General features: G+C 44.6%; 1 long non-coding RNA gene and 1 pseudogene across 1 annotated transcript; one reads left to right on the forward strand and one right to left on the reverse strand.

The window, feature by feature from the left end:
- Positions 1-4,776: 4,776 nt before the first annotated feature.
- On the forward strand, positions 4,777-6,392 carry LOC146183055 (uncharacterized; annotated as a pseudogene).
- Positions 6,393-20,089: 13,697 nt separating this feature from the next.
- On the reverse strand, positions 20,090-36,859 carry LOC146183056 (uncharacterized). Its single transcript, XR_014708453.1, has 5 exons — positions 36,761-36,859; positions 34,972-35,060; positions 31,481-31,561; positions 27,267-27,339; positions 20,090-20,143 (listed from the first exon to the last, which is right to left on the reverse strand). It is a non-coding gene; the product is annotated as an uncharacterized LOC146183056 (long non-coding RNA).
- Positions 36,860-72,089: the final 35,230 nt, after the last annotated feature.

Raw genomic sequence — 72,089 nt, forward strand, 5'->3', positions numbered from 1 at the left:
CTCGACGATCTGGGATCGCCGGACTTGGCAGCTCGTGACTCCGGGAGGCAGAGCGGCCATCGCAGACTCTTGGTTGGGTGAGTGCTGGAGAGACTACGTATTGCCAGACGAGCTAGAACTGGGTTCGATTCGGGCAATATTTCATTAATCACCACTGGGTGTGCGATTAGTTGAATACTGTGTAGTCGGCTCTCGTCAACCATGGATATTAAGAACTTAAGTAAGGATGAACTGCTGCTTTTGACAGCTGAACTTGGTTTAGAGATAAGCCAAAGTAGGAGAAAGCCAGAAGTTCGCCTCGCTATTGAGGAGGTGGGTGGGAAAAGATATGCCGAATCGAAAAAGAGAAAGCTGATGAACGTGAGAAGCAGAAGGAGAAAGAAAAATAGGGAGGCTGAGTTGGAAGCTGAGAGAGTAAAAGAATGGAACTCGAGATTGAAAAGACAAGGCTCGAGCGGGCAAGGATAGAACGCGGGGAAAGTGCCGTCACACCTCAGGGAGGTAACGTAAAGATGACGAACTTGCTTCAGCCGTTCAAAGTTGGCGATGACATCGCTCTCTATCTCATCAATTTTGAGAGGATGTGCGAGAGGCACAACATTAGCCGTGACATGTGGCCGGAAAAGTTAATGGCATTGCTTCCCGGAGAACCTTCGCAGGTCGCAGCACGCTTGAGTGCTAGCGAAGCGGGTGACAATGATTTGGTGAGATCAAGCCTGCTCGCGAAGTACAGGCTCTCAACGGAAGAGTTCCGGAGGAGATTTCGCACGTCTCAAAAAAAACAACATGAAAGCTTCTTGGAATTCGCCTGTACATTAAATGACAATTTAACGCAGTGGGTGAAAGGTTCAAAGGAAGCGGAATTCAAAAGGCTGAAAGAGTTGATCTGCCTTGAACAATGTTTTGAGACTTTACCTGAAAATGTTCGTTTGTGGGTCAGAGACAGGCAAGAGGATCTCTCCGTGGAAAAGCGGCGCAGCTTGCAGATGAATATGTGGCAAGCCGCAGCTTTAAGCCAGCTAAGGCTGGGCAGGATTTCAGAAATGAGAATCAAGGTCAGAAACTCTACCATCGAGAGCAGCAGAAGCCTCGTGTAGAACCCCGCGTCAGAGAACGTGGTTCACTGAACCCGGTACTTCACGCAGAGCTGATGAATCAGGTAGTAAGGAGAGTAGTGATCATGCGGCAGAATTTGAAAAAAGGAGGCCCTTGGCATGTTACAACCGTAAAGAGCCAGGGCATTTCACGCGAAACTGCACGAAAGAGAGGCAGGTGTTCGCCTCAGTGAGAGACCACCCGAGTAACAACGAACTCCTGAAACCGTACACTAAGAAGTGCGCAGTAAATGGTCAGCTGTGTAGAGTTCTCAGGGATTCGGCCGCAACCATGGACGTAGTCCCCCCTAGATTTGTTGCAAAAGATGGCTATGTGTCGGAGTGTGCGTGGATACGTCAGGCAGTAAGTGAAGATTCCGTTTGTCTGCCAGTGGCTAATGTTAAAATTGAGGGACCATTTGGCATACTAAACACAGTAGCGGCTGTGTCGAAGGGTCTGCCCGAAGGCTACCCTTACCTTTTTTCAAACAGCTCGGAATCATTGCTAAATGAAAAGGGTTGTGGCTTCGCTGAAACCGAAGCCCAAGTGATGGCTTTAACTCAGGCTAAAGCGCGACAACTTTCTCAGAAGTTGATCTACCAAGATCGAGAGAGCTCAACTGATGCCAGCAAATTAGTTTATCCTGAGGTAGTAATAGAACAGGATAAAAAGAGACTTGAAAGGTCGGAACAAAGTGAGGCTGACCAAGCGCACAAGTCACAGAGCAGTCAGCGTCCGAATGAGATGGAAAGTGAGTTAAACACTTGTTTTGTCGCTCCTACTGCATGAAGCCTTGATCAGTTACTTGAGGCAAACAAAGAGCAGCTGAGGTCAGAGTAGAAGGCTGACCCGACTCAAAAGGTATGTAGTGGTGATTTGACTGAAGGAGTCTCGTCACAGAACTTTTTCTTCTGGGAGAAGAACGATCGTTTGTACAGGCATTATGAAGGCAAACGAGGAAGGAAATTTGATCAGTTGTTAGTACCTGACAGGTATCGCAGGGAATTGCTGCATCTTTGCCACTGCAATTCTTGGGCTGGAGACCTTGGCATAAATGAAATGAAAGCAAGGTTGCTTCAGGAGTTCTACTGGCTGGGATGTTTCAGAGAAGTTGAGGATTTGGTCCGAACGTGCGAGACTTGCCAGAAAGTGAGAAAATCCACAGTTAAGTGGAAGGCTCCAAGGGGAAGGGTATCGATTAGTTCCGAGCCTTTCCACCGAGTTGTTTTGGGCGTTGTTGGACCGTTTCTGAGAACAAAACCAGGAAAATCCGATTTGGTAACCCATGATATCGAATTGATATTCGAGAGTCCTTTCAAGTTTAAGCCATACCTGTCGTCTGCGAGGACACTAGAAGTTGTGAGGAAAGAGATCAGCAGAATGCTGGAACTCGGGGTGATTAAGGAGGGAAGCAGCGATTACTGCTCTCCATGTCTGCTCGTTGAAGTTCCCGGGAAGGAGCCACGGCCTGGCATGGATTATCGAAGGTGCAAAATCTACCCGTTGCTCAAAATCGAGGAAGATGTGGAGCTTCGAAGCGGGGCTATGTACACATCCATGTCTGAATTGGTGAGATACTATTGGCAGGTGCTTTTAACTGAAAGAGCCAGCTGCTACGCAGCATTCATCATACTTTTCGGGGTTTTTCATCCCGTTACAATGTGTTTTGGTTTGAAAAATGCCCCATCTTTTTCTAGACTGATGGATAGGGTACTCGAAGGTCTCAGTGACTTCGCCTTGCCTTATCTAGATGATGTGGTGGTAATTTTGAGAGACTGAGAGTCGCACATGGAACACGTAAGACAAGTGTTTGAAAGATTTAGGGCCGCAGGATTGACGCTTAAAGCAGAAAAGTGCCAGTTAGGACGAGAAGGTGTCACTTACTTGGGACACGAAATAGGACGAGGAAAGCGTGAGCCCCTGAAAACTAAAGTGGCGGCTATCAGTGACTTTCCCAGGCCGACAACCAAAAAGGGCGTGCGATATTTCCTCGGTATGACTGGTTACTACCAGCGTTACATCCCTAATTATTCAGAAGTGGCCAGTCCACTTACAGATAGTCTGTGGAATCAGGAGGCTGGCGCTGTAAACTGGACGCGAGCCAGAGAGGAATCGTTTCAAAAGTTGAAGGAAGCTTTGACTTCGCGGCCAGTGTTGGTCTCGCCAGATTTTTCTCGACCCTTTATTATCCAGTGCGATGCCAGCAACCGCGGCCTAGGTGTCGTAATTTCCCAGATTGACAAAAACAACGAGGAGCATCCCGTGCTGTACCTCAGTCGGAAATTGACACCGCGAGAGGAAGGGTACAGCACGTCGGAAAACGAATGCCTATGCATGGTAGGGGCCATTGAGAAGCTCTCTTGCTACATCCAAGGTACAAAATTCACAGTTGAGACTGATCATTGTCCTTTGTCCTGGCTGAAGTAAATGTCGGGCAAGAATGGCCAACTCCTGAGATGGAGCCTCATACTGCATGAGCATAACTTCGACGTAAAATGCAAAAAGGGAAGCGAGAACGGAAATGCAGATAGTTTGAGCAGAGGTTTCTATGCTACGAGGCGTTAAAAAACAGAAAAAAAGCCTCAGAACTCTCGTTTAGTTTTGTGTTGTATTTTTCGGCAAGTATTCGGCCGAGGGCCGAATACTTGGTCGGTGAGAACCAGCATGGGGCAAAAAAATTCTGTAAACGACGTCTGGCAGTCGTTCGTTGCTTGGGCACCACCGACCAGGGGTTTCCGCGAATATGTGCGTGCAAAGTGAGCGCGATTGTGCTTTGTGTTCGCCTTCTCCCGACCCTGCATCTGGGGACGCAGCCGATCGGCGAAGGACTTCATCCGGGGGAGGAGTCTGTTACGTTACGAGTAGCTGGTGGCTGTTAACACTCGAATACTTGAACATTGTGCTGCGAGCGCGCCAGCAGACCCTCCGCGCCACGGGGTGCCAGCGAGGGCGCGGTGCTCTCATTACGAAGGAAAGCGTCCTGCTCGGACTTGACATGTTTATGAGGGTCGCGAAGAGCGACCGTCACCTTCCCCTCTCCGCGCATTGGAACTCTGGGGTGGCCCCGGCTCGGCCACCCACGGACAATCGCTTCCTAGAACCACGGCTGGGTCACGTGACCACGATGTGCGGAGTGCGGCCAGCAGCGGTGAAGAGGAGTCTTCCTCCAGCAGCAGACGAGAACGGCTGCTCGGGGAGCCCGCTACCTTTTAAGGGCCTGGGGACCTCTTCGTTTCTTTGGGTCGCTTTTATTAGATAGTTTTAGATGACCGTTTTCAAGTTCCGCTCGGCTCACGGTAGCACGCTAAGCGCGAGCGGAGCACAGACGCCGAAATCGCTTTTAGTAATTTAGTTGCACGCTAAACACACCTCTCTCAGCGGAAGACTAGCGTAGTGCCCTCTGTGCAACAAGGTTGGAATCACAAGATCTGGTAAACTACTGAGTTTCATTACTTTTATTTATAGTGTAAGATATACCCATTACTGTACTATTTTCTATACAGGTGAAAAGTATTTCGGCAGCAAAAATTTTGTTAACAAATATTGATATGCTTCGATACTTTGACTCGTCTTTTCAACATGCACAACTAGCCGACCGCAGCACTAGCCGAGGTCGCACTTTATTTTTTTTTCACGACGTTGTAGTAGAGTTCACAGTGGGCCTTCTACATTGCGAAGACGATGCCTAGGCAACGAAGCATCCTTGAAGGTCCATTTCTACTGTCCGCTCTGAACGGGACTGAAATTGAAGATCTTCTGTGCCTAGAAGTGTTCGCCGCGGAACGAAGGGGCCCGCTTTCTTCTCATGGCTTGTTCACCATCGAAGAAACGGACGATGGCGTTTTTTGCACGCTCTTTCGTTTGAAAAGGACCATGTGCGGAGGCTTCGAAATGCCCTGCTGCTGCCAGACACTTTATATTCGGCACAGGCGGTTCCGGTGCCCGGCGACGAGGCGCTCTGCATAACTTTGCGCAGACTCGCCTACCCGAACAGGCTGTGTGATTTGGAGCGCACGTTCGGGAGGCACTACTCCGTCCTCTCCAGTATTTCGAATAAAGTCCTCGTGCACATAGAGGACAACTTCAGGCATTTGCTGGACGACATGAATAACCATTCATGGCTTGACCTTGCGGTTCTAGAAACGTTCTCTCAGGTAGCACTTGTACGCTAGTTTGGTTTCTTGAGAATGTTCATGACAGGTCCTTTGTTTGCTTTTCAGGCGATCCATTCTAAAGAGGCGCGTTTGCAAAACTGCTGGGCTTTTATTGATGGCACGGCAAGGGCGATCTACCGTCCATCGCGAGACCAGAAGCTTTTTTTTTCTGGTCATAGCGTACACACGCTTTAAAGTATCAAGCCATCATGTGTCCTAATGGCATAATTTGCCAGCTTGACGGCTCCTATCCTGGTAGCAAGCATGACGCTGATGAGTTGAAGGCAACGCATTAAATATCACTGCAGTCCGGTCAACTAATGTCTCAACATTAGTTGTTTAAGTTAACTGTTGAAAGTGTTCAGATATTTATAGGTGCTTTAGGTTATATGTAACCAAGGTGCTCCCGGTTACTACTTACCAATCTTGCTAAACAAACCATCTTAGTTTATTTTTTTTATTCCACAAGTTTGCCATAACGCTTAAGTTCAGGAAGTTCTTCGTTTATTAATAATATGAGATAGAATATGAACATTTCTAAATCAATGCCTTGCTTAATACCTCATTTTGTTGAATATTTTTGGGATATTGTAAAACTATGATAAAATATGAAAACTTTGAACTATCTTGTTTACTACTTCTGCATTATTTTTTTCTTTTACAGGGATCCTTAGGGTCTCCCGTACCTACGAAAAGCTGGAAAAGTTGGTCCAAGGGAGTCCCTACTGTATATACGGGGACCCAGCATACCCCTTGAGGCCGCTTTTAATGAAGCCTTATGGAACAACCCGTGCGGCACCTCAACAGTTGGCTTTCAATAAGGCCATGAGTTCTGTGAGGCAGTCAGCTGAGTGGGGGTTCGGAAAGATAGCCAGCAACTTTGCCTTCCTAGATTTTCGGAAAAATCAAAAACTTTTCAAGCAGAGACTAGAGTGCATGTATAGAGTCAGCACACTATTTGCCAATTGTCACACTTGCTTGTATGGCTCCCAAGTTTCGAGTTACTTTGGACTAGAACCTCCAGTTCTGGAGCATTACCTCACTGTCCGTGGCTAAAATAGTCAAGTGGAAGTGCTTTTAGAAAGCAGCAGAGGTTATAAATCTTAGATTTGTGAAACCAGCTTTTTTACTTTTACATTTATGGTTCAGTGGGCACTTTTTCATAGGCAGGAGTGCAGATCCATGCTTTCTTTATTGTATAAGCACACTTTGTCACTTTCAACATTTTATCCCTTTTCAGTGCTTTCAGTCTTGCAGAGCTTTTCATTGCTAAATATATATATATATATATATATATATATATATATATGTTTTTTAAGAATGAAGCACTGCTTAGAAACACAGAAGGCAAGAAACACATGCACTGATTTCCAAGTTGGAAGTGCACATGATAAAGTTTTTTCCTGTCACTGTTGCACTAGACACTACCACAACGTCTAGCAAACATACATGTAGATTTATTGCATAAAATTAGATCATCGAGTTATTTTCAATTGCAGCCATTAATCTTTTTTCCTGCTCATCAAGCATCTTCTGCACCTGCTGCAGAAGATGCTCTCTCTCTCTCTTTCCCTACAGGCAACCTCTTCTGCATGCCTTGCCTCTTGAAGGCTTATTTTTCTTTCCTCAATGGCAAGGCGTTTTTTCTCCAGTGCAAGACGCACGTCTTCTTGCTCAAGCTTTTTTTTCATTTTCAATTTCTCTGAGCTTGATATCATATTCTTTTTCTTCGCGCCTTGTCAGAAGCTCCATGCCAAGGAACTGAAGTCCACGGAACCCTAAAATTGACAAAAATAATGAGAAAAGAGAAAACCAGTTAGGCACTCATTCGAGGAATTGCACACATATTAAATACAGTCATGACTGATGGCATTCAAGGCACCCTTCATGTATGGATAGCATCAACTCTACACTCTACAGACCACATTTTTCTAAGCTGGCTCCTGTCATAGCACAAAAATGGGTTAGTATCGTTAGAACTGTTTAAGGGTAGCCAACTCTTTCCAACTTTTTAAGGGTAGCCGAAGGAAACATGTTTGATGGACAGTACGTTTAGTTTATTGGGAGCATGGCCTGGGAAGGAATTGCATGAGGGAGCAGACAGCTTTCTTGAATTCTGTCCCAGTTCCTTGTACAAACCCCTCAAGGGCATGTGCTATGTCTATTGTGGTCATTATAATTATTTGCTTCAGCACGAAAAAGGGTTGAATTCGTCATGTTGATACTGCTGCAGCGAGTCATATAGAAGGAAAGTAGCTTGACGGTGTCTTGTTTTAGCCTCCTTGTGGGTACATGCAAAGTCCTATGTCGTCAACAAGATGACTGCGTCTTTGCAGTTGACAACAAGGCTTCACGTGGGATGGAATTCCATATTGAAGGAAATTCACACGATGGTGATCTGCTGTAGTGTTCGTGTGGACAAAAGCCACGTCTATGTCGTCCGCAATGTGATTGTGTGAAAGAGTGTGAACATGTAGCTTTGAAAATGGTGATTACTTTGATGGTGATTCACTGCAGCTGTGGCAGTGCACATCGGAGAGGGAGTTTCATATCTCCAGGGATTACTGCAGTGATCTGTTTTAGCGTCCATGTGGACACAAGCCACGTCTATGTTGTCAACAGTGTGATTGTGTGAAAGTGTGTGAACATGTAGCTTTAAACATGGCGATTCTTTGACGGTGATTTAGTGCAGCTGTGGCAGTGTGCATGGGAGAGACAGTCTCGTGTCTCCAGTGATTACTGCAGCAGTTCTGTGGCTAAGTAACCTCATGTAACTTTCCTGACCTTTCTGTTGTGTGGTGCACTTCGGTTAGCTTACTCATATCATTCAGCAGTTGTGTTCTACTTTCCATAAAGTGTATTTCACCCTGAACTTATCACTCTCACCAGAACATCACCTTTTCATGCTCACTAAGAATTTTGACTCTTATACTAGTGAGCTTACTCGAGCGAAGTTTAAAAGATTTGAGTTTAAAAATTTCTTGTTCTGAGTGAGAATGGTTGTAAGCAAGTGTTGCGTCTATGTTGTGTGCACTTTAACTGGCCATTTGTCATAACATTTGCACTAGGAGGCGAATGTCATGAGTGCATCTTTGGCTGTTTCTTGAAAACTGTGTGAAAACGTAACCTTGTGATGATTCAGAGTGCCGCTACAAGCACCATAAATATGGTGTGTGCTAGTTTTTAAGCCATACATGCCTTGCGATTTATGCTGACTGTTGTGACTGTTCATCAGGAAAATAAAGACAAAGAAATTGGATAGGGCAACTGCTGTTCGTTAACTGTTGAGAATACCTTTAAATTTTGTGTCTGTCTGAAATTGATGCAACAGCTCTGCAATACCAACTTAATTTATACTGCTGCTGCTCTGCTATGGGCTGCGGTGAAATCGTTAAGACAGAACCGTGCCTAAAACCTACAATCATGTTGGTTGGGATTTTGTTGCAGGAATGATATCAGGTTCGAAGGCGTGCTCTGCCAGCAAAAAAAAAAAATGAAAGTGGCTTTTGAAATATAGCGTTAGTATTTTCATCCTATGCAAGGCACTAGATGATTGGCCTCATTACGGCACCAGCTGCTAGAAGAAATAGAGCCTTTGTGAAAAGTTTGGAGCATAGGAGTTTGCTACTCAACAGTGTTGCATGTATTTTTGCAATTTGCTAGTGTACCATGTTTTTGTAAAAAAGGGAAGACGTTCCTTCTGGATCCCAAACTATTAGCATATTTACAGTTGCCACGAAAGGCTCATGGTGCATCTTAATCCCTTGCTGTCTTTACTTTTAAAGAAGTATGTATGTCCCCTGCTGCGCAAGCATAACTTGTACTCTTGTCAGACTGCACTGCAGTGAGTGTCAAACAGGTTAGTGCATTGAACATGAGACAACACGAGTACTCTATAGGAAACAGAAGTGAAGAGAATCTTCCAGACCTCTACAAAAATTGTCAGTGCGGCTCTCATAAGCTGCTAAAGACCGAAATCATAGGCCAAATAGGTGAACTGAAATACCTCAAAGCTACAAACATTTATTGTTGAAAACAAAAATGTCTAAATGCAACACCAGTAGGAGTTCTTGAAAATGAGGCGGCAGTTTATGCTCAAGTGATAAACTTTCATTCATCTAACTTTCAGCTCTGTCTTTTTTTTACAATATTTATTGCCACATTGCAGCTGGAGTGTTTTCTGACTATATTGTCATCTCACTGTTCATAGCATTTACACTGGTGGCCTTGTCGCTGATTAAAAGGGCTCTGAATAAACATATCGCAACTAGTGCACTGCTTGCCCTGTACAGTTGTCCTGTTTGTTTTCTCCTGTGGCTCACTTTCTAATGCAATGGTTATGAGTAGCTACCAAACAAGGACATTTGAGAGTCCAGTAAACAGATTCGGTGACATTCCCTGATGTGTGTTTCCTGTTTTACCTTCAGGAGTACTCTGTCCAATGTGCCGTTTTGCTGGTCTTTGCCTCGGCTGTTCTGCCTGAGGCAGCCGGTTGCCCATTTCTTGCGTGGCCTCGGCTAGCTCTTGCTACGGGGAAGGAGCACTATTGGAGGGGGCTGGTGCTTCCGCTTCATCGTACATTCCCAGCAGCAGCTGGTGTGATGGTGAATCTTGAGCGGTTGCAAACAAAGGAGAATGCATTTGTCAGAGAGAGAGAGATAAACTCCTTTTCAGAGTATGCGTGCAATATTTGTCCTAGGTTAGCAGACTGAAGATAAAGCACACGGGAAGACACACAAGAGAAGAAGACACAGGACACGCCAGTCAAGTTACAATGCACCATCTAGCCCAACTTCAAGTTTTGTTAGGTTAGCAGAGCAAAGTTATTTCTCGGTTGGATATTGCGAATATTTGTGTGATTTCATATCCCAACTGATCGATTCCCTTGTTATTTCCTCCTACTGTTCCTTTGTTTTATGTTTATTTTTTTAGATACTGTCAATCTCAATAGGGATGTTTACAGCAGTGGGTTTCAAGGGCCCATAGGTATTTGCTCATACAGAAATATAGACATATGGACAGAAGGGTACAACCGAACACTCTTACAATTATGAAAAAGAGGCAAGCGTATGAAATATAAAAAAAAAATCAATCAGAGGTTGACATTTACACAGATTCATATTAAATATAGAAAATAAAAGAAAGACATTAATGATGTCATCACTTCCTCATGGTTGACAATGCAGATTTTCCAGGCAGTTCGCCAAATTTGTCGATGGTGGTCTGAGTTACCACCGCCTGGTGCAGAGTTCATCACATGCAACTCGTAGGAAAAACGAGAAACCATTTCTGCTTCCAGTGTGGTGTAGTTCTAAATGGATAGGCTGAAGAGTTCTTGGAGATTGGTTACCACTGCATTCACATGAGGAGAGGGATACAAGGCTCCATCTGTGTAGACTGCCTTGTTGCTTCTTCCTATCATGCGTCTTATGAAATCCACTGTGGCTCTTCTCTGGCCTTCGTGGGAGCGGGTCGACACAGTCTTTTGTATGGGTATGGGAGCTAGGTGTAAGAGCAGGCGCTCTTTAGGATAAAGTTCATAAAAGTTATTGTGGACACGCAGCGCTTTGAGCTTGTTGTTGCCAGTGTACGATGGGAGACAGAGGGCATTTTTGATGGCTGATCTGATGATTGCATCTGATATGTTGTGTTCTACTTTTGTAAATAGGTAGGGAGGCCATACACAACTCTGGTGATGACTAGTGCTTGGACCACCCATTCAATATCTTTTCCCTCATTTCTTTTTGTACTCTCGCCACATTCTCACTATATTTAAGTCAAATTATTTTCTTTAGGACAATGCTAAGGTTTTAGAATTTACCCTAGCTTTAACTAATGTCTGTATAACAGCTAAGCATCAACTAAGCCCTGAGGCAACAAATACCATTAAAAAACTAAGCATGCATCTATACAGACTTTCAGTGCATTGCACGCTAGTCAGTCCCCATGGGGCAAAAAGGCCAACCACTACGGCCGAGAAAAGGACGCAGAAACACTTACCATGTGTAAACTGGCTGTTGTCTTCTGGCCCGTCATCTACACAAACGGTTGCACAAGCTTCGAGACGTATTTGTTGCGCTTGACGCATTTCTCCAGCGGAAGAGGTGTTCTGCCTCTTTTTTGAAGCTGAATTGGCCACCCGCGGCCAATTCCTCACCACATGGCCCACATCTCGGGCCATGTCGGAGATCTCCTGCAAAAGCTTCTCCCTCTCCGTATATTACTCCTCCGTGCCGGATCTGATGTGAAGACAATGCTCCCGTGAGAAACGAAAAACATCCGGCAGAGACTGTGACAATGTTAGCGTGGGATTACAGTCTATGCTCAGCATACATACCGAACATGCCACTTACTTTCGAAGGTTCTCTCGGTCTTCCCGACGGAAGTAGCCCACCAAGAGATCCGTGCGCTCCTTGATGTATCGAAGCGTCAACGGCTGGCCGACCGCGAACGACACAAAGCGTAGCACCGCCATCCAGTTTTCAGGTCGTTCAAATGGATTCTGTGCCACTACCTCCTGAAAAAGCAGTAAATCTTCATGAATGCGGAAGCGTTTCCGCATCCTCTGCTGCGACGAGCTCGAACCACGGGCTGTAGATGTCGCCGAACCGCTAACCATGCCTGCTACGCTGGTGGCAGCCATCTTTCTCCGCTTGCGCGGACCGTCTCGCTATGCCCGTTCCGCTAAGATCATCCGCGAGCGGAGCGGGTGGTGCGCTCCGCTAGCCTCCTAACGGCTAAGCGGGCTGCGCATGCGCATTTGCGCTCCCGCTAGCTGACTTAGCGGAGTCTCCCCTCCCGTCAACTAAAACTCTCTGTTTAAATAAAGACCCGTTTAAAACCTTCACGGAGTCCGCAGCCCGTACCTCGCAACACTCTATATAGTTCAGTTATGACCCCATTTTGCGTTTTGTTGCCTCGTCATCTGCAAACTTGGTTTGACTTGACTTACTTTGCTAGATTTCATTAGTTTTTTTTTTAAATAGTACTGACTTTTTGTACTTTATATTCATTTACTTTTGTTTTTCACTCTTCAAATTTTTTACATTTTTGAATTTACTATTGTTTGTCTTGAATATTTTTGATGCCTTCTGTCGCTGCTATTCTTCCCTGAGCGCCTTCTGCAGTTTTTACACTAGACAAGCAGTATCAATAACTGGTTTTCGGGACAACGGCGTAAAGTGGCTTATGCCCTGGGCTTGGGAACGGAAGCATGGTGGTTCGAGTCCTGGCGTCAAAGCGAAGCCCTTATTTTTACTTATGAGGACACACTATGGTAACAACAGGTGTACACGCTACTCCTGAGTCCAGACAATATTTGTAAACAAAATATGTAGGACGCTTAAAGGGTCACTTGCCACCCCCCATTGACAAATATTTGCTGTCCGGGTCACTGAGAGACATCGTTTCTGTATGCGCAAACGCAACTTCTTTAAACTAGATATTAGTAGCGGAGTTGTAGCCATCTCAAGAAACGTATTTCGCCAGGCTGCTCTTTATCCGTCTTCTATTTGAGGCTCTTCACTCTCCTGATTCGTCGACTAGTTTCCGCATGCAAATTTCTTCCGCGTACTCCGATGTTGGTGGCAGGTGTGCAGTCACGACACCGCTTTGTGAGGCATTTCTTTCTTGGTTCTTGCTTTTCGTTTATAGCAGGCGCGTCGCGGAAAAAACTCCGTTTGGGCTGCCCTGACGCGTTGTTGCCCTGCGGGATCCTACAGCCCTTTGTTAGCAATTGCTAACTATAGGTACGCCATGTGTGTCACTTCCATGTAAGAGCAAACAGGATCAAGTTTTATTATTTGATGAAAGTAAACAAGCCAGAAGCATAAAAGTTCTCGCGTTCTTCATTTTCTCTGACGGTAAGGTTTGATTGCGAAAGCAATACTACTCTAGGTTTCGAGCCTTCAGCGTAGCGCGGCCGGTAGCCACGTCTTACCCACGTGACACTGTGACGTCACACCCCACGGGACATTAGGGTTAGAGCTGGGCTACCAACAAAAGCGGTAGGCGTAGCGCGGCGGTGGCCACATCTTACCCACGTGACGCTGTGACGTCACACCCCACGTGGGCTCGCAGGAGTTGCCAACTTGGGTCTCTCGTTTCCCATGGGACGGTTATGTTAGAATCAGCCTGCTAGGACCCTGGCATTTACGTTACCCCTATAGGCCACTAAGGCAAGTTTATACTGCTTGGTTAAAGCGGCGCTTTATATGTGGGCTGAGGGAGAAGAAAAAGAGAAGAACGCTCGGTCACCCGCAGCTAATGCTTTCGCTCAATATTTGGTTAAGCAGCGTTGACCTCTTGTATTTTTTATTTGAGTAACCAGAAAAGCCCTAACTAGGAACTAATTTCCGTCTCGGAGGAATTGTGTGTATCAGTTACTGCATACTTATTAACAGTTTGCCAAACGCTGTGCCAGTCTCTAAACGAAAAAAAAATTTGCGGATAAAAAAAAAAACGCTATCGCGTCTACTCTTAAGGGGAGCCCATAGCGTCCCCCTAATTTTTCGGCTTCACGGGGCTTTCAGGCGTCAAGGCGCCGAGAAAATCTTGGGCGGTGAAGCCATCCAATGATTGTTATTTTCATTTTCAACGTCAGGTTAAGTGACACGTGCCACTTAAGCTGTAAAGTTTTGGAACGTACATGCAGTGTTAAAATATTCCGCTGCACCCTAAGTTAAACTGAGAACTCCACAAACTCACAAGAAGTGGCGAACATGTTTATTTGTCGACACTACTAGCGCCATTTGCTGCCGAGCATCTATAAAGGGTTTATACCCGCTGCCTGGAGTAGACGAAGAAGGAGACAGCTGTGTGTCGCGTGCGGCGCCAGCAAGACTCGCGCTCTAGCACCCCTGCTGGCACGTTCCGTCTACGTGTCATCAGAGCGCGCTGCCCACATCTCTGCCCCGGATCTCCCTGCGCCAGGATGGGTGACTGCTGTAAGCTTCGCTGAACACAGCCCACTCAGCACCCTTCGCGAGATGTCGAGCCCCGGTGATATTGACCGCGGTGACCAGCCTCCGGAGTTCAGCATGCCCTCGTCTTCCTCGGGCGTCTACTCGCAGGTGGGCCACTGTTTGCTCTTGGGTCTCGGAGCCGAGCGGTTTGCCGATATGCGGCGTCTAAGAGACTAATACACCCGCCGCGCTTTTCGAGCTACTGGATCTAAGCGCAGAATGAAAACACCAGTAGAGGACAGCTTTTATTTGCTACGCTTGTGCAACGAATCGCATGCATGGTTATTTTCCTAGATTTGTCAAGTTTATACCGCACTGGTCGCCACCGCGACTGCACATAGTTCCATTTATTGATTCCTGCGACGTGCAATTCCTAAGAGGCGGCGGCTGGTAACCGAAAGCTCTTCTCTCGCATGTGGGTGCGTGCTGTCTTTGGCACGTAGTATTGGCATGCTGTATAGGTCTACACGAATTAATTCACAGAGCCGCTGCCGCGCTCGATGCGGGAATTTCTGGGCAGCACTTGATCACTTTGCTTACAGATAAACGTACGCCCGGTGCTCAGTATTTTCAGTGTGATCTTTGCTTGTACAGTCAGAGTCAATTTCAACATCATGTGTTATTAAGGAGACCAAATTATCCAAAGAAAATATATGCTGATTACAAGTTCGTGGCAAAAAGGATGAGGAACGCTGGTAGCTTTTCCGTGGTTGGTGTTGAGAAATATTTGCAATACATGCTTTTTTGAATTTACGGTGCAGCATGTCCAGATGGCGCGGTTACAGTGAGTATGCATCTACCACAAGCAAATAAACTTGAGGCACTGGCGCGTTTAATGGTTGCATTTTACTCTTATATCCTGTACTTAAGAATCTTGCAGACTTTGGAGGACAGCTTGAAGGTCACGAGTCCGCTTTTCCGGGGTGACATGCGCCTTACAGTTTCGTTCTCGATCAACAGCTTCGAGCTCGAATACATAGGCACATGTGATGCTCTTGCTGGGCGAACCCTGATCGCTCGTTTATTTCTCAGCGTCCTTCGGCACAGTTTTTGCGTGATTCACCGTATAATATTATGGCATATTTTGGTTTCATTAACAACGTCACTTCCCGTTGCCTCAGTTGCTTTGAGAAGTTGAAAAGAAAAACGATAAAGCTAATTGAACCAACGCAACAAATCCGCCCTTTTAAAATATCAGGAATATTTCTATCCCTTAGGGCTGCCGACTAAGGCCCTTCTGATCTCGCCCGGCCATAGGAAATAGGCGGTACAGTGACTCAGAACTCACGATAACATTCTTCACCAACGGAAGCCTTGCGCCTTCCCTTTAATAAAAATGAATTTTAAACAGTACATGTCAGAGAATAAAAGAAACTGATCAAGGGTTGACCTACAAGTAGAATTAATTGTCCTCGTCTGGGCAGCGCGATTATAGCTGGCAAGGTTTATCGACCCTATATAGCGGATATGGGGTAGGGGGGGGGGGGGGGCGAGAAGAAAATAGAAGGGAAAAATGTAAGGATACATCTTGGGGAGGAATTTCTGTGTTGCCATCACTTGAAAAAAAAATAGTCGGCGCCAGTACGATTGGTAAGATCTCTCTATCGTGTCTTTCGCGCTGTAATTATGGAAGACCATCAGCAACTCGCCCATCAACTTGCGTTGTCGAGCAAAAACATGTTTCTTTGGCATGAATTTCTCAGCGTGGCACCGGGTATCCCAGAAGGGAAAAAGTTTGGGCGTGTTGGTTCATCGTCAATACAGCGAAGCGCTCAAAATCACAATCGCTATTGTCCTGTTTCCTCCTCGTCCTTGTGATTTTGAGCGCTTCGCTGTATTGACCGGGTATCCCACGGCCTGAAAATAAGTGGCAGCTGTGATAAAACTACAATGTGGGATGCATGATGAACCTGCACCTAAATCAGGTTTGATGCTGACACGCTTATCCTGAAAGGGGACAGGCATTCCAAAGGGTCCCGATAAAGAATACAGTTGCAAGAAAATAGTTATACTCTTTCAGCAAGGAGGGGAGAAGAACAAAGAAGCAGAATAATTAATCAAGGGAACCACACCTGTCAAGCCCATTATTTGAATAAAAAAGAATTCGAAGGAAAACCAAATTAGGAAGTGATAAGAAGGAAGCATGTCTGGAAATACACGTGCCGATTATACTATTGTGAAGGGTGAAGGAGGTACAAATGAAAGTCTTATGCAGTTTTCATTCATAACGCTTGTCCTGATCAGTAGAATAGGTGTGTGTGTGTGTCTGAGTTGTCCAGGCAGTGACTGTGCCCATTCATGACAGTCACAAGGTCTGAGCTGCACGGGCCCAGACGTCACCGCAATGTTTTAAAACATACATTGAAGCATCGCCATAGTTATCCTCATTTGCAACGTGGCACGGAGATTGGTGCAAATGACATTTAAAGCACAGCTCTACAACCAAACCGAACGCGGAGTCTCACGACGTGCTTTTATGATTCTCCCAGTGGTCAAACTGAAGCAACGGCTGCACCCCTTGTTAGCCGATTTCGGTGTCAAGGCAGCCTGCGTACAAACAAGAGCGGTACTTTCACCCAAGGTGCGCTATAATCTTTGCACATGAAGCAGCTCTTTAGATGTGGACTATACACGGAAGCGAAGCATGAATTAGGCTTGACGACGCACACCGTGCTCGTTTGCCTGCTCAGTATGCTACCTGAGCTGTACACTTTCGATTGCGCAGTGAAAAACTACGTTTGGGAGCCACTCAAGCCGAAGAAAAAGCAAGGTCGCTCTGGGATTGTGAGAGTACATTTAATCAAACTAAGGCATTGCTTCTTCCAGGGAATGGTGGGTGTGTATGTGTAGGAAAGAAATGGGGGATGCGGCCGTCATTATAGTCATAAGCAGGTCGCTTGGAATAGCTAGGATCAGAATGGCGATGTCAGAGGTATAGACCTTTTCATGACCCTGGGAGAAACCGGTTGGACTGGGCTGTGAAGCAGTCGTTGGGGGAAAATCCGCAGCTTTTTCCTGTGCTATGAGCACAGCCCAGTCTCCAATATGGCAGCGTCCTTTGGCCAATTTTGAAAAGGTCTATGGACGCAATCGTCGATCGGCAGTGTTCCAGGTGAATGCCCGGGGGGTTCGCACGTGAACTGTAGCAAGGGAGGATTGATTGGGACAAACGCTGCCGTTTTCAGTGGCGTTGATAGAGGTCTTCTTTCGAACACGCAGGGGACGGTGCCAGAGAAAATGACCAACATGGCAGAAAGCGCTCTGCTTGACACACATGCTTCCAACCTGGAGTCCTTCAGCACCACAAAAGTCGACATGAAGGACGATGAAGACAGTTTTAGGTGAGTGCTATGCTGTTTTCAACAACCAGAAAACCAGCCGTGACTGGCTTTACCATGTCGAAAAACTCCTAAGAAATTTCTGAAACTCAAGCTGCACATTCGCTTTATTCCGTTTATTAACCTTAAAGGCCCCTTTCGAGGTATTACATAAGGGGTGGGGTACAGATAATCATCAAATGTTACACTTCTTTCACAGATTTGCACATGATATACGCATTTCAATGTTGGCATTGAAGAATGATGGGCAGGTGATGGCAGTGACGGAGTGGAATAGGTCGTTCCAGTCTGACGCGGCTCGTGGAAAGAACGAAGAGGAAAATGTTTAGGTACGGGCGCGTGGACGAGCAACTTGAAGTGGGTGGCCGGCCGAAGAGATATGCGTGGCGGAGGTGCGCAGATGTATGGTTCTTGGCGGAGTGAGTTGCAATAGAATATGTAGTAAAGAAATAGGATGGCGGTACGGCGACGGCAAGAAAGATTTCGTAAGTTAGACTGCGATTTCAAGGATATTACACTGACTTCGTATGTATACTGGGAATGAATGAAACGGGCTACGCGATTTTGGATGGTTTCAGGTGCATCGATGAGATATCTTTGATGAGGGCTCCAAATCGGGGACGCATAAATTCCAATTTAGGCCTTACCAGAGCGTTTAGCGCGAGTAATCTCACATCTGTAGATGCATGATGTAAATGGCGCTTGAGAAATCCTAGGGTTTTATTCGCAGAAGAAATTTGTTCGTAACGCGTTCGCGCCAAGACAAGACATGACTTAAAATGATACCCACGTACTTATATGAGTGGATGAGCTCTACGGAAGTATTAGCAAGCCTGTAAGGAAAAGAAAACGGTTGAGGTTTCCGGTGAAACGAAATGATTTTGCATTTGTTTGTGTAAGGGTCATTAGCCAATCATCGCACCGTTTTTTAACGTGGTTAAGATTATCCAGAAGGGCATTTTGGTCAGAGATATTTTAATTGAGCGGTAGATAACGCCGTCGTCAGCAGACAGATGGTTATTACATAAGAGGAGCTCTGCTAAGGCATTTATATAATAAGAAGGGGAGAGGGCCTAGGACAGAGCCCCGCGGTACGCCTGGGGTTACGGGGACTGATTAGAAGATTGGTTATTAATAGAAACATTTTATGAGCGATACGCAAGAAACTCTTGAATCCATTTCCAGATGTCAGGGTGCAAGTTCAGTTGTGAAATGCGTAACAATAAGCGTCGATGGGAGACTTTGCCTAAAGCTTTAGCAAAATCTAGGAATATGGCATCAGTCTGAATATCCAAGTCAAGGCTTCCCAGTCAAAACGTACTACAGAAATACTACAGAAAAAATACCTGTAGTTTGTAGTTTGGACATATTTTCGGCATGTCGCAATTGTGTTGTCTGTCTTCTGTAGTATTTCTGTAGTCTGCGTTGTGTAGTGTTTAGCATTTCTGTAGTCTGTCTTATGTAGTCTGTCGCATGTTTGTAATCTGTTTTGAGTAGTGTGTCGCATGTGTGTAGTCTGTCGTTTGTACTGTTGTCCTTCTGTAGTCTGTCTCCTGGCATGTAGTATTTGTGTAGTGCGGTGCATTTCTGTAGTCTGCCTCGTCAAGTAGTTGCTATTGATAAATTAACATGCATGGAATGCATGTTAATTCGAATGGAATGCATTCCAAGAACGCATGGAATACAGAGCAGTCCAGCTCTGCATTCCATGCATTCTTAAGTATGGCCATGCACATCAAAAACACCTTACTTAGGGCAAAACAATTTATTAGTACAATACTCCCGGCTGATGACGTTCTTTTTTCTTCTGCTTGTTCAAGTTCAGCATGCCCAGCTGAAGAAAATAAAGACTGTGATGCTGCATGCCCATAAGAAATACACGTAAACTTTGAAGAACTCATAAGTATGCAACGTGTTAACAAAATGTCACCTAGCTGTGCAGAACACTGCAGAATTTGGCAGACATCTGTTGACTGTGGCAACACATTTCGTATGCACTGCATAGCTCAAATGACCAATTATGAAGGAAACTACGCCATTTTTATAAGCACAAAATGCTTCCTTGATAACAGGTAGTGAACTCTCACCTATCCTGATTTTCTTAACTTGTCAATTTGGTCAACTTGAACTCTCTACAGTCCTAGCAAAAGTGTGCATAGCTCCAATGGTGTCCAATGCTTGTTGTTCGGAGGCACTTATTTGTGCACCAATTAATACAGACATCAGGCATTCGCAACTTCTAGATTTAAGCTATGCAATGCTCGGCAGGTCAGTGGTGCACGAGATGGATGAGAGGCGTTAGGAGTTTTTTCCTGCCTACTGGCTTGTTGTTTGCTGACTGCATTGCAGCAGGCGATGTTCCTTTTGCTCGTGTCTCACTGGCAACATATCAGAAGAGCTCGACAAGGAAGACAATCACCACACCCTTGATGACAATCATTACCTGCTACTGTGATGCTGAACAAATTATAACAGCCAACCACTTAATTTTGCCTAAACTGGACAGAAGAATCAAATATGACCATGAGAAGATATTTACCACTGCAGGTCACAGCCCTTCTTGCCTTCATCTTGAAGTAGTGCCACAAGGAATCTGCAAAATTAGGTAATAGGTAAAATCAGCATGGTTAAATATCAATATTACAATTTGACTTGGTACAAAGCTACAAACACCATCCATAATACTACAGTTAAGATACAACCTGCAAAGCAATATAGGAACAAAATGAAAGCAAGAACAACGCATGCAGCATCAATGACTGATACAACTCAACTATTTGCACAATTACTGTAAGGGGATGGGGAATTATAACCATGTAGATGACAAAAACTTTAATGCAATTAGAAATTGTGACACTGTTTGCACTATATACTACAGAAACTAGTGCAATATGGGTTGCAAGATAAGTTTGCATCAATTATAGACATCACAAGGCCAGTTACTTCCACTGTAGTACAAAGTACTGCCCTACTGATTTTCAATTATCACTGTTTCACTCTACCTGAAACCATATGCCCTGCATCAAGCATATTAACCTTATCTCTCTATCAAATTCTTTTCTATTCACAGCTTACAATTTCCTCTCTGAAACTGCTCCGCTACTGAAACTGACCATAAGTTTCTCTTATACCTTAGTTACTCGGCTGGCTTAACCACGGTTACCGAACTTAACCATGGTTAACCGCCAATCGCGGTTCGCTTCTGTTACACAGCTCACCGCCGTTCTCGGTTACAGCAGCTATTGCCAATTAAGTACAGTAGCCGAAGAGACGCAGTGATTGGCGGAATGAAGCTGCATTTACAAATATCCTATTTATAAATGGTCCCGAAGTGTCGTCCGACGAGGCGTCAGAAGCGTGGTCAAGCACCGCACGATGCCAGCACCTCCTCGACAGCCGTAGACATCACCGCGATGACCCCTCCTCCCGCAAATCGTACGCGAACTAAACAGCCTATCGCTAGTGCCAATGTCAGAAATGAAGTGAGCGAAATTTGTTGGTGTCTGGAATACTGAGCAGATAACCGCGACAAGCAAGATTCTGCTCAAGCCAAGCCAGCTACCGCCGGTGCAAATTGGGCTCAACCGCCCTGCTTGTACTAGCTCTGCGATTAATGCTTCGCCAAAGTACCATATCATTCTTTTACTATGGCAGATTAGGATTCACAAAGGTAGTTTCATGAGTAGACCAATTACGAAAGCGTCGCTCAGTTCCAAAGCACCGACTGCCACTTGTGCTTAGCTGTGGTTTGGTTTATGCTGGAATTACCCGACAAAGAGCTGCATTGGCATCCTTCGCCATGGCTTCAACAGTGCGTGGCTACGGTACATGGGCGGCTGTAGTAACTGATTAAGTAAAATGAATATGAGAAAGCTCAGTGTATAAGAAAAAGGTCAGCACTGTTAAACTCCTGGGTCTATTGCAAGCGCATGAAAGGAGGACAACGTTATGAATGACTGAAAGTGGGTTTCTCATATGACTACTCTTTTTGATGGACTTTTCGCTGCTCCAAGCCCCAATCCACTCTAAAGAACAATTACCGGCAACTATAGGGACCTAGAAATCATATTTCTAAGCTATGTACCTGCAACTTAAGAGACAATTTCATCATATAGTTTTCTGTAACATTTGCTTATATAGTGCGCTGCCAAACTTTCATCCTGGTCGATAAAAAAAGTTTCACACCTGTTTCCTCGTATAGATGCATCAATGTCATTCACAGGTTAATATACACATGAAGGCTTTTAGGAGTACTCTTATTTTGTTCGCTTCGCTCTATAGGAGAGGTGCATGAGCACAACTGCAATGTTCTCTATGAGCACTTGCAGTGAAATTTGAGCAATCTGCTCTTTTTTTATTATACTTGGAACATTTTTATTTAAAGGCACATCATCTTGTACTGCTTATTTTGCACCCCTCATAGCCAAATCTACTTTGGGGCATTAAATTCCATATACCATATGTACCACACTAAAATATACGGCTCGATCAGAGCTAGGTTTTACGTGAATATTTATTTCGTTCTGCAGATTCTCGATGATCTTCAAAAGAAAATTTACTGATCTGAAAAATAACACTGCATAACTTTGCCGGGATACTAACGATGTTCCCTCGCTTTCTAGAACTGGTTATGAAGTCACTCTTTGAAACTCGTGAAAGTGAAAACAGAAAAGCTACTTCAGAAGACCGGGCCTGTTTTGGCAATATCGGGCTGGAGTGACTGCTCAAGATAACTGCAGTTACCTTCGCAGCAGCTTCTGTGTCCTTTTCTGTACGAACACATGGGCACTGCAAGTGAATGGGTTGTCACAAGCAGTTTTCCTGTCTTCGATTAAGATTAAAGTTCTTATCACTTGAAAGTATATAAAACAAAATTTCCACAAGCTGCAGATGTTTGCTATTGCGCTCTTCGTTGTGCGGCCAAAAAGCAGGTGCGATATTTAAGAGTTGTGAACTACCTTATCAAGTTGCAGTGCAGATGTGCAATGTACGTTAGCCGCAAAGGCAATCAGTCGCTGAAGGGTCTACTTGTAGCGCTCACGCTGCCCTTTGCTCTCATCTTTATCTGACCGTAAGAAACATGAAAACAGGTGCCATCTTCTTGTGCCTCGTGGTATAACCAACTGTACCACAGTTTGCAGGAATATCCAGAACTATGCTTGAAAATCAAATAGATGGCTCGGGTTTTTGCCTACACCCCGAAAGTCACTGCTGTCACCAGTGCCACCGCATCTCCACTGACGTCACTGGCTGGCGCTTGTCTATATAGTATCAAAAGTGCGAGCAAAATGTCATCTAGCTCTGCAGACCCCTGTAAAATTAGGGAGCCATCTGTTTACTCTAAAACAGAACGCTTTTCGCATGCACTGTACTGCTCTAATGTTCAGTTATGAAGAAGACTGCACCATTTGTTATAAACAATATACACTTCCTTCAACAGCTTGTGGGGCAAATTGTTGCATGATACCCAGAAAAGTGGTGCAATGAAGTCAAACACGAAGACAAACACTGAACAAGCACACACTAATAACACAAAACGGAACCCCAGCTTTCACTTTCACACCCAAGCACAACTTCCTCCTCTACACCCAAGTACCATCACACAAAAACAACTCTTCTTTCCCAAGCACATATGCCTGGCCAACAACAGGTGTTAGTAACCCTCCCATCTAAGGTGAGGGATGGACTTTTTTTATTTCCTAAACTTGCCATAAGGCATACTATAGAAAATGCTCTACATGACCTTTACAAAAAGGTTGCAAAATAACAAAAATTCCACCCCTCACATCGTCCGGACAAGGCAGTGACAACTTCCACCGTTTAGACGCAAACTAAAAGATCACCACAAATTTGTAGCTGCCATGAATGATGTTCAGTCACAATACATCTAAAAGGAGAGTTCAGTTCATGAGTCTTAACAGGAAAAAGTACATCAAGGCAACTCTTCTTGCAGTCGCTGATCACTTCGGCCAATCTGCTCAGCTGCAGTTCATTACATACCGTGATGATATTTGCTCTACTAGCTTTCTTCTGCACAAGCACAAAATTCTTAATTCTTCCTAAACTCTTCAGGGTCGCCTTCTCTTCATATAGGCCAGCCAGAACCACCGTGAAGCCTCCTTTTTCCATATAAAGAAGATGTAGGTTATCCTCTAAAAACAGTTACATATCACGACTTTTAGAGTATGTTCCTGCGGTACTAGATCCATCTTCCAAGAAGTCCTTGGGGTACCATCCAGCCCATCCAATATTACCCTCATGCACCATGCAACCCTGGGGGCTTTGCAGTGGTAAGCCATCACAGTATGTAATGAACTGCAGCTTAGCAGATTGGCCAAGGTGATCAGTGATTGCAAGGGTTGCCTTGATGCATTTTTTCCATGTTATGACTCACAAACTGGATTTGCCTTTTAGGTGTATTGAGAGTGAATGCAATTTGTGGCAGCTCCAGATGTGTGGTGGTTTTTTTAGTTTGTTTTTAAGTGGTGAAAGTAATGACAGTTTTGTTTGGATAATGTGAGTGATAGACTTGGTCTTGTATTTGCTGCTTGGACGTTACCTGGGATGTGAGGGTTGTGAACATTTACTTTTGGCCAGACATAGCTACTTAGGAAAAAAGAGGTGTGCAAATGTGAAGTACTTGGGTGTAGAGAAGAAAGTTGTGCATTAATGACAAAGTTTGTATTCTGTTTTGTAATACAGTGGTAGTGTGCGCATGTGTTGTGTTTCATTCATAGTGTTTGTCTTTGTTGCACCACACTTCCTTGAGGTCAGGTAGTGAGCTCTCATTTATACTGATCATGTTAACTCAGAAATTCAGTCAACTTGGACTCTGCACGTTTATAGCAAAAGTGTATATAACTCAATGGTGTTCAACAGAGACATTTAGTTCCACACCAGTCAATACAGCCTTGGGCATTCATAAAATCTAGCTTTGAGTGGTGCAATGCTCGGCAACTCAGTGGTGCAAAGGATAGACGAGAGGTGTTGGGAGTTTGTTCCTACCCACAGGCACATACTTTGCTGACTGCATTGCAGTAGCTAGTGTTCCTGTTACTGGCTTCTTACTAGAGAAATTGAGAAATGTTTCACAGCAAAAATAATTGAACAAATGATGAGAATCATGAACTGCTACTAGTGAACAAATTATAGCAGCCAAGCACTTCTGCAATCTAGAGTTCCTCATTTGGAATGGGAGGGTGAGATCGCAAACAACCCATCAAGTTGACCCTTGGATCAGAGTGGCATCAGAGCTGCCACCCCTAAGCACAGTAATTTGCAGGGGTTGAACAAAATGCAGTAGCTTACTACTGCATGCTGATGCATATGTGCCAGATGATAGAGACCAAAAAAAAAGGAATTAGTGATTTAGCAAATAGCAAAGTTTCCAGAAGAAGAAATCAGCATGGGCAGGACATGTAGTGTGAGGAGAGAGTAACCAATGGACACTTAGCATAACAAACCAGATTCCAAGGGAAGGAAAGCTTAGCAGGGGCAACAGAAAGCTAGGTAGGCAGATGAGGTTAAGAAGTTCGCAGAGGTCAAGTGGATGCATCTATCACAGGACCGGGTTAATTGCAGCAATATGGGAGAAGCCTTTGCCCTGCTGTGGGTGTAGTCAGGCTGATTATGATGATGAAGGTGCATGTATATAATTGACAATTTTGACAAATGACAATAAATATGTAAAGTAAATATGTAAAATAAATATCAATGAGACAGCTGCACAGTGCAGTAGAGAACTATATTGACTGCCCAGAGAGCTAGCCTTGATGACAGAATGTGGAGCTGGAAAGGCTGATCACAGCACCATCACACTACCTCAGAGCAGGTAGAATGAGAGGAAGAAAATGGTTTACACGGAATGAAGAAACACTGGACAAGGGTAAATGGGGTATGGCTCAGGTCGCAGGTCGAGCCAACGATTCGACAAGTGGACTTGTCTTCGTCTGGGCAAAGTGATCATCACTGGCAGGGGTTTAAATACGCTTTTGCTTCCGAAAAAGAAAAGCTGGGGAGGGGAAAGTGGGTGAGAAGAAAGTATGTCCATGAAGTAAAAAAAGAATTCTTCAGTATGTATTTCTCAGGCTGAAACCAGGGATTCTGTGGCCTGCAAAAGAAGTAAAAGCAGCAGTACCAGGAAAAACCACAATACCCGGCAGATGATTAGTCACCACTTAAGCTGGTTTGGTGCAGATACACCTTACAAAGGGACAGGCTTTACAAAGAGCCCTGATAAGGCATATATCCAAGGGGGACAATTCTTAAAACTTTCTGCAAAGGTGTATGAGAGTGTGTGTGTGGGGGGGGAGAGGTACAAAGTCACGGATAATAACCACACAGAAAACCATAACTGGCAAGAAAACAAATGTTCGAGCAGAAATTCAAAGAAATCTGTTTAGAGGTGCATGTACAGGTTATGCTATTGTGGAAGGGAATAGAGTGTACATACATTGTGAATAAACAGTACAATTCACGCCATGTGATGTTGTTTTCCCAAATAGTTATGATGCAGAGGGAATATATTTAAAGGATTAATTTTAATGTTCCCTTAGATATATTTATTCCTGCTGGTTCCAATGTTCTAAATTTATGAATTAGATATGCCTCTCCATATTTTCTGTCCCTTGCAGATTTAAAGCCTGACTGGAGAATATGTAGGTTTTTGCCTGCGTCTGCCCGATGTCCATTAATCCTTATGTTCATTGGTTGCCCTCCATCTACGATGTAATGTTTATGACAGAAGGAGCATTCTAGAAGGTAGATATTCCCTCTGCATCATAACTATTCGGTAAAACAATCCCACATAGCATTAATTGTACAGTTTATTCACAACGCATGTACACTGTATTCCCTTCCACAATAGCATAACCTGTGCATGTTCCTCAAAACATTTCCTCCTTATCACTTGTTGCTTGAATTTGTCCTCGAACATTTTTTTTTCATGCCAGTTATGGTTTTCTGTGTAGTTATTATCCTGTGACTTTGTACTTCTCCCCCCCCCCCCACACACACACGCACTCATACACCTTTGCAGAAAGTTTTAAGAATTGTCACCCTTGGATATATGCCTTATCAGGGCTCTTTGTAAAGCCTGTCCCTTTGTAAGGTGTATCTACATCAAACCAGCTTAAGTGGTGACTAATCATTTACAGGGTATTGTAGTGTTTCCTGGTACTGCTGCTTTTACTTCTTTTGCAGGCCACAGAACCCCTGGTTCCAGCCTGAGAAATACATACTGAAGAATATTTTTTTTTCACTTCATGACCTACTTTCTTCTCAGCCATCCTACTCTCCCCACCCCTTCACACCTACTTTCTCCTCACCCACTTTCCCTTCCCCAGCTTTTCTTCTTCGGAAGCAAAAGCATATATTTAAACATCTACCAGTGATTATTGCTTTGCCCAAATGAAGATAAGTCCACTTGTCGAAACGTTGGCTCGACCTTCGAACTGAGGCATACCCCATTTATCCTTGTTCAGTGCTTCTTCATACCTCTCAGCAGGAGTGACTTGTGGTCAGTGGGCTGCCAAAGCTCAATGAATCAGGAAGACTGCATTTGTAATTAACGCTCAAACTCATTAAGTTGCACTCATCGAGTTATGTTTAGTTTTCACTACCAATGAATAAATACTGGTGAGAAAGAGCTGAAGACCATCTAAGAATACCATAAGCACTGTTTAATATTTTTTTCGGTATAATGAGCAGAAACACACCTTTTGACTGCTTTCCTGCCTCTTGTACGACTGCAGCATCACCCAAAGAGGCCTTGGCACTTACGGTGGTTCACTGTTATTGGAACAAAAACAACAATTATTGTTTTGCACCCACACAAATGATGTAAACATAAAAAAGGTTTTTAAATGTGTAACAGCAGCACAGCACATTCTAGTACAAAAAATGTTTTTCTTTTGTTTCAGTAAAAGGAAAATTTTAGCAGTGGAGGACAGCTAGCATGAACAGAACAACTCTGAAAGAAATAATCAAGATCCGTCATATCAATTATGATATACTAAAAGACAGTGGCTCGTGAAAGGGGTGCATGAGGTGTGGTCCGCACAGGTTGCAGCGCTCAGAGGGTGCAGCTGGGCAGTGAGAGAAAGGAAGTGGTGGGGAGCAAAATGAATTGTGTAAAAGCGTGCACTGGTACTGCTGAGACACTGACTGGAAAATGCGACTTTCTCATACGTGAATTGCTCTGTTTGGAGTTCTTGAAAACACAGGCCTTAGTTTATGCCAGAGACTCCATGCCAAATTAATGTTGGACTGGACCTGTGTACGTGTGTGCACCCTGAAAACACCAGCATTAATCTGATACCCATCAGAAAGCCGTGCACAAAAGCATGTTAGACAACACCCGTGGGCAGCCGTACTGCCATGCTTTTTTTTCTTTATATGCAGTTCACTCTCTTTTGCAAAGCAGGCACTGCTGGCAGTATCTGTCAGGCAGTTGTCATGTTCATTCATCTTCTGTGCCTTTCTCGCTCCTCGATCCAGTCACAACATCCGCCTCACACTTTCAAAATGCCGTAAGGCACAGTGGAATGGCAGGTCAGATCATAATGTGCTGACTACAAAAAAAATGAGAAGGAGGGCACCTTTAGAAAGGCCAAGTGCTTTAAAAGGAGACGTGAGAGTGAATGTACGCAAGGGTGCTCACGTAGTGCATTATACAGTTACCTATTTTCTCTGAAAAAGGCAAAGTCATTGTTAAAATGAGAAATTCAACTGAAAGCATTAACAAAGATGAGCCTGGAGATGCCCACTGTCTCCCAGCTCCAAAAGGCCATTTGGTGCTTAATGCTTTCTGTTGGTATGGCACTTATGAGCATTGGCAACTTTGCAGTCTGGATGTGGAAATCAATCTGCACCTTTTCAAGGTAAAAGTTGGCTTCCCATTCTTCTCATACTGGGCAACCACCTGTCTTAATTAAGCCGCTTAATTAAGTCAGTGAATGTCCTCACAACTTACACATGCTAGTGTTTCTGCCTTTTTTAGAAATCTGTGCGTTTGACGTAATGTTTTCCTGAATTGTCATTCGTGGGGCATTAGCACTGCGTGTAAGGGTTAAAATGAAAAAAAATACTTCACTCGCTCTACGTGGTTGGGTGCAAAAGCAAACTTGACTTCAAAGGAAACCATGAGGACAGAGGAGGAAGTTACGATTTGGTGCTTAAAACATGGGGAGGGGGAAGGGGGTGCCCCTCCATTGCACCGGGTGCAGGTGACCCTAGAGACGCTAGTGCTAAAAGTAATAAATGAATTCCTGTAAAATGTACCTTTTATTTGAGAATATTTTGAAAAATCTTCAATCATTGTATGGAAAATTCATTTGCCTTAGTATACCATGTCCAGAACAGCTGCTCCTGAACAAATTCATGACAGTGTATTGGTGAAACAATAGCAACAGCCAGAAAAGTAGAGAACTATTGCTCAAAGCAGTGAGACTGCAACTCGACACTATTACATCGCACCACTGGCTCGTCCCAGTGTACTCAAGTTCCCATCTTAGCATCCTCTTTAAGGAAAAGTACATGTGCCCTCATTCCCCCTCCCTCATAATTTAATGAGATTGGAGGAGGTTTCTCTTAGAAGGATAAGAGCTGGGGCGGCCCTTACCCCGTCGGTAACATGCCTATGGGAATCTCAAGCAGACATCGGACCAACCACATGCCCAAAGTGTTCCTCACCAGCTGAAGAAGTAGGCGTTCGCCACCTGCTGTGGACTTGTGCAGGGGCAAAGGCATCAAGGACACAGATTCTGCGGGAAGTGGGGCTAACCACAAGGAAAGAGGACTTTTCTAAATGGCTCACCGACAATGATAAGAGCGGGAGCCTGCTCCGGTTCCTTACGGAAAATAATTTACATGAGTTTCTATAATATACCTTATGGCAAGCTTTCGTAAAAAAAGGGAGTGATGGCAAACTTTCCCTTCCCTCTCAAGGCCACATGCCAAGATTGATAAATTTATAGTGTGCTATCCAGCTGTCCTGATGTTGATCGTCATGATAAAGAAGAGCGCATCCCACCAGTGAGAAAGCGCATCTTGCTGTCGCAGAGCAATTGGACGGCCGAAATTAGGTGATGTTTTTCGTGTTTTTTTAATACCTTGATGTTATTGTCAGTCACATCTCATCCTGCCAGTTTGGGCAACACGACCTAAGGCATTGCATCAGCCATTAACATGATGTGCACTTTTTACTCTAGAGCAATAAGTAACTGAAGCTAAACAAATTGCCATGGGCATTGATTGCTTGTTCTTTAATACTCTCTTCGGCATTGTTTCTGCAATGGGTTTGACATTTTTTTCAGTGAGTCGCCTGACAACAGCTTTAGTTTAACGGCTTGATACATCGTCCCTTATGCAAATGTTATGAGGAGATTATTAGGAATATGAATCACAAACATAATCCTTTATCATGAAAAATGAAAGGTGATAATAGCATCTGCTACCAAAAACCCAGTTCACACTGGAGGAACACAACAGCGGCACGAACAAAACACATTTGCCAGTAAGCTAGAAATTGTCACACAACAAACTTGTTTCCAAAGAGCTCAGAAACAAGGCACGTTGCTTGGGTGTTGCCTCGGGCAATGAAAACAGCATCCGTCTGCGTTTTGTGACTTTTCGCCAGCTGAGCAAAAATTCCGGCAACAACAGACCACCACAGCATGTACGTAAAGGTAACTGACCGTTTTTTAACAGTTTGCATGCATCAAGACAGCACTTAAAAAAACTCTTCATCGCTCTGTTGCATGCCGTAGTACGGTGCCTTGGAAGCCGTCAGACAGGCTGCCAATAAAACCAGCGGTGCTGGTGCCACGTTTCCCTTCTCCTCCATGCACAGTATTTGACCACAGAAATGAGCACGCAGGAAGTATGGGACCATACGAGTGGCTATGCTAGAGGAGAAGTGAAGGAGCATTGCGAAAGGTTTTTTTTTCAGTGAGACAAGGAGCTCGCCAAGTGTTCCCGTAGAAATTTCCACTGAGTAGCTGGGTGACAGGTACATATTTTCGGACAGTTATTGTTGAAGTGGCGAGATGGTTGCCAGAGCTATGGAAATGTGCTGTTGCCAGACAATGGTTGACCAAATGTTTCCGTAGTGTGAACCAGGCATAAGAGTTTACTTAGTGTGACAATATGCTTCTATCAAAAATAATGACTTGTTTCAGTAGACTCGGCATCAAATCCGACGGTAACTTCTTACTGGACTGAGGGCACTCTTATGATAACCAAAAAGATTATTCATCTGATTTCATCCAAAAACTTGAATAACTTACCATATGAGATCCACATGCTCCTAAAAATATGCCACGGCACCTACTTTAAACAGTGCTAAGAGGACTCACTGAACAGGATATCAAGCCCATTGCAGAAGTGCAGAGACAATAATAAAGACAGTATCCAAAAAGAAGTAGCACTGCAGCTAAGCATGCCATCTCTTACTGTACAGGGTTGAAGTGCACATTAAAGTAGCCACCGATGCTGCATCTCGGGTAGTTTTTGTTTTTCAGCATACTAGGCCGCAGTACCTTAATTTCAGCAGTTTGATCACGGCCGTCCCACTGCTTTGCCACGGTGCAATGTACACTCCTCTTCATTACAACCATAAACAGCAGAGCTGCCGAATGCCACACTAAAAATTTATGTCTGGCAATTTCCCACGCAAGAGTAAGAGTGAAATTTTTCATAACTCATGGCACTTTGGCCACAAGCAAGCGGCACTAAACAACAGTGTAGCCCTACTGATGGTCTGTGGCAATGAGTGGTGGCCAATTTAGTTTTTCAGCTGACAATACATGCCATATACTACATAGAATGTACAAGGCTCAAGCATTTGTGTTCTTATGATTTTAGCAAGATTCATAAAAATTCTGTGCCTGTGAGAACATGCAAATGTCTGAAAAGCATAAACATTTCCTACCTGATGGCTGTGGCAGAGGTAGAAGTGGGGCAGTACTGCTGTGGGACCTATGGTTCGTACTAGCTGACAGCTGGTTTGGGACTGAAAGGTAAAGAAATACAGCGGATTGTTTCATTTCTAACAGATATCTCTGACACTTTCAAAATTTTGCAATCTACTGCAACTTAGGTTTATGCAACTCAAACGGGAAGGAAGTAAAACATTCCCCTCCTCCTCCTCCTCCTCCTCCTCCTCCTCCTCCTCCTCCTCCTCCTCCTCCTCCTCCTCCTCCTCCTCCTCCTCATCATCATCATCATCATCATCATCATCATCATCATCAGCCTGGTTATACCCACTGCAGGGCGAAGGCCTCTCCCATATTTCTCCACTTAACCCGGTTCTGTGCTGGCTGCATCCACTTGACCCCTGCAAACTTCTTAATCTCATCCGCCCACCTAGCTTTCTGCCGTACCCTGCTACGCTTTCCTTCCCTTGGAATCCAGTTTGTTACCCTCAGCGAGCATCGGTTATCCTCTCTTCGCACTACATGTCCTGCCCATGTCCATTTCTTCTTAATTTCTACTAGAATGTCGGTAACTTGAGTTATTTCTCTGAACCACTCGGCACGCTTTCTATCTCTTAATGTTACGCCTACCATTTTTCGTTCCATAGCCCTCTGGGTTGTCCTCAGCTTAAGTAGAACTCTCTTGGTTAGCCTCCACGTTTCAGCCCCATAAGTGAGTACAGGCAAGATGCAACTGTTGTATACTTTCCTCTTGAGCGATACCGGTAAGCTGCTAGTCATAATTTGCGAGTGTTTGCGAAATGCGCTCCATCCCAATGTTATTCTTCTTCTTATTTCCTTTTCGTGGTCCGGATCTGCGGTTACTACCTGTCCTAAGTAGACATATTCGCCTACTACTTCCAGTATTTCGCTACCTAATGTAAACTGCTGTTCCTTCCCGAGGCTGTTGAACATTACGTTAGTCTTCTGCATATTGATTTTCAAGCCTACCTTTCTACTTTTCCTTTCTAGGTCACCAATCATTATTCGCAGTTCATCCCCCGAGTTGCTTAGCAAGGCAATGTCATCAGCAAATCGCAGATTACTGAGGTATTCTCCATCTACCCTTATCCCTAACTGCTCCCATTCCAAGTCTCTCAATACTTCCTCTAAACAAGCTGTGAATAGTACTGGGGAGATTGTGTCTCCTTGCCTAACACCTTTCTTTATGGGAATTTTGTTACTTTCTTTATGCAGAACTATGGTTGCTGTGCAGCCACTATATATATCTTCCAGCACTTTCACGTACGGCTCGTCTACCCCCTGATTTCGCAATGCCTGCATCACCGCCGTGGTTTCAACTGAGTCAAATGCTTTTTCGTAATCAATGAATGCTATGTATAAGGCCTGGTTATATTCCGAGCATTTTTCTATCACCTGATTGATGGTATGGATATGATCGCTGGATGGATCCGCTGGACAGGCCGCCAATGGAAACTGACCCTGGCAACGTTTAATGCTAGAACCCTAGCTAGTGAATCTAGTTTAGCAGTGCTGTTAGAGGAACTAGAGGGTATGAATTGGGATGTCATAGGGCTTAGTGAGGCTAGGAGGCCGAATGAGGCATATACTATACTGAAGGATGGGCATGTACTGTGTTATCGAGGTTTACCAGAGAGGCGACAACTAGGAGTAGGTTTCCTTGTCAATAAGTATATAGCGGGTAATATAGATGAATTCTATAGTATTAATGAGAGGGTTGCAGGCATCGTAATTAGGCCTAATAAGAGGTATAAACTGAAGGTTGTACAAGCCTATGCACCTACATGTAGTTATGATGACCAGGCAGTTGAAAGCTTCTATGAAGATGTAGAATCGGCAATGCGAAAAGTAAAGACGCAGTATACTGTACTAATGGGCGACTTCAATGCCAGGGTAGGGAAAAAACAGGCAGTAGGTGACTATGGCATTGGTTCTAGAAATAGCAGAGGGGAGTTACTAGTTGAGTTTGCAGAGCGCAATAACTTACGAATCATGAATACCTTCTTCAGCAAACGGAAGAACCGGAAATGGACATGGAAAAGTCCTAATGGGGAGACTAAAAACGAAATCGACTTCATAATGTGTTCAACCCCCGCTATTATTCAAGATGTAGAGGTAATCGGGAAAGTGCGATGCAGTGACCACAGGATGGTGAGGTCCCGAATTAGCCTAAATCTGAAGAAGGAACGCAACAGATTAGTAAGAAAGAAACCCATCAACGAATTAGCGGTGAGGGGGAGGGCAGAAGAGTTCAGGATGTCGCTACAGAATAGGTATTCAGCTCTAACTGAGGATGGCGACATTACCCTAGAGGCAAGGAACAATAGTTTCAGAGATATCATTACTGAGTGCGCGGTAGAAGTAGGCGGTAGGATAGTTAGAGAGGATACCGGTAAGCTGTCTAAGGAGACGAAAGATTTGATTAAGAAACGCCAGAGTATGAAAGCTTCCAATCCAACAGACCAGATCGAATTGGCCGAAATATCAAAGCTAATCAATAAGCGCAAGGTGGCCGACATAAGGAAGTATAACATGGAGAAAATTGAGCATGCTTTAAAGAACGGGGGAAACCTTAAAACGGTAAAGAAGAAATTGGGCATAGGCAAAAACCAGATGTATGCGATAAGGGACAAGGCGGGCAACGTCATCACTAATACGGAAAAGATAGTCAAAGTAGCCGAGGAGTTCTATACAGATCACTACAGTAGCCAAAGTAGTCAGGAGCATAATGAGATTGGCGGTAAGGAAAAACAGTCAGACGTTCCACCAGTGACGAAGGACGAGGTCTAGAAAGCACTAGAAACTATGAAAAGGGGGAAATCAGCTGGAGAGGATCAGATAACTACAGATTTGCTTAAGGACGGGGGGATATCGTGCTAGAAAAACTGGCCACCCTGTATACGCAGTGCCTGGTGTCATCGACGGTACCGGAACCATGGAAGAATGGAAACATTATCCTCATTCACAAGAAAGGTGACTCTAAGGACCTTAAAAATTACAGACCAATCAGCTTACTGTCTGTTACATATAAGGTATTTACTAAGTTAATCGCCAATAGAATCAGGACAACCTTAGACTGCAATCAAGCAAAGGATCAAGCAGGGTTTCGGAAACGGTACTCTACTATCGATCATATCCATACCCCTCATCTTAAGTTTTTTTATTTCTGAAGACCACTGGTACTATTTTACCCTCCACCTCTGTAAGAGGACACTTCAGAGACACTGACAAATGAATTTTAAAGGACACTGAAAAGTCCGGTTACACTAGCATGGCCCTAAAGCCACTACGGTAGTCTGAGTGGTTATTCCTGTACTTTCATTTACAGTTTATAGTACATACCACCCTGTTTAGCATGCAGTCGGTTCATGCATTTGAATCCTTAGATTTACAGCAGGAAGGCACTTTACGAACGTTATGCATATTAGTGAAGAACATGAGAATATCTGTAAAAGCAAAAACTCACACTTGGTGGCTACAGTGGAAGTATGAGCAGTGCAGTGCTGCTGGGGGAACTATGGCTTGTATCAGCTAAGGCTGGCTTGGGACTGAAAGCTAAAGGAGCACATAAGATGGTTTCATTTCCAGCAACTATCTCTGACACAACATTCTAAAATATTCACTCTTTTGCAACTTAGGTGTATTGTATTTGGATTCTTACATTTGCTCTTTAATTCCCATGGTTTGAGTACTTGCAAGTTTTGAAAACCACTGGGACAATTTTACACTCCTCCAAAGTAAGCGGGCACCTTAGAGGGACTGAAAACTAAATTGAAAAGGGCACTGAAAGGAAATGGTGTGTCAGGTTGCACTGATTGCCATGCATCAGATGACAGCAAATATGCTCTGTACCAAATATTTGCTTTTATAACCAAAATATTTGTATTAAGGCAAAAACCTGCGGCACCATTAGAGGCACATTACTCAAATCGGTCATGAATGACATAAATATGATAGCTTTCAAGGAACCTTGTCAGTGGGAAACAGCTATTGAAATATGAGGACAGTAGAGTGGCAATTCAAGAAAAGAATTCAGTTTGCACCTCTGCACCTTGTTAAAGCAAGTAAAGCAGTGGCACTTCTCTGCTGTTTAGCAGTTAGCTTAGTTTCTGCAGATTAATTAGTTACCCTAACAATCGTATGAAAGGATTGTTGTCAGGCAAAAGGCCAGTCAATTGTTAAAAAAAATTATTGAAAGCATCGTTGCAAGGCAAAAGACCAGTCAATTGCTAAAAAAAATAAGCATCGTTGTCAGGCAAAAGGCCAGTCAATTGCAAAAAAAAAATAAATAATGAAAGCATCATTGTCAGGTAAAAGGCTAGTCAGTTGCTTAAGAAGAGTAATGAAAGAATTATGTTTTGAAAAGAATTGTTGTCAGGCGAACAACCAGTCAATTGATAAAAAAAAATGAAAGAATCGTTTCGCGTCGGCGCTGGTATGCGTGCCGCTACAGGGATTCTACTACTTCCAAAACGTCGCCGCACGCTCGTCGGACCACCACGTCGATTTGCACTGCAGAGCCGTGATACAGTGCAGCCAGAGCTCGTGCTTCTATAGGGCGTAGGGCGATCTTTCCTCTCTCTTGCGTGCACTCCGTGCTTCTGGACTGCACTTGCGGTTCTTTGACTTTGTGAAACTAAAGTAGGCTATGAAACTCACTGCAAAACCCAGTAGAGCTGCGTCTAGCTGGACCACAACTATCGCGCAACCCTTCTTTGTGTGTAAAAAAAAGGGGGGGGGGGGTCGCGGACTCCGTAAATAGCTTGGTAGACCCTTGCCTGGGATCCACGGTGCTGATATTGCGCACTTTGTCTCATGATTTGTTTTTCACGAAAGGGGGGGGGGGAGGGGGTTGTTTATATTGCGCACAATTTGTCTCGTAGTTGCCCACGATTTTTTTTTTCAGAGGTATCGCGCGAACGGGCCCCACAAATCTATCGATGGTCCCTTGGGGTCCGCAGTGTTTATATTGCACACTTTGTGCCGTAGTTACGCATGATTTTTTTTTTTACAGCTATCGCGCGAACGAACTCCGCAAATCTCTTGTTGGATCATTGGGGTCCGCGGTGTTTATATTCACACTTTGTCCTGTAAGTTACTCATGAATCTTTTTTATCCGCGCAAGTCGTGGAATATGTGTCTGCATATTTACTTGATCTGATTTTCAAACCTCAAATATAAATAACTGAATTCACAATGGTGACATGTCTAAATAAGAGCCGCTTGAATACATACAGAAGTGGAGAAAGGCTTACCTGTCGATGTACTCACCCCTGCATCCGACCGCGTACCGAGACGACACAGAAACACTCGAGACGGCGACGGACCCACCGCTGTTAGTTAACGACGCTCGCTGGGACTAGGAAAGAAGCCGATGCCGACTTGACACGCAGGTAGAAGTAAAATACGGCAGAGAACACAAAGCGCGAAGCCCACCGAGATTCAACCAAGCAAACGGACATTTGCAAACAGCTGCGTAGTACGGTAACTGTGGAGCAGCGACTCGTGAGAAGGCGCAGACGATATATATAAATACAAACACGCTAATAATTATTTGAGGCTATTTTAATATTAAAACAAAAATTAATCTGGTTTTTGAAAGGTTTTTGAGAGCCAAAGTAAAGCTTTAGTTTTCTTTAATTTTTAACCAATGGTAAGCATTGGCAGCCCTTCCGCGGGAAGTTTGAAATTGTGGATTGTTGCAGTATGCGTGCTTTTGCCCGCATAAATTAGCACAATGGTATCCCGGAATCCCGGCAAATCGCAGATTACTGAGGTATTCTCCATCTACCCTTATCCCTAACTGCTCCCATTCCAAATCTCTGAATTCTTCCTCTAAGGAAGCTGTGAATAGTACTGGGGAGATTGTGTCTCCTTGCCTAACACCTTTCTTTATGGGAATTTCGTTACTTTTTTTATGCAGAACTATGGTTGCTGTGCAGCCACTATATATATCTTCCAGAACTTTCACGTACGGCTCGTCTACCCCCTGATTTCGCAATGCCTGCATTACCGCCGAGGTTTCAACTGAGTCATATTCTTTTTCGTAATCAATGAATTGAAGTCCCCCAAATAAAAAATGTTAGCGTTGGGATACCGCTCAGTTAATTTAGCTAATATAATATTTAGCTTTTTTAGGTGTTTGTTCAGATCTGTTCCAGATTTCGTTCGCAGCTTCTTGCATTTCATTTTTTGTAGCAAGTTCCATGCAAGTAGTTACTGGTAGTTATTAGGTAGACACACCCATTGTCCTAACAATCACTAATGCAAAGCAAGAAAGCCAACGTTACAGGCTACTTTATTGTTTAGCGCCGAGGCTAAGCCCATTTTAGAGGTGTGTCATTCTCAAACATTTCGATAAGCTTGTACTGGCTGCTCACTGTTTACAGCGACGCAATTATTAGAAAAGAAGCCCTTATAATATGCAAAAAGGCCTTGATGCAAGAAAAGCCTTGATAGTTTAATTATTTGGCCAATTGCAGGCTCTTCGGGACTCGCGTTACCTCTCTTTGTTCGGCCATAAGCTCAGGACTGTAACTTTTCAAACTTTGTATTTGTACTGCTGCTGGTTTTCTTTTTGCTCTGTTCCTCCCCCTCCATCAACAATATTTTGCAGTGAGCGCTAAAACTCGCACACCGCGCTCCCCCGCATCGCAAAGACGGCTACTGTGCAAATTACGACCTAAATCACCACGCAGTACCCTGGCACCGCACAAATTGTGCTACTGGAAGCCTCCTCTGAACTGCTGTCTTGACACGCTGGGTTGCTACGAATGCGAAGCCACATTCTGAACTATCAGAACCATTCATGTCGCTGACAATATTTCTCGACTAGCTTTACTTCGCGTTCGCGTAGCTGACCGCACAGAGCGCGTCGCTTCGACAGAGCGCGAATGTTCATACCGAACAGGTATGGGAAAGTATTGCGGATGATCCAAAAATTCCCTTCACGTCTTGCTGCGGGTTGTGTGTTAGCGCGCTATGATATTCAAGGAAAACTTCACTGCAGGCTGCTAAACTCTGCGGTTGGTCCTTTTCTCCTTTGTTGCCAAGCTACAACTCAGCGTTATCGTTGGCAACTGTGCCAATCACAGTGTACATTGGGAACAGCTGTAATAATGTGCCCAGCCATGTTATGTTAGCCTCAAAACTGTTGCAATACGTATACGCCAAACCCTCTATGTTGCGTTTCAGTGCAGCGTCTGGGATTGTAGCATGAGCGACGGGTTAAACATAGGATAAAAAGGCAATAAAAAGAAGAAAGTCCTTCTTCGGAGTACCTCTCTACAGAGCGCTTCTAAAAGAAGCCATCGTTACACGCTAAACAGAGCCAAGTAAAAGACAAAACCTCCGTGCTAGTTAATAACTTTTGGTCTTTGGGGGCTGCTGAGAAAAGGTGCTTAAGCATCCACTTCCATTCTGACACTGTGAACATGCATCTTTATTGTATTATTGCTGTTCATCTTTTCTTTTTTTAGTTTTGTTCATCCCCTTACTTCAATTGAGAAGCGAGCACAAGCGCGGAGCTCCCCTGACGCCCTTGAATGCTGACGCTCTGTAAGTTGACGAGCTGGCATTATCATCAGCTGCGAAATCTACTGCCACAGCTGTTTCGAATCTAAAGGCAGCTGTAAGGCGCCTTAATAGGCCCCCATAGCCCACCAAGAAGATGGGTAAGACGAACTCAACATATGGGGTTTCAGTGCTGACGCCATGCTTTCCGGTGCGAGCAGCAACTCAAACATATATTGAGCAGTAATAAAAATGTGTCCTTCCTCACTCACGTTCTCTGCATCACCCTTATCAAAGTGAGCTGCACCATACCCACTGCAGGCCGAAAACCTTCCCGGCTTTCCGCGAATAAACCCAGTTATCTGCTAGCCGCATCCACTTTACCTCTTCACACTTCCTAACCTCCACTCCTACGGAACTTCCTCTCATCCTCTGCTACGCTTTCCTTCCCTGACCTATTTTGTTTCTCTTAGCGCCCATCTGTTATTTTTCGCACTGCATGAATTCCTCCTTCTTGATTCCCACTGAATCGCAAGATTTAATTCCACTGAGGTATTTCACTGACCCACTCTGCACGCTTTCTATCTCTTTCCGTTGTGCCTATACCATATTTGACTCCGTAGCCTTCTGCATTGGTCGCAAGATAAGTTGAGGACAAAGGTTGAGCAAGGCTTCCTTCCAAAGCGTATTATATACGACGGCAGTGAGGAAGCAATATTTAAATTTTTGTCGCCCATAACCTTGTGCAAAAGCCGAAGAGTAAATAAGCGAGACAGCGCTAAAACATCTTGAGTGTAGCGTACCCAGAATAGTGAAGGCTATAGTATTTTGTAGCCTGCGACTGGAAATATGCGGCCTTACTAAACATGTTAATAAAGCTCTTACAAACTTGCAACGCCATTAGTGCAGAGAGGGAGAGCAGTATCTGCGGTTATTACTGGCTGGTAATTTCAGGCAAGCTCTGAGCAGAAGCAGAAAAAAAAGCGAAGAAAAATTGAACAAAGGAATTTAAAAAAAATGCATTGTGAAGAACACGGACCTCTCGCTAGACGCGAACGAAGAAGACTCCGTCTGTCGCTTGCTATCATGCAGAGCCTCTCAGTTTGCTCTGGATTGCTCCGCTGCTACCGGAGACCTCGACGTCGTCAAATAACCCTTTTTCTACATTTGCTGCAGGTGCGGGGAGTCAAGCATGCTTCGGAATGTCGAGGGGCCTCAAGGGATAACGTACATGGACCATACTTCGACCAGGAAGCTGCCCTGCCCCCTCAAAAAGAAGTGTTCTAAGAGAGCTTCCAAGACGTCATTTTTGCTCATCCCTAGCCTCCACAGCCCTCGACGATGGGCTCTTGGCGCCAACAAATATAAATCGCAACAGCTGAGCAAGGAGAGCTTTTTGTCTCTCCTCGGGCTACAGCCCCGCAGCCCTCGACGATGCACTCTTGACGACGAAAACTCTAAATGGCCACATCTGAGCAAGGAGAGCTTCTTGCCTCTCCCCGAGCTACAGCCCCACAGCCCTCGACGATCGACTATTGGCGCAGAAACCTCTAAATCATCACAGCTGAGCAAGGAGAGCTTCTTGTCTCTCCTCGAGCTACAGCCCCTCAGCCCTCGGCGATCGACTATTGGCGACGCAAACTCTAAATCGCCACAGCTGAGCAAGGAGACCTTCTTGTCTCTCCCCGAGCTACAGCCCCGCAGCCCTCGACATTCGACTATTGGCGCAGAAAACTCTAAATCGCCACAGCTGAGCAAGGAGAGCTTCTTGTCTCTCCTCGAGCTACAGCCCCGCAGCCCTCGACGATCGACTATTGGCGACGAAAACTCTAAATCGCCAAAGCTGAGCAAGGAGAGCTTCTTGTCTCTCCCCGCGCTACAGCCCCGCAGCCCTCGACGATCGACTATTGGCGCAGAAAACTCTAAATCGCCACAGCTGAGCAAGGAGAGCTTCTTGTCTCTCCTCGAGCTTCAGCCCCGCAGTCCTCGACGATCGACTATTGGCGACGAAAACTCTAAATCGCCACAGCTGAGCAAGGAGAGCTTCTTGTCTCTCCTCGAGCTACAGCCCCGCAGCCCTCGACGATCGACTATTGGCGCAGAAAACTCTAAATCGCCACAGCTGAGCAAGGAGAGCTTCTTGTCTCTCCTCGAGCTACAGCCCCGCAGCCCTCGACGATCGTCTATTGGCGACGAAAACTCTAAATCGCCACACCTGAGCAAGGAGAGCTTCTTGTCTCTCCCCGAGCAACAGCCCCGTAGCTCTCGACGATCGGCTATTGGCGCAGAAATCTCTAAATCGCCACAACTGAGCAAGGAGAGCTTCTTGTGTCTCCTCGAGCTACAGCCCCACAGCCCTCGACGATCGACTATTGGCGCAGAAAACTCTAAATCGCCACAGCTGAGCAAGGAGAGCTTCTTGTCTCTCCTCGAGCTACAGCCTCGCAGCCCTCGACGATCGACTATTGGCGCAGAAAACTCTAAATCGCCACAGCTGAGCAAGGAGAGCTTCTTGTCTCTCCTCGAGCTACAGCCCCACAGCCCTCGACGATCGACTATTGGCGACGAAAACTCTAAATCGCAAAAGCTGAGCAAGGAGAGCTTCTTGTCTCTCCCCGAGCTACAGCCCCGCAGCCCTCGACGATCGACTATTGGCGCAGAAAACTCTAAATCGCCACAGCTGAGCAAGGAGAGCTTCTTGTCTCTCCTCGAGCTTCAGCCCCGCAGTCCTCGACGATCGACAATTGGAGACGAAAACTCTAAATCGCCACAGCTGAGCAAGGAGAGCTTCTTGTCCCTCCTCGAGCTACAGCCCCGCAGCCCTCGACGATCGACTATTGGCGCAGAAAACTCTAAATCGCCACAGCTGGGCAAGGAGTGCTTCTTGTCTCTCCTCGAGCTACAGCCCCGCAGCCCTCGACGATCGACTATTGGCGCAGAAAACTCTAAATCGCCACAGCTGAGCAAGGAGAGCTTCTTGTCTCTCCTCGAGCTACAGCCAACCTACGGCGTGTGTGCTCCGCGAGTAGAGGTCGAACGGCTTCCCCCCTACTACGATGACGACGGTGACGACAGGCTTGGAGCGCAGGCCGTGGCGAACTACGGCAAGTGCTGACTCTCACGAGGTCGTCCGCTCGCGCCCTCTGTGCTGTGTCTGTATCCGGTATGATACCGCGCCGCGGGACATTATATAGTTTCATACACTGTAAAAAATGTGTGTGAAATTACAGGTATTTTTAAGAAAATGTCTGTACCTGTACAGAGAATATCTGTTCTACTTCATTGACCTAAATACGTTCACAAAAAACAACCAGTAAATTTCTATTTTCCAGCCGAAATCTTGATTGGAAGGCAAACAGTTCGATATATTTTTGTCGTGTATTCTATGTTCCACCGCAAACTGATTTTTACTTTAATAGTAGGTAAATTTTGAATAGAAAGCGAAATAGGACAACAACCAAGACGCTGTCCAATGATCGGCTGCATAACAGTTTCGATACGAAAGTATGTAACTAGTGGCGCTGCATTGAGGTCCGTTGTTGGTTGGCTCCCTGCTACACTGGTATCTGTTACGCATATTTACACTTGCCTTTTTCACTGGCTAGACAACGACTGTTGCGACGCCAATCTTATGGGTACCATCAAGTACTGTCAGCACCAAGTGATATTCGTGAGATGTAGATGACCCCCGCAGGGGCACGTTCTGTAATGAGGTGTTGGTGCTTGGCGTCACCAAGGACCCTCAGCCCCCATACCGAAGCTGTAATCCGTACCGTGGCGATAGGTTGAAAGGTGGAAACCGTGAATGGTTGCGGTCGAGGTCATGGTCAAGCCTCGGCCGACCGGCTCCCCATCTGTCTACAAGGTGAAGGGCTCCGGGACCTTCCTCTGCATATAAGGGTGAAACAGAGGCGACATAATATTAAGAACCTTTAGACCACCCATAATGCAGGGAAAAACAATAATAAAAAAACTTAATCGACCTCCGAAAAAGAGTCGCACCAAAGTGACAAAAAATTACGGAACCAACTGAGAACTTCACAAAGTTTCTTGTCCTGCGCTCATTATCAGAGTATAAACCTGTAAATGAGTTATCAGGTTTTCTGATAGTCAGCTCGCTGAAGGCCATCACTGGGACTAACTCTAAAGCCAGAAACTAGGATCTGGTTACCTACTAATAGAGGTATCAGACAAAAGCCAGTCAGACAAGCTTCTCTTAACAAAGACATTTGCTCACCTTGACATTCATTTTATGCCTCACGGCAGTCTTAACAGCTGTCAGGGAGTGATTTCTGAGCGAGACCTCTTAAATGAAACAGAATCAGACCTCCTTGAAGGCATCCAGAACCAAGTTGTATCTCGGTTCAAAGAATAACAGTCAGGCGAAAGAATGAGGAAATAAGAACCAAACATATTGTTCTCACTTTCAACCGGAGCACACTTCTTAGTTCATCAATGTGGAATTCATCCGATGCAAAGTAAGCCCATACATACCAAATCCCCGCAGGTGCTTCAAGTGCCAGCGGTATGAGCATGGTAGCCAAACATGTCGAGGACGCCTTACATGTGCTAAGTGCAGCGCTCACGACCATGCAACCGACAACGGCAGTGCATATGAGTTAAAATGTGTGAACTGTGAGGGCACACACCCTGCATACTCACGGTCCTCTGTGGCCTTTCAGGCAGAAAAGGAAGTGATAAATTTGAAGGTCACTGAGAATATATCATACGGAGAGACGCGAAAGAAACATAGAATGCTTTCTTCCTCTCCCTATACTGACGCAGCCCGCAGAGGGTCCAGGTCGCGTCTAGTAACAGTGGGCACGCAGTGCAATGCTGCTGACGTGCTCCCACCACGGCTCCTCACTAAGCAGCCACCGGCTGCACCAATCTTTGCGATCCCGGAGGTCACTTTCCCCCAGACGTCCGGGACACCAAATACATCTGAGAGGGACATGGTTCCTCTTGAAAACTTACTGCCTCCATGCTTTCACCAGAGACGATGGAGGTGAGTGTGGACTCCGCAGCGCCAGTGGTGTCCAGGGAGTTCGCCAATGAGCGGCGGGGCCTGTTGGACCGCTTCAAATCAAAAAGACATACGCCAGTTAAGCCTCCTGATAAAGGTGGCGAGTCTTAAACCCACCTTCGCTTCCCCATTCCGCACTTACAAAAATGGCTACTGACAGCATTGTTTATTGGAACTTTCGAGGACTGCTAAACAATCTGGATGATGTATATGAAATCCTCACCAAGCACCAACCAAGCTTTGTCTGCAAGAAACCCACCTAAAACCAGGAGACACAAGTTTCCTGAAGCAGTATCTTGTGTCCAGGAAAGACAGCATTAGCCCTTCTGGCGGTGTTGTCATTGTAACTCAAAAATCAATCACATGTCGAAACAGCTCGCTGAATACAGACTTAGAGGCAGTGGCAATACGAATCTTAAATTTCGATAAAATAACAGTGTGTTCTCTGTATATTCCTCCAGATTATAGGCTATGTAGCGAAAGTTTTGAAAAGCTGATTGACCAACTTCCAGAACCATGGCTGCAAGTCGGAGACTTTAATGCACACCACCCACTGTGGGGTAGTACAAGAACGGACTCCCGAGGTGTGCTAATTGAATAACTTTTATTGTCCTCTGGATCGTGCTTGCTTGACACAAAATAGCCAACATACTACAACATAGTACATAACACATACACAGCCATAGATTTAGCTATTGGCACCCCAATGCTCTTGGCAGCTACAGAGTGGGTTGTTATTAACAATCTATATGGAAGTGACGATTTCCCGATCTCTGTAAAGTATGCTGGGAATAAAAATGAAAATGTATCTTACCTTAGAAAGTTTAAAGAACATGCAGCCAACAGGGAGATGTTCAGGGAACACTCTTCATTGCCTTGTTCATCAGCTGCTGACTTAGGCGTTGATGAAATCACCACTTGATCATGTTGCACAATATAGAGGCAACAGAAAAATATTCCACAAACGTCAGGTAAGCCACGAAATAAACGACGACCCCGGTGGAAGGCGGATTGTAAGACTGCTCGTGAAAGTCAAAACAGGGCTTGGTCGAAGCTACGCCGATACCCCACAGCCGAAAACCTAATACACATTAAGCGTGCAAAGGAAAATGGCAGGCGTATTCGCACATCTCTAAGTGAGAAAGCTGGGCATCGTTCCTTTCCTCAGTGAACTCTTATTCTGACGCAAAAAAGTTTACAACAGAATAAGAGCACTCAAAGGATATAGCACTCTCCCAACACCCTTTTTCGACAATAATGGTGAAATTCAACAAGGTTGACGACTGGGCACGTTGGTATAGGTTCATACTTAACCAGCCAAAAGACGAGACACAGCAAAGAGGAGGACAGGACAAGGCTGGACTAGCAACTGAATGTTTATTGATCAGAAGAAAACAACGAAGACTCCTTCCGAAAAGCTCGCGCACAACCCAACCGGTGGAATGGCAGGAAATTGGGAAGAATATGAAGCAGAAAATTCAAAGCCAATTCATTGTAAGGAATTTGATCTATTAGAAAAGTCGTTAGTTAGGCCTTGACTTTGAATTGGCTTTGAATTTTCTCCTTTATCTTCTTACCAATTTCCTGCCATTCCACCAGTTGGGTTGTGCGCGAGCTTTTCGGAAGGAGTCTTCGTTGTTTTCTTCTGATCAATAAACATTCAGTTGCTAGTCCAGCCTTGTCCTGTCCTCCTCTTTGCTGTGTCTCGTCTTTTGGCTGGTTAAGTATGAACCAATAGTCACTCCCTTGAACATCAAGCAGGCACTCTAGGGAAGCACTTTGAAGACATATTCAGCTCGACTCACTATACAGATTCCTTTTTGCGGCACAAGGCAACTGAGGAAAGGAAGCCTATAATAAAAAACCGTGCACTGGAGGGTACAATAGCCCATTCACCTTGCAGGAGCTGAAGATTGCCCTCAGTGCATGTAAGAACTCAGCAGCAGGTCCTGACAGAATCACATACGGAATGCTCAGGCAGCTGCATGTGGACATGCTTCAAACCCTACTCTGCGTGTATAGTAAAATATGGGCCACAGTACGCTTTCCTAAAGTATGCAATGAAGCAATCATCATTCCAAAATTAAGACCCGTAGATGAGCCCACACTTGCCGCCAGTTATCGGCCTATTGCTTTAACCAGCTGCCTATGCAAGCTTTTTGAAAAAAAAATGGTATATCGCCGCCTTCATTTCCTTGAATATAATGGTCTTCTTGACGAAAACCAAGCTCGTTTTAGGGCTGAGAGGTCAACAGCGGATCAGCTCATTGCATTTGAGTCTTATGCAAGCGATGCTTTTGTACATAAACAACATTGTTTATCTGTCTTCTTCGATCTTGAAAAAGCATATGATACCACTTGGCGCTATGGTATCATCTGCGACCTCTTCTCTCTTGGCATCCCACGGAACATGTTGAATACAATACGAAGTTACTTGTCTTAACGGACATTCACATTTTGTGTTGGCAATGCATACTCAAAGCAGTACATACAAGAAAATGGTGTCCCTCAAGGTGGTGTTCTCAGTTGCACACTTTTCATAGTCAAAATGAACTCTAAAAAGCCTGCTGCCAAAAACCATTTCTCGCTCTGTATATGTTGATGACATCCAGATAAGCTTCAAATCTTGCAACTGTGCCATCTGTGCACGACGGACTCAGCTTGGTGTTAACAAATTGTCCAGGTGGGCTAATGACAATGGGTTTAAATGTACCTCTGAAAAGAGTGTTTGTGCACTTTTCTCTAAACAGCGTGGCATCAGACCTGACCCCAACATTACATTGAATGGTCAGAACCTTGCCTTTAAAAAGGAACATAAATTTCTTGGCGTAGTTGTTGACGAAAAACTTTCCTTCATTGCTCACATAAAACAGTTGCGACTGAAGTGTCTCAAAGCAATGAATCTGCTAAAAATTATCTCCTTTCATGGGGCACAGACCGCGACTGCCTTCTGAGCCTTCTAAATAATGTAGTTCTATCGCGCATTGACTATGGCTCTATGGTCTGTGGGTCCGCATCATCCTCTACTCTAAAATTGCTCGATCCTGTGCACAACCTCGGCCTTCGCCTCGCCACAGGTGCTTTACGAACTAGCCCAATTGCTAGTCTTTGTGTCGAGGAAAATCGATGGTCACTGCAACTAAGAAGATAATTTACTTGTGTAACTTATGCTATGAAGGTACTATGCCAAAATGATCACCCATGTCGCCAGCGCCTGCTTGACAAAACTAGCACAGCACTTTTCTCAAGAAAACCATCTCTAACCCCACTATATTCAATCAGAGTAGTCTTGCATATTGAACATCTGGACGTCATGTTACTAGTCTTAATACAACTTCCATAAAAGTTAATTCCTTCTTGGGAAATGCATGATGTAAATTGTGACCTGTCATTTCTTGAAGTGGGGAAGCACGCATCCCCTATTGTCATAGAGCAGCACTTCATGTCACTTCAGGCGAAGTACATTTGTGATGAGTATTACACTGATGCTTCAAAGTATGCTCAAATGTCCTGTGTAGCACAAGGACCGCAATTTTCACTTTCAAAAACACTTAATAGACATACAAGTATATTCACCGCTGAATGGCATGGAATCCTGCTTTCTGTGAGACACATTATTGAAAACAAAGTAGGTACAGCGGTAATCTACACAGACTCCATCAGCGTTTTAACCTCTCTATCTTATTCGGAATGGCATAAGAACCCAGTCCTAAACTCTCCCTTTTACAACCTCATGTCTGCACATAAATTAGAACTTAAAATTACGCTATGTTGGGTGCCAGGCCACCGTTGTATACCAGGCAACGAGGTTGCTGATAGGCTTGCTGCGTCAGCTGTCCTTCGAAATGACACAAACATTGACAAGATAACTTATCACGACATCACGCCACACATAAAAAACATGATTAAGCATTAATGGCTAGAGGAATGGGACACAGCAACAGAAAATAAACTACACACAATAAAGCCAAGGATAGGCAGGTACACCACAGAAAAACGAGACAGATTTAAAGAAGTAGCTTTGAGCAGGCTGAGAATTGGCCACACATACACAACACATACATAGCTTTTAACAAATTCTCCTGCACCACTGTTTGAGATGTGGCGATCGGCTTACTGTAATTAATGTTTTAATTATATGTGCGCAACTGGAACCAGAAAGGAGAGGTCATTTTCCCTCCTTGTACACATATACAATACCTTCTATTATTTTTGGTGACAACCCAATGTTTCCTTTAAACCATGTGCTGATATCTTGATCGAAAGTAGGCTTTTTACATGAAATTTCTTATCGACACGGGTCTCAGCCCGTTCCTCCTAGAGACGACGAATGAGATCTTTTAAAGCATCTACATCCTTTTTTTCACAGCTCATCATGCATCACGAATGAATTTTAGGCGGTATACACCACTGTTTTTAGTGAATTTACAGAGCGAATTAATTTTTAGGCTCTATACACCACTGTTTTTTATCCCTCCAAGAAACATCAAAACTTACCACATTACATAAACTTGATAGAATGTTCACCTTGTATTTGGCGCTCTTTGGCTCGAGATGCCCTTGCATCATTAAAATTCATCATCATCATCATCATCAGATGCAGATGACAAGGCTTTTTTTGCCTTAAAATGGTGTTCATTGAAGAAACTGGCGCTTAACGCAATTTTATTGTTGTTACAGGCATAAAACGTGAAATGAAAGGCGAGTAAAAAATTTATTTGCATCGATATTTTCATTGCGACAGGAAAACAAAAAAATCAAAAACAAGAAAACGCCATATAACGAAAAATTTTGTATCAGTTGTAAACAGGAAAAACTGTAAATGGTCAGAGAAAAATTAAAAAACAGAAAACATAGTAGAACAGAGAATTTCTGTATTTTTAAACATAAATTGTTTACAGTGTAATTCACAGGTACAGTTTGAATAAACGCAAGCATTTGAAGTGCATGCGGCAACACCGCGCCGGTATGACTTCACGAGCTCTAGAACTGTTGTTCAGATGTAAGAAATTGCGCGTCACGTTGCACCAGCTGACGCCCTCCGAGGTGGCATTGTGGACTACGGGCCACACATTTTTGGCCACGACTCCTGTGCCGGAGCTGCCCAGCTTCCAGCGGCCTTATGCGCTGCGCGCTTCCCATTGTGAAGACAGCTAAATGTCCCTCGTCCACGAGCTTCGCACTCGGGGCACTGCTCTTACGGTACCACCTTTCTCGCCGCTGTTGTTCTAAAGGTTGCATTACTGTTTTTTGCTCATCTCGACATTTGTAAAATGTCTTGCCAAAGAACTGTGCGGGAGAAGTGTTTTCTTGTCAGGCGCCACTGGTGTTGCACCGTGCACTTACCAAATGTGTCACACCTATAATACGCCGTCTTTGCACATAATGTCGTGGTACGTGATTGCAAAGACGCACCTTTCAGCTCTCTTTGCACTCCGATGCTTACCTGTGTTCATACTTCAATAATAAAGCTGGTTGGCTGTGGCTGTCCCTACTGAAAATATTGTGCGAGGCTCTGCGTGATTATCTGTGCGTGATTATCGACCCGCACAGCGCGAGTTTGTGCGTGCGAGGATGTGCGATTCGAGGATGTGCGAGCGAGAATGTGCGAGCGAGAATGTGCGAGCGAGAATGTGCGAGCGAGAATGTGCGAGCGAGAATGTGCGAGCGAGAATGTGCGAGCGAGAATGTGCGAGCGAGAATGTGCGAGTGAGAATGTGCGAGCGAGAATGTGCGAGCGAGAATGTGCGACGTGTGCACAGTGGGAGAACGTGCAACGTGTTCACGGCGCGAAGGCGTGCACACTGTGAAGATTTTTGTACCCGTGTGTGTGTGGCAAAATTTGTGCATAGCTATCAACGTTCAGAGTGCATGGATGTGGGCACTCACTTAAGGCCCCAATATAGTCCGACATAACGCGCGCGCACGTCGCCCTCCGCGACGTTACGTCGGCGAAAAACCGAGATCTATAGTCCAACGTCACGGCGTGATGGACGTAGCGAGCGCGAGCAGACGCGGCCCAACGTCGCTGACGCGCAAATAGAATCTCGCCTATTTCTCGCCGACCGCCTCAGCCGCGTCGGCCATCCATCCCAGCATTCCTCACGCGCAGTGAAGATGGCGGCTTGCATGTAGACAGAGACTGCGCTATAACCACATGCGCATTTCAGATACTGTTGAGGAAAAGCTGCTAGAAGGAATTCGAGGGCAGCCCTGCGTTAATGATACCAAGCGGATTGACTATACACAGACGTTCAAAGGAAAGAAAAATGCCTGGGATGCAAACTGTCAGTAGTGCGGCTGGGCACAGCTGTGAGTTCTTCGCTGCGGTGTGTGTACCATGCTCGTTTTAATGCATTGCTCTAGAAGGTGTAACGATGGTGTTGTTTCACTTATCTGCAGTACATTCATTGGAAGAATACCAAAAACTGCGGAAGCGGCTTCGCATAGAGTTGTGACCGGTACACGCCGGAATCGAAGGCCGTACTCGACTTGGCTTCACGGAACGTCAGCGGCTCAACAACTAGGGAATTCGCGAAATTTATGGAATTCTACAGGAGCTGCAGCCAGCCGAGAATGTGATCCTCATTACTGTGTAATCTCTAACTCCTCTGTAATCGTACATACACTTAAATTTTGATTAGTTTTCAGTAAAACACGCACGTACACAATCATCGTTCCGTCTGTAGCCGTCGTCGACGCGGGCTCAGGCCGTTGCTGGGCTGGACGTCTTCACGGCTGCCTGTAAATGCTTTGTGCCATTTGAACATTCGCAGTAAACACATCGCGTCATTGCCTTGATCACAATAGTAATTAGTGCCTTGATAGGCTGCAGCCAGGTCCCTGTAGGTGCCCTATCGTCTGCTCGAAAATGTACCCCAAAAATGTACCAGCCCTCGAGGGCGTCTTGTGCGCATGCGCGCCGCGGCATCGGGCACGCCAGCCGCGCCATCCTGTAGAAGCGGCAGTTTTTTGACGCGCCCGTCATGGCCGACGTGCCGTGGCTGACGTCGCAGACTTAGCCAGTTGCGTCGAAAACGTCGGACTATATTAGGGCCTTTAGTGCAAGGATTGAGTGCACTCTGAAGGTGCAAGACATTAGTCTGATCTCAAACGATGAGACATTCAGCATGGGAATGCTACCATGCTATGGTGATACTCTGCATGGTTGCAAGGCTCCTACATCACACCTCATGTTTGTGTTGTGTATAATACTAATATGCCAGCTTTAGGCCTTGTGCAAGGCCTCAATCAGTGTCTGCTACAGTTATGACAAAATGTTTTGCAGAAATGATGCTTTCCATGAGATGAGTCTGAAGTGCAAAGAATGCAAGCTTCCAAAAGATACATGTGGTCACCTGGATTGGCTTTATTGGCTGATACACCGTGGTCACAAAACATCTGCTTTCCGTCCACCAGGTTCGAGCTTGATGCTGGTTTCCTTCTTCAGCTGCCGTTGGCCTGTTGGATTCGAGCTTGGATACAGGTTTTTACTGTGCGACGTCTGCAATATGCAAAAAAAAGGCAGGACTATGTTCCAAAATCCGAAAATTCAGCTCATGTCTTTACAAAACATTCTGAGAAAGGGGTAAGTAGGTGCTCTATTATTAATTGATAACAATTCAAAAAGTTTCGATTCTGAACTACAGAAATATGAGGAACTGACACAAGAATACAAGCTGTTCAGCATCAGTCCATCACAAAATCTAATACCTTAGTCGAACAGATATTTCAAGGGTCTTTGAACCATATCCTATCAATCAAAGATTTTGAGCAATGCTTCATGGAAAGCTACAATAACTAGAGTGAACAGAGCAGTGCAAAACTGGAGATTTAAATGGCCTTTGAAAAATAGAAGTGTGCATTCTAGGATATGGCGTAGCACACAGGGCTAAGGAATAAAACCAAACCTGAAATGAAAGATTATGCAATCCGACATATATATTCATAGAAGAAAAACAAAATTGCACACAGAACAGTGCGGAAAGTATATCATCATTGCAACTTGTACAAAAACAGTTGATAACACATCTCCAAAAGTGCACGAGTATTACTTGAGCCCAGCAGCGAATTATCGATGGCAATAGCGGGGTACAAGAGCTTACAGTGAGATGATGGAATCTTTCAATGGTGATCGAGAATGCCATGTAGAAGTTGCACAACTCTCCCCAAGTTTACTAAAAGCTTGGTTAGGATTCATGACGGCCCCTCAGCCTTCCCTCCAATAAGGTCTTAAGAAATACCCTAACCACCCGAGGCAGTGGAAACAGTGCATAGGGATCAGGTTAACTGATATTCCCAAACATGCCTTGACTAACACCTTTACTCCAAGCGGTCCTCGAGGCCCTTTTTTTTAAATGAAGCTCCACTTGAATTGCTCCTCAAGTGCATGAGAAAACAGAGCATCTATAAGTGGCAATGACACTACTACGGGGACACCTAGACTTCCAATTGCAAACATGGGGCATCGCAGCTTTCACACACTGTGCAGACTTCGTTCTACTGCATACCAAGCCTTTCATGTAAGCGGATACAATAAGGATTCACAGACCCACTCTCTGAAGCATTGGCTCCGAGAACCTCAATCTGACTCGAAAATACTGAAACATCGTTTCAAGTACGACCAAGAAAAGCCTCCCAAGTTTTTGCGGCTGACGTTGAGCATGGATAACTATCGTCAGTTGCAGATTTCAATGCTGTAGTTGATCATCGCATTACGCTACTGTGGTGTAAGCACATTTCAAGTCATCACCAGATACCTTAGCAACATTTCAGAGCACGCCGAGTGCCAAGTTGCAGAAAGCATTTGATGGCTAACAGCAAATGAAACATGTGCAGTGGTTTCTGTGAACCACTATGGACAGTGGTGCAATCGTGGGGAATTTGATATTGTAAATAGGAAGACAGCGAGGCACCGGAGGTGCAGTTGTGCCATCGAACACCTGTGCTGCACAGATCAATGGCTTTCAGATTGCCTCAAATATACCTGTATGTCTAGATGCAGTGCTGAAGGGGGGGGGGGGGTCAATTCTGTCTTTTTGGCTGTGGAGACGAGATATTTGCAGAGCTTTTCAAGAGCGCTTAAAATTATAGCTCCTGGCTTGCTTAGAAACAGAAGCGGCATTTGCTTCTGGAAAGACAAATTTGTTGGCTTGGGTGCATGCGCTATAACATGCTTCTTTGAACCTCACGTGTGCTCAACGCTCGCCGCTGAGCACTCAGAGGGCAAATATGCAACTAGGTTACTGGAGTTCACAGCAGTTCGAGCAGTTCTCAATGCCTAAATCCTGTTCTACATGAGCCATATGTCACTGGCAGTGAATGTTGGTAGATGTGAATTGTTTTCAGCCATTTTTCACAGCTGCCTTGTTCATGCAGTCTGCAAAACATATTTTACTAGGCTGTGACTTTTTTTGAACGTCCAAAAGCGACTCAGGCTATGAGAAATGCTGTAGTGGAGGACTTCAGAAATTTCAACCACTTGGAGTTCTTTAACGTGCACTGATGTCGCACCGCACATGGGCGCCTTGCTTTTAGTCTCCATCGAAAAGCGGCCACCACAGCCTACTAGCCTGTGACTCTTGAGGCAGCTTGTGGATGCTGTTCAAAAGGACTTGACATTAGAAAATGAGCATGTTACACGCAGTGGCATGCACTTTCCGGGCCAAATTTTGGCCTTATGGCTCACTCGGTTGGGGGGACGAGAGCAGAGGTGCCGAGCAGTACAGAGAAGTACAGGAGCACACCGAGCGAGGGTGTAATTTTCCTCCCACGGGAACACTCTCTGCGTGTCGAGAGCAGCACGCCACGACCATTGTGCGGCACTTCCCTCCCCAGCATTCTCTGCCTACCTGCAGTAGCAGCAGTTGCAACCTGAGGAGAAGCAAACACTCCGTGTAGAACTGCTTGCGTTGCATGCCTTTGTTCTCACAGCGCGGCGATCTGCCTCCTTTGGCCCTTTCGATGACAGCAGTGACTCTCAAACCTGAGCAATGCTTTACAGCCGCCATTTAGAGCGTCACCGACTCAAGAAAAGAAAAAAAGTGGCGTGGATACACCGCTTTATGTCATGTGACTTCCTCTACATGCTTTAGATGAGGGAGCAGCCGGGAGTGCATTCAGGTGCTCTCAGCAAAGAAAAATACCTCCTCCTCTACCATTGGAAGCCAGTGATTCTACTCCTGCTCTACCACTGGAGGGCACCCGCTTGTCTGAGAGCACTTTCGAAGTGCTCTCGAGGGCGCCTGCTCTCCCACTCGAATTCACCATTAGTCTTGTCCCCGTATGCCACTTGTGCTGTCTGGAGTGGAGAAATATTTCTGAAGGGTAAGTCGGAGGAAATGCTGAAAAGCATTCTGAACTGAACCTTAAGTAGAGAAAAGACTGTTTTCTGCACTTTATGGAGCTGAGGTAGCGTCGAATGGAGACATGTTTTTGAATTCGGCCACAAGGGTAAAATTTGAATTAACTATTCCACACGCAAAACACTCATGTCCTAATGTCAAGTCCTCTGAACATTCAGAAGCAAACTTGATATTCACAGGCTAACAGAACATGTTTCCCAGGCTGCATGAAAAGGCAGCTGTGAAAAACAGCTGAAAACGCTTAATGTTAGGCAAAATGTCGCTGCTGCTGTGATATTGGTCATGTAGAACATGACATATGCATTGAGAATGCTGTGAAATTTAGTGACCAAATTTGTTTATTAAGATTTGATTTGAAGTTGCTGCTACACTTGATCTTTGAGCTTGCAGGGCTCAGGGGAGAGGCAAGAAAATATGAGTGCTTCTTCGCTACATATACACCCAAACCAACAAATTCAACTCGCTGATTTCAGTTTCCAAACAAAGCTGGGAGCCACAATGGCCACTGCACTTGAAAAGCCATGCCTTCTGCCTACCGTGAATATCTCTCCACAGAACAAGTGAATCAACCGCTTTGACAGCACCGTGTGTCCGAAGACGTACATAGTACCCTGATGTGACAAGCAAGCCATTGATGCCTGTAGCACAGATGTTGATATTGTTTACAAGGCTCAATCGCGCTACTAGTGGCCCCAGCTTACTTTATACGCACTTGCAAAGACCAAAAATGGGAAGACTGCAAAAATGGTGGGGGGGGGAGCAGCATTTGTGTACAAAAGGGGGAGGCGGCTGCTGCTTTCAGGCAGTGTCTGATGCGTCCTAATCTAAACATCCTAAGCATAAACACATGCAGCAGCAAGCATGCAATGCATGTCTAAAGGTGTGCGTCCGTTAAGATATCTGCAGGCCGCCACCGAGCGTTCTCACTACGTCTCGATATCCAACGCAAAACTGATCTGCATGCCCACCACCAGTTTTCTCTCAGCACCATCGGAGCGGTGTTTAAGTTTTTTAATGCAAAACCATAACTAGCCCTTTTACACGTAATTTCGTCGTGACCGTTGTTGGCTGCGTTGGTTCCGAAAGAAGAGCAATCACGCCATTGTTGAGCATAGAGCAGCTTGGTAACATAAGGCATGCGGCTGAGCTCAATAAGAAGGATCAGATAACATTACATTTGGGCAAAGCCTTTAACCTCAAGTACACTGAGTGGCTGCCCTTAGCTGAGATCTAAAGCGAAGCCAGCAGAGCATCTATATCTACTGTGGCTGCATTAGCTGTGCATCGCTGCCTACAAGAAACGCAGTACACCAACTGTTTTCGCAGCCAGCGACACCTACTCTTGCTCGGCTAAAGTCTGCTTTGATTGATTTCCTGCTTAGCCAATGATGCCGATGGTGCTAGTGTGGCCTCTGATGGAGATGCTCGAAATTATAATGCGGCTGCTGATTCCTCGGTGCCGGTTCTGCAAAAGCCATTCTTTGCAGGCAGAAGCCCCTTAACAGAAGATTTAGGGCAGTGATAGTGCAATCAAAAAGTTTGGTCAAAAATATGAAGTCTTCTAGAAAATCGGTAGGGCTGGTTGCAGGTATGCACGCAACATGCCTTCCCCACAAGTGTGTCCTTGTCTGTGGAAGCCACCAAGCAGAGCAAACTTGCTATTAGTCCTGAAATTTGTACCGTAGCTCAGCACTAAGTAGGTTCTGAAACACTGCTCATATACAGCGACAACTTAAAATGTGCAGCACCACAGAAGTATGTGATGATCAACTACAGCACTGACGTTAGTGATAGACCATGATTATGCATACTTGGTGTCAAAAGCTGGGATGTCAGGAGGGATGCCAAAGCCATACCCAGAAAAAATAATGTGCTAGAAGTTCTAAGTTAACCAGGGTTGACCTGGGCTGTCACTCAGCCAATGCTTAAGAGAACAGATCTGTGCATACTCACTGTATCCACTTTAGTAAAAAGCTTGTAAACCCGCAGAACAAAGCCCACAGAGAGAGCAAATGATAAGATGTCAAGTGCTTACAAGTTGAGTGCCAGTCTATGAGCCCTCAAGGTCACATAACTGCCAATAAATGAAAAGCAGCAGGCATTCAGGGCTACGTGGAGTTGAAGTCAATGTATTCTTATGAAGTGAAGATTTCCTGCCACTATATTCAATCTCACAAGCTGTCTGCTGCACCTGGCCCATTCGAGATCATATAGATTATAGTAGGTAATTGTGCTCTTGAGTGCCTCTCACCCCTTGAATTGGCCAGGGTGAAAGTAGGAGCACAATGACCTACTTAAACCCTTTGCAAAACTCAATGCGTCACCTATCTTATATAGCAAAATCCTTGTGGGAGAATATTTTTGCACATCCTGGGTGCACAGTCACGTGACACATGGGTGATGTAGCCTATATGTCACATACACATATCTCCTAGATTTTTTTTTTTTACAGAGGCATGCTGCTCAGTCAAAAGAGCGATGCGCGGGAGTGTAGTGCGCACCAATTCTGTGCATTTGCAATTTTTTGTTTTCGTTCTGTTTCTTCCGATAGTTGGGTGGAACGGCTGGTATGCAATGCGATGCGAGATTCTAGAGTCGTGAGTGCTTTTTCGCAGCATGCCGCCGGGATGGTGCGTATGCTTTCTGCAGTCTAAAAAAAATGTGCAAGAGTACTTGCCGTGTGCGGGGCTGCATATATATTGAGTACCACAGTGAGAGTTATTTGCACACACGCACACCCATACGTGCCCATACACATGCAGTTTTGTAGTGGCGCAAAAAAAAGTAATTCTGTCAAGACAGAGCATCTTCTAAAGGGCCCGTAAACTTTGACGTTTGGATTAAGCAATGGAATTATACAAGATGTTTCACTTAAGTTTGCTTTATGGGGTTTAACGCCCCAAAGCGACTCAGGCTTGTATCACATGGGGGGCTTAACTCAAGGTACAAAACTGGCCCATGTGCGGACACAGAAGCAGTCAAACCTTCGGTGCTACAAAAAAAGCAAGCATGCACACTGCTCTGTGCTTTGCCGAGTCAGCTCCAAGCCATCACTCACTTGAAACCGTGCTGCCTGTGTTGGCCAGCCTGCCCCCCCCCCCCCCCCCCCCCGATTCATTCATTTTTTCCACACTGTTAAATTAAAAAAAAAGAAAGCATACATACTGCTGTGCGTTTAGCTCGCAGGACAGCTAGACTCCCTTCCCATTACCTCCACTCCCCCTTCCCACCCGCCACTCATTTTAAAGGACGGCCAACGCTTTGGCCTGAGCAGCAGTATAGGGAGCGCTCAAGATTTGATTGCTACTGCGCGCAGCGCGTTAGAGCACAGGGCTCGATCGGCCACCTTTGTACCTTATGTTAAACCCCTTGTGTGAAAGGATAGTGCCGGAAAATTGTTGGTTCTAAGCCACATCTTTTATGAATTTACAGCTTAAGTTCAAACACCAACGTTTATGTGCCCTTAGAAGATGCTCTCAGTCTTGACAGTTATTTCTTTTCTGCCACTGCAAAACAGCATGTGTGTGGCGTGCGTGTGTGCAAGTAACTCATGCACTAGCCTTGCATGTTTTCATTACAACGAGGAAAACAAATGCACAATCCCTGCAGCGCACTGTGAAGAAGCAGACTCTTGACTCCGTGTCCTTGCATTGCTCGAATACCACCAACGCCGCTAAACCACCGGAAGAAAAAGAATGAAAGCTAAGCAAAAGATTGCAAACGCACAGAATCGGCGCTCGCTCTAAATTCCCTTGTATCATGCTTTTTGACTGAGCAGCACTTCTCTCTCAAGGAAAAAAAAGAATACAAACTCCACAAGATATGTGTACGTAACACATAGGCTATGTCACTGATGTATCACGTGATTGTGCACTGAAGACATGCAAAAATATCCTCCCAATTCCCTTTGGGGCAGAAGTTGGGTGCAATGCTGAATATTTCTGTATCAAACCTCATGTTATGCACGAATCTGACGAGGAGCATGCCTTCACTATTGAAAACCAGAAGGGGTGGAAGTTGGGGGGGGGGGTTATGAATTTTGTTACTGAGTGGAGCAGGTAATGGATGTGGCCATTGTCACAAGAAATGTCTCCTGGCAGCCACCTATTCCTGCCCCCAAAACAGGTTTGGCCGCCACAGTGAAGGGGTTCGCGCTGAGCAGAGAAGCATTGCAGAAATATTCTGTCAGAAAAACCCCATACTTCATTCATGGTCAATGATTACATATGGCATAGTATTATCAATAACACTGCCCTCTTTTCTCTTTTCACTTTACATACAAAATATATTCGCACTCAGTTTAGCTACCTAAAAAGTGCAGGGGGGCCTTTTAGAGAGGAAATTTGTCGGAGCTGATTTATAAGAAAGCAGCCATCAACAGGTCTAGTTGAAGACAGGAAGACCAGAAAAATAACCCTCCGGAAAGGTCTTCAAGGAGTTCCAATTTGAGAAACATTTATTCACAGCAATTTTGCATAAATGTTGTGTGAAATTTAGGAAAACAAAGACAGACATGCTGGACAAGAGAGGTGGCAACTGCGAAAAAGAGAGCCACCTGTAACCATGGTCTGGACGCATGCCAGGCTGTCACTTTGGGTTTATATTATATAGGCTCATGCCCTCTTCGATTGTTCCCTCTGAAGTGCACTTTTAGTTTTCATGTAGGCTCGCTTTTAGAGAAAAACCATGCAATTTTTTTTTAATTTTAAGAAGCAAATAATTTCAGGAGTTCAAAGCTCCTTGAAATAGTTCCTGAAAACTAAGGGTACTCAATGACATCAAAGGCCTGTGTAAACCACACTCCATGATCATCATATTGAAGGGAACGGCTTATCAGCCCAGCCTCTGGGGATTGTGCCCAATAAAGTATGGATGCATCATGTAGACCTTATGAAATCAGCTGGTAATGACATCTGTTTCAAAGCTTCTGGCTTTTCCTATCTTAAAGGGACACTAAAGACAGCCAAAGATGGTATGAAAATCTAATAAACTACATTTGGTGACACTTTCGCCGCATATCCGGCAGCAAAAAATCGAATAATTGCTGAGATATTGTGATAAGAAGTTGAGTTTTTTTCTTGTTCCCGCCGGTCGAATTCAAACTGTGGCCTCCAACTACGTAGTTGGAGTTGAGTGACGCACACTATGACGTAAACGGAGACTCCGTGATAGCTAGCGAGCCGCCACGGCCCGCGGCGTCGCATTCTTCAAGGGCCAACTTGGCAACAGCGTACTCGCAATGACGGCCTCAGCCGAAATAAATAAAACGATGAAGAGAGTAATTTACCGAGCGATGGGCCCATAAAGGAAGAAAAAAAACAGAACGCTTGTAATGCACAATACTTTACATGTTTCTCAAGCTTTAGCGCTAATTCTTGCACTGTGTATAAACAAACCGAGCCTTCGGTCATCGCAACGCTTCCCGAAATGTTTACATACAAATAAGATTTAGTTACCAGCAAAATAGTGTCCTCGCTGCTGCGCTTGTCAGTTTTGAAGCTTCGTCGCACTTTTTTCCTTCAAGGTTTGTGCTACAGCTCCGTGTTCAGCGAAAATTACGTCCACGGTAGCAGAACATGACCGAAGTGCCGTCGCCACTACATTTGCCAGCGCTGTGAAATTCCACATGTTAAAATGGATCCAGTGCACAATATAGTACGCATAGGCATCCAGAACATTAGTTGCAAGACGTGAGAGCAGGCAGCATGCGCCGATGATCAAGAAGTTATAATTTTTAGACCGGCAGTAGAAACGTTTATTGTAAATGGGGCCATGACATAAAGACTGGAAATATTTCCGAGTTTCTTGTGGCGCGGCGCAGCCGAGCGGTTAGCGCCGAACGTTACGGAGCAAGCAGTAGCGAGTTCGAGTCTTACCGCTTCTGGCGTTGTTGTTTTTTTTTTTTTACAAATCGAATTTTTTTAACCTTTTGTAATGTGTTTCTGGTGCTTCGTTATTTTTAGTTTCTACTTTTTACCCAAGGCCCTTTTTTTCGCCGGGCGCCGAGCGCAATATATCGACGCTCTCCTTGGTATGAGCGGCAAGTATGCCCCTTTTGCTTACGACGCCTGCAAATAGTATGTTGAAGGTCTTGTTGACGCAGTATATGTTGGTCAGATGTGCCATGATTTAGTGAACAATTGAATGATAATGCGTTTTTCCTTCGGTACTTAGCATATGTATGCTTTTCGTGGCGTACGTAGCTGCAGTCAAGCGGTCAGGTCACAGTCGAAGCGGCAACGGCGGCGATATGTTGGCGCAGAAGTGTGAACAAAGGAGTGTGTTGGCGGTAGCGGATTTTGCTCGCTCGTGCCTCCGAATGCTCAAATGGGAACCATCAAGGCGCATCTTCTGCTCCAAGCTCGTAATTCAGGCGCTGCAGGTTCAAACAAACTATCCGAGTGCGCACGAAATGCCTGAGCCGAAACATAACCAAAACTGAAGTGGGCGCCTGTGGCGCCTCCAAGTATATTTTTGTATTTGCCTTGCAACGTTTGCGTTGTCTTTTCGCCGTCGTTTACGTAAGATAAAAGCGTGTTATCATGTTTGAGAAAAAACGTACTACCGCATTCAAACATGCAACGTAATTCGCATTTGTCAGCCTCCGGGATCCCTAGCGCGTCACGTGATTGTAGTTGCGAGCCTCGGCCGTTTGGCTGTGGTGGCGATACCTGTATTTCTGTTATTCTTTTTTACTACCTTATAACAGCTCTGTTTTCAGTAAGAGTGGTCTTTTCGTAATCAGGAACTGGCATTCTATCGATGCAAACCCACTTCCTTTCTCTCTTTAGTGTCCCTTTAAAGTAAGCTCGCATTTTCAGTAAGTAGCACTTTAGTGGATAGAATGTAGTAATTTATAATAAAAGACAGCTTCAGCTTGTCCTCAATGTCCTTTTATTACCCTAAAGCTGAACATGAGCTATGATAGACATCATGATGCAGAGCCCTCTTCTACAAAATTTCTTCAAGCTATGCAGTGGCACCAAATGTGGGCAAATTTTCATTTTGCCTATATCAACAGGCCACAGGCACCATTCCACTCCGCATTCTCAAACTCAACAGCCAAATGCCATAGCCAATAAGCAACGGCAGCAAGCAAAGAAAACGCTGAAGAAACCTGAATGTCAAAATAAACATGAGGGGTCACAAATGCAGTAGTGGGTTAGGCAAATAAAAACTACACATGCTGAAAGATGTCTTCAGTACTTACATCAATGTCCTGCTTCTTGCCCACCACAGCACAGCACAATTCCGGCAAAGGGTATAGAGCTTGAAGGAGCCATTGCTTACGAGGCCACATGGAACTTGCTGCAAGGTAAAAAGTACCATGACCCAACAAATTAGTGAAAGCGTAATATGGTGCAACACATAAATACAGAGGCTTTGTGAGCAAGAAATAAAGGCACAGAGTAGGAACACCACAACACTGTTTTTTTTCTAGAAATGATGCACGACATGCTGGTGTCGGTCACTGCATGAAATTTGCCTCTGCCTGCTAAATAATCTTAAATTATTATTTTTTAATTTAAAATTTCACTTTGGGATTCAATTAGTTGAAGGGCGATTGCCTACAATGCCAGAGAAGAAACAATGTTGACATCACCTGAGACATACCAACAGTGAAATAAAATAGCTCCTTTCACTCCATCTCGTCGCCAGCCTGGCAAAAGAGCAAGTCAGGCATCACAGTGCCCCTAGTTGCAAATTAAAAGCATTTACTTGACTTTAACTGCAAGTGCATTTTAACAGCCTATCCATAATCCACCAGTTCCCACTAGGTTCGAGATCAGACAAGCCCTCCCTTTTTTATGCTTTACATCGAGCGAGCACCTTAATTCGTACTGCAGGGCCTAATGCATGCCTGCAACTACAATATTACTTTTCTAAGAGATGTGGATAAAATACATTTTATGACCGAAGTAGCAAAGATTGTATTTTATCTTGAAAGAAGCAGCAAGAAAAAACAGGAGACAATACGGGCACTAGCTTACAACTAATGTTTATTGAAGCACACATGAAATATATAAAGAAGTCGAGCAACAATGCAAACCACTCACTCACTGATAAGCAAAAAGAAAGACATGAATCACTAAAATTTAAGAACAGTTCCCTATCTAGATAACCCAACTCACTGCATGGTAACACGACGGATGGCTCACTAACACATTCATTACCTAGTTGTAAAGTGTGTCTAGCTTCAATGATTTCCCAGCTGATTTGCAATGGATGACAGCCAGAATGTGCACAGCAGAAAGAAACTGAAAGCAACCAGTGCATTCTTTACAATGCACAGCCAAGTTGACCTCTACCTATATCTACTCAAATGGAACCGTTCAGAAGTTTTAGTGATTCATGTTTTGCTGTCTACGTATTGGTGATTGAGCGGTTTGCGGTGCTGCTTGGCATTATATATTTCCAATTTGCATCAATAAACTTCAGTTGCGAGTTAGCATCTGCTTGCTTCTTTTCCCGTCCTTGTTTTTTTGTGCTGCTACTTTCAAGATGACACCTTACCAACTCACCCAAATTGCCATCCTTATGATAGCATTTTAGTCAGTGAAATTTTACTTCATGTGACACTAATCAACACACATGACCACGTTTCATGGAACTTAAAGCCAATCAATGAGAGCCTCATCATAAAGCATGAAAGTTGGCTCAGATATGCAGCTCTCCATGCCAACACAGCTTGCACAGACATGATTTTCTGTGGTAAACAAAACACTGGGCTGCTGCAAGGGTGGTACAGAGCAAGCAGAGGGTGCTCTGACACTGAGAAGAAATGTGGCATTGAATCTTGCTGTACATGGGGACAATGTTTTGGGGCTATGCAGCCGAGTCTAGGTACGAAAGAAAAGGAGAAAAGTTTCTGTCCCCTTGCCGTGAAGAGTGGTTTGCTCATTATTTGGGCTAGGAGTGAACTGAGCTGAAGTGAAGGGAGGAAGTTGGAGAGTTAATGCAAGGTCACTAGGGCTGAAGTAACCCACTCTATATTGCAAGGCGAAAGAGGTATGTTGCCTCCTCCTTTCTGCCTAACTTCAGCTGCATAGCCACAGTTATCCCAGAGTATATTTATGTGCTACCGTGATCAAGACTTGTAGAACTGAAAACTGAAAGTAACAAAGGAGTATGGCATGATTAAAATATCTATGGTGTCCAGGTGAATAGCACGCTGCACTCCAGTGTTGCTGACGGCGTATTTACTTATTTTATATTAAAAACAACAGTAGCTAGTGAACCACAAACATAATACTTCTGCTATTGTGAGGATTCCACATCTATGTAAACTGAATGAAGAAAGTGAAACTATCAATAGCTTGCACTGACAACTCACCAGGCACCCACTGGTGAAATAAGTGGAGCAAAATGTCATCTGCATTCACCACATTCATCATTAAGGTATTGCAGACACTAAGCATAGTTTACCATCATAGCACTTCTGATATCATATCCAAGCCATCTATAAAGCTACCTAGCTTGTCGCATGAACATTTCAGCAGATGACTTTTCAATGGTCATATGACTGAACCAATTCTCATGAAAAAAAAATGTTTATGACCAAATCAGCACTTTTCTCAGAGTTCACTGCATGGGAGTGAGTTCGTCAACTGCTAGTGTTTAAGAAAAAGGGGTCATAAAACTGTAAGTAACCTGCGTTGAGTTGCAAACAACGAAATTTCGGAGAGTGGTGAGGGGCAGACTTTGTGGCATTACGAAAGTCTCGACTAACGCTAACAGTAGGCAGCCTTGATTTGATGATAGGGTTCAACATGCCAAAGAAACTTAGACAATGAGGGTCAGCAATAGTAGGTAGCTCTGGATAATTTTGACTATCTACACTTCTTCAATGTGCACTGACACTGTACAGCACATGGGGACTTAGGGTTTTTGCTAAAACCAAAATGTAACCACCCCAGCTCGGACCGAGCCCGCGTCACCCAGCTCACTAGTCAAATGCCCTAAACACTGAAGCCACCACAGTAGGGTGCAGGCAGCCTTGAAGAGGGTTACATTTGCAGGCATGTTTTGTACAAGCCAAGCTTATATAAGCTGGGTATGGCCAAGCTGCGGCTAATGAGTAACACGAGGCTCCTTGCAAAGTGCAGATCACGACAGCTTGGCACATGTCCACCACCCACCATTTGCAGTATTTCTGCCTCTACAGCCGGCTTCTCTGTACTTTCTCCTTTAAGTTCCAAACCACCTATTGTTTAGAATTCTTTTGAACAATGAAACAATAAGCCACCCTTATGGACACACATCTAACAGAGCTGCTCACAACTGCAACCATGCTCATTCGGGAATTTCAATATGCTTGCTTTACAAATGGGGCAATTGAGGCATATTAACAGTCGTGGCATGAGTTCTTAACTGTGACCACCAGCTTTGTTAAATGAAAAAAAAAATGTCATTCTTATCATTTACTTTGCTTTTTGTAAAATGTTGCCTTTTTAGTCAAGAGTTCTCATTAAAGGTATGGCAGCAGTTGCTGTAGGCTCATAGCTAAAGAGCTGTCTGACATATGCCCGCATTGTACTAGCTTGCTCGTACATGGAACTGAGCCTTAGCAACCTTCGCGGTGATGCAAAGAGATGTTTGCCCATGCTAACATCTCGGCATTTCCATAATGGCGCAGATCAGTGTCTTCACTCTACTTGTGCTATGAGCATTCCTGTCACTAGCACATATTGAAAGTAAAAGGGATGACAGCAGGCAATGCGACATATGCCAGCAAATACACGTTCACCTGCTTTTTCTCTGCACATACAGTGAATTACAATCCCAGAAGTGAAGTGGTCTGCTTGCTCCGCAAAAGAGCACCTGCATCCAGTACAGATTGTGTCCCCATTGCGTTTGGAACTCATGCCAGCGCAAGTAGGTGGTGCCCATGAACTGACAGAAGAATTGCCCGTTATTCTGTGTACTAGCCCGTGCTTCGTCTACACGTGCCAGCTGTTTTTAAACTGTAATAGGTCTGCATTTCTCCTGCTGCTTCTTGGGATGGCATTGACATCAACAGTTTATGCCATTCTTTCATATAGCAGAGTGCGGGCAAACAGGGTAAAATTTCTTTGCCACTATTCTCAAATAAAAGGAAGTCGCAGTTCACAATTTTCACTGTTTCAGAGTTCAGGAATGGCTTTAAGATCATGAATAGCACATAAAGATGGTTTCTGCACAAAGTCTTCTAGTCACACTCCGAGCTGAGGTCTTTAAAAAAGATTATTGCATAATACTACTGCTCTTAGACTTGCTGTCCTCAGGAGTAAGCACTAGTTCATGACAGCAATTTGCATTCATAGAAGCGGCAAGTATTGATCATCTATTATGGAGCACAGAGGGCACAGTCAGCACAGCAGAGCATGCTACTGGAAATGGAAGGTGCAGCTGAACAAATACTCAAGCAAACTTCTGGCCGGTTCTGTTGATTTCGGCAGAGCAATCCACTGCTCCAGGGATTGATCTTGGCTCAGCAATCGCTCCCCATCTGCATTGGGAAGATGGGACCTGCGTTCTGGATCTGCATTTGGAATATAGTTACTCCAAAAAGAGCAGAAAATAATGTTCTGTAAGTCACTAAACCCTGTGATTGAAATTGACCATTAGTAAAATCTTGTCATCTATCACCTCTATCTGCTCATAATTTAAGTAGCATTATAAAAGTCTGCGATTCTGCAGGAACCTCTGATCTCACACCAAGAATTCAGTGTCCATAGCAGGCACAAAGCCCATCTAGAGATGCCAGGTAATGTAACTCGTAAGAAATGTTATGCTAACTCTTCTTTACCTACTAAGAGAACAAACAGTATTTCTGCCGCCGAACCTTCTTTTAAACACTATTTCACGGCAATGGCAAAAGGCATTTCCAGTCTAACCTAGTACAGTGGCGATGAACGAGCCCCTGAGCCTGCCATATGCCAAGGCGTAAATGCGCTTCACTGCAATGTACGAGTAAACAAGTGGAAGGCTGGAAGCTTGAACAATCTGTTTCCAGTAAACAGTCACGTTTGGGTGGTTAGTTTGGAATACCAAGCAAGCACTCTGCCCATAGCTTCATCTACTAGATTTCCTCTCAAAGGTATAACCAGCAATGTCTGCAACTTAAGCCAGGAGTACAATTCTAGCATGTTCTGAATGTTCTAAGACTTTGATCATCACACTGACTTTTTAATCATGCCAGTCACCTCAACATCAAATCAAAGCAATATATGTGGCAGCTTATGGAACCTTCGCACATACAAAACACACCGAGAAATGCAAGCCAGTCAGTCTAAAAGCAGCCTATCATCAGCATATTGTTCATGGCCTTCACAGTGACACCAAGTTTGCTCCCTCACCACCCTATAAACATGCAGTGTTTGCACCCCAACTCAGGTTACACAAAATGTGACTGCTCTTTAAACGAAAGAGGAGCAGTGCACCAAGAAATGCAAAAGTTCGTCCCTAGCTCCCATTATGTCAACTGAAGAATGTGCAGAGTCGGACCAGAAATATGGATTTCTGAAAACATGTATTCTGTATAGAAATATGAGTGATATCTAGGAATCTAGGAAGATAGTGGTACCAGTGCAGTAAGCAGTCTGCCCCTTGTGCATCATGAAGGGCCAATGCTCTCGAACTTCCAAACCTTTTATCATGCCAAAACATGCTCACCCGATCAATTATGAATTGTGAAAGGCTACACACTCTAAAGTGGAAACACTTCCATGCAAAAAAGTAAAAAGAAGCCAAATGCAGAATGTGATGTGACTGTTCAAACAATGTCTGGAAGTGCATGTGGCAACCAAGAAATTCATAAATGTGGTAGCCATTCATAATCTAGATTCAGACACAACACTAATTCCATATCAACATCTACCGTTGCTTCTACAAAACATGCATAAATTTAAACAAAAACACCACAACTGAATGATACTTTAAGAAGCAAAGGCTTGTTTTGCTTGGAATTCTGCATACACTCATTTTGAAACCTGCCTGAATTTCATATTCCCACATCTGTGATGAATCAGTGGTATACTGAGTACGGAAAAGCTGCACACATTTTGATTCACATTTCATATTAGAGAAGATTCCAATGGGGCATCTCAGCCCTAAGTCAGAATTTTTTTCGCTTCATTTGTAAATAATTAAACAAGAAAATCAATACTATTGGTACTGTTGAATGCATAATTACCTCTACACCTTACTGACATTTCTGGACTGAAGGTCTGAGTTTGGTGTCTGTCATTAATATGCGCTTAGTAGTTTTTGGGGATTACTTCAGTCATGACCAAAGTATGAAAAAAAAAATGTCAAGCCCAATACAGGTGAAAAAATTCAAAATAGCTCAAAGTTTTTTTTTTTCCCCTTCTACTACCCAAGGCTCGACAATGGAGTTTAAGTACGGTTGCTGCTGAATCATACTGCCGTCGCATGTTCGCCGGTTCCATATCTCATAATCCGCAATATTTATGGAACATATAATAATGATCTAGCCCTGTTGTAACGCAAGTAGGTTTTACCGTTTATTCAATCCGTGTAGTTGCAACTGCACAAGCGCCGGATCTTCAACTGCTGCGCAACATAAGGCTGGGGTCGAGGCACTTGGAACTGGCCCATTCTAAATTCTTGCAGAAGGCTGAATTGCAGTAGGCGCCAGCATCGTGCACCCCGCAATGGTATTACGAGTGATGATTTGTACAGCATATTCTACTCTGAGCGTGCAGCCCCTGGAACTAACTGCCTCTTTTCCAAGGTACTGCAAACGCATTCACCCTTCCCTCGTCAAAAGCAAACTACCGTATGTTATAATGGCATGCGCGTCTTGATGTTTACGAACTAGCGCTGTGTTGGCATGCATCATCAGTTCTGCGCAAAGTTTTTAGGAGAATGTACAGGGAAGATGGAAATTAACTTACCTCCGAAATGTCAAATGTATGCCGGGTGGTGGCCGCCCTCCAATAGTCCCGTCGTCAGCGTAGTGTTTGCAGTGAGAGCGCACAAAAGAAACGCACTACCTGTCGGGCACGCGAGCACACTTTTTGCACAGGTATACACACAACCTTACCACGCTTCTGCACATCGCACGAGCTATTTTGTTGCGCTCTGAGCCTCGTATATCTCGAAAGAATGAAGCCGCAAGGCCCCCAGCAGCACACAAGAGAAAAAGGCGCGACGCCACCAACTCATAATGGCTATGGCTAGCACTTCGATCCGCTTCGGCTGCCTCGTCTGGTTTCGACTTGTTTCGGTTTCGGAAGTCGCTTTAACTTTGCTGCTCGCCGAATAGTAGCAAGCACGATGTCGGGCGTCTACGCGCTAACGCTGCATGTTTGTCGTGTATGCGCGCCTGTAGTTTGTACATTCAGAAATGTAGCAGTGCTAGCGAAAGACCACCGTGAGTTTCGCTTTTCTCTCGATGCTGGACAAACTAACTGCGTGCTTTGCTTGTCATGGACGTTAGGTTGAGCGCGGTCTGTGGTTCGGCGAATCGTTGCTTTGGCCCAAATTCATTGCCAAGTTCCTTGCGAAAACTCCTGTTCATAAACAGTTACAGTGGCAATTGTTTGTTTGTTAATATTGGAAGATTATACGGCGTTTTACAGATCAAGGGATTTGTTTGGAAACAGAAGATGCTGAATTGTGCTCGCTCATAAAGAACAGTGGGCGAGCCCAATTCGGCTCGCCCGCTGTTCCTTTATGGGCGCCTTATCTATCGCTGTCACTTCAAACTGGTCACCTGAGAGCGATAATTTCTTGTGTGATATGTGCCTCACTACTTCAGTGTCTAACTCTGAAATGGTGACGAAATTTTTTAATGCCTGTAGCTTATAGCAAAAGCAAGGACAGTTGGGTGAAAGCCTGAATTCTCAGTCAGGAAAGATATGCGATATGCAGAAATAGCTTACCGGTCAAGCTTCAAGTGAAGGCAGTGTGGGGTGTTTGCATGCTCTTTACTTCAATTAAGAAACTGACCATACAAATATTTCAACTTATCTCTGTGGCCTACAGCATACAGTAAAGAAGCTAAAGCAACCAAGCTGCTCTTTCCACGCAGCATAATGATCATGCACTGCTGGTGGAAACTGCACAACATATATTCGTGGAGTTACACGTGCAGCTTTCCTCAATGCATGTCGCGTGACGCAGCCTACAACACTGAAAAATATGCCATCTAAAATACATTTCCTTGCAATATGATGATTCAGCATATATGTGCATAGTGTGCATAGCTTCAAGATGCAATACATACTGTTGGTATCACCTCTCATAAAGTACTAGAATTTGTGTATCTCTTCATTAGTCTAAGATCACCGATTCAATCCTTTCTTTTTTTTTCTTTTTATTTGACAATGAGACGGACAGCATTTGCAAGTGTCATTACGCAGCAGAAAGCTTCAATTCAAAGTAGTGCAGTTCAGCAAATGTTTGCTATAGTCTCAGGAAACTTAAAAATGGCGTATATAGGTGTAGATATGCAAGTCAAAACTCAAAAGGCTGTAGGAGCTGTTTTGCTCAGCCTATCCTTGTGCTGAAAAAGAGAGTCAGGCTGGTTGGTTATAATGAGTCGATTGAGTGAACAGAGCTCTAAGACAGTAAGGAAGATAAAGAAGCAGAATTTTCATCTTCTCTCCCATCCCATCTGTTAGTGCTGTTCAGTCATTTGAGAATTGTATTTCTGTGGTCATTACAAGTGAATATGAGCTCGTGAAGTTCAGTACTGGAGTTAACTTTCACATTTCTGCTATCACATTTACTTTTCCTTCTACAGATGAAACCCCAAGCCAGTTCTTCATACAAACTTGTGATGCCTGATGGTGGTAAAAGTGTGCAGTTATAGTGCGTTGCCTCCATTCATATGCAAAACACAATGTAAGGGAGATTTTGATCGCCAGTTTGACCGTCATGTACTTGGCAGGCAACACATCAATGTTGTGCACACAGCCTTTGTCGCGCATCTATGGCTGCGTCCAACTTTCAGAAATGAATGGTTGAAAGAGAAGCAAATGATGCTATTAGATCTAGTTGAAGTATCTCGCTTTTGACATTGTTTTACAGTGAGCTCGATATGTCGAGCTGTTGCTCAGCATGCATGTTGTCATATAAAGATTTCTGCATAATGAAAGGAAGCAAGCACTTTTCTACTAATGTTGAAAATGTGCTGTAAGCCAAGACCAAAATTGTGAAATATGAAAAAGTGTACCTGTCGCAAATTATCATGAAGTAATCATTAGATGAAAGCTCTAACTTTGACCTCTTTCATATTGGAAGGATCTACACAGTCTCAACGACTAAATTTTTAGCATGCAAGCATGTACATGGCCACATAGTTTGCATGCTCTCTTAGAGCATCTGTTCACGCACTGGCTCCATGTGCTTCTACAAGCTCGCACAAATACGTGACCAGCTCATTCTCATTCAATCTTGCGCAGTGGCTGTGCGTGCTTCTGTGAGCTCGCTCATGGGCTCATTCAAACTCACAAGAACTTGTACAATCTCATGCGTTCCTGCACAGTGGCTCTACGTGCTCCCATAAATCCACGTTTAATCTCCCAAGAACTCACATATTCTTATACATTCTCATTCACTCTCACACTTTCTTGTACAGCTCACATACAGTTTTTTCAGTAGGGGTGTTAATCTTATATGCCCTCACACATGTGTATGTTGTGATCCTTGGCAATCTATGTTCTGTGAGCTTATGATTCAGCCTACAGAATTACAAAATATATGGTTTGCTTATCGCTACCATTTGCCACAGAAGTTTTTGAACCGAAAAGCTGTCCCAGGATTGGCCAGAGCCTTTTGCAGGCCGACACAAATTGTTGCCAAAGCAAACCACCAGTCATTGCCGTGGCCCTCTTTCGATCTATGTATACGCACCTCAGTTCTGATAGCAAAATGGGGTCATGTTTTGCCGCCCCCCCCCCGTGCCATTCAGCAGCTTAAGGAAACTATGGGATGACTACATTTATTATGTTTGGTTAAAGGTTATGCAAACATGTCAGGCTGTGCCCATGTTTTATATTGTTCTTCACTTTGCAGCAAGCTATCAGTGCTAATTGGGATGATACTGTGCAGTAAATTATGATGCTCAGCATTGTTCATACATTAGAATGTTGTTTGGAAAAGTAACGTCACTTCAAGGTTGACTCAAGAGACTTGACAGAAACCCGATTTGTAGTTGGCATGAACCATTTTCGCGCAAATAGACCACAGAAGCAGACTCAAAATTTTGGTTTCGTTGGGCTTGGTTTATAGGTTCGCCTTGGTTTTTGGGGCTTAATGCCGCAAAGCTACTCAGGCTATGAGAAACGACATAGTGGAGGACTCAAAACATTTCGACCACCTAGGGTTCTTTAACTTGCACTGGCATCGCACAGCGCACGGTCGCCACTCCGTTTCGCATCTTTCGAAACCCAGCCGCCAGCGGTCACGGTCGAACCCACGTAGACCGGTGCAATAGTGGGGAATCGTAACCGCTACAATTTTGTTTCTTCAAAGTGATTTACTCATTGTCAGAAAGCCCCCGCCTTTACGGTCAAGAGAGCCGCAGGACCCCTTTTACGGTCACCTGTCGTGCCTCTATGAGGTTTGAGGGCACATTTAAAAGTTTGGACGGTCAACCCGTGAAGTGCATGCGTCGGTGTGTGATTCAGTAATAAGTTTAAAAAAGTCATTTTTGTTTCTTACAATTAAACA

This window comes from Amblyomma maculatum, chromosome 7 (assembly GCF_055883805.1).
Source record: "Amblyomma maculatum isolate TAMU_Amacu chromosome 7, ASM5588380v1, whole genome shotgun sequence".
In the NCBI taxonomy this organism is placed as follows: domain Eukaryota; kingdom Metazoa; phylum Arthropoda; class Arachnida; order Ixodida; family Ixodidae; genus Amblyomma; species Amblyomma maculatum.